At 34.2% G+C, this 67,592-nt stretch overlaps 4 protein-coding genes, 2 long non-coding RNA genes and 1 other non-coding gene across 8 annotated transcripts; 1 reads left to right on the forward strand and 6 right to left on the reverse strand.

The window, feature by feature from the left end:
* Positions 1-4,864: 4,864 nt before the first annotated feature.
* Positions 4,865-12,318, reverse strand: LOC136812875 (neural cell adhesion molecule 1-like). Of its 2 annotated transcripts, none has more exons than XM_067069402.1 (9): positions 12,000-12,318; positions 11,541-11,747; positions 10,596-10,687; positions 9,521-9,851; positions 8,456-8,686; positions 7,543-7,845; positions 7,026-7,157; positions 6,168-6,351; positions 4,865-5,159 (listed from the first exon to the last, which is right to left on the reverse strand). In XM_067069402.1, the coding sequence occupies exons 1-8, from the start codon at positions 12,115-12,117 to the stop codon at positions 6,305-6,307; spliced, it is 1,461 nt and encodes a 486-aa protein (XP_066925503.1). In that variant the 5' UTR covers positions 12,118-12,318; the 3' UTR covers positions 4,865-5,159; positions 6,168-6,304. The 2 variants fall into 2 exon arrangements, with proteins under 2 accessions (XP_066925503.1, XP_066925502.1); XM_067069401.1 differs by having other exon boundaries at positions 10,596-10,690.
* A 2,851-nt stretch (positions 12,319-15,169) lies between these two features.
* On the reverse strand, positions 15,170-17,365 carry LOC136812856 (uncharacterized). Its single transcript, XR_010847404.1, has 3 exons — positions 17,283-17,365; positions 16,104-16,181; positions 15,170-15,484 (listed from the first exon to the last, which is right to left on the reverse strand). It is a non-coding gene; the product is annotated as an uncharacterized lncRNA (long non-coding RNA).
* Positions 17,366-18,111: 746 nt separating this feature from the next.
* Positions 18,112-22,328, reverse strand: LOC136812857 (uncharacterized). Its single transcript, XR_010847405.1, has 4 exons — positions 22,281-22,328; positions 19,107-19,152; positions 18,472-18,582; positions 18,112-18,153 (listed from the first exon to the last, which is right to left on the reverse strand). It is a non-coding gene; the product is annotated as an uncharacterized lncRNA (long non-coding RNA).
* Positions 22,329-28,554: 6,226 nt separating this feature from the next.
* LOC136812878 (TNF receptor-associated factor 5-like) lies at positions 28,555-34,743 on the reverse strand. The gene is made up of 7 exons (XM_067069404.1): positions 34,341-34,743; positions 32,380-32,428; positions 31,944-32,051; positions 31,272-31,436; positions 30,888-30,974; positions 30,413-30,490; positions 28,555-29,949 (listed from the first exon to the last, which is right to left on the reverse strand). The coding sequence occupies exons 1-7, from the start codon at positions 34,532-34,534 to the stop codon at positions 29,098-29,100; spliced, it is 1,533 nt and encodes a 510-aa protein (XP_066925505.1). The 5' UTR covers positions 34,535-34,743; the 3' UTR covers positions 28,555-29,097.
* Positions 34,744-34,936: 193 nt separating this feature from the next.
* Positions 34,937-46,025, reverse strand: LOC136812879 (ran-binding protein 3-like). Its single transcript, XM_067069405.1, has 11 exons — positions 45,870-46,025; positions 44,962-44,992; positions 41,607-41,672; positions 41,119-41,208; positions 40,857-40,892; positions 40,382-40,422; positions 39,298-39,792; positions 37,903-38,020; positions 36,894-37,036; positions 36,363-36,534; positions 34,937-35,187 (listed from the first exon to the last, which is right to left on the reverse strand). Exons 1-11 carry the CDS (start codon positions 45,879-45,881, stop codon positions 35,168-35,170), a joined length of 1,224 nt encoding a protein of 407 aa, XP_066925506.1. The 5' UTR covers positions 45,882-46,025; the 3' UTR covers positions 34,937-35,167.
* Trnap-cgg (transfer RNA proline (anticodon CGG)) lies at positions 35,244-35,315 on the forward strand. The gene has a single exon. It is a non-coding gene; the product is annotated as a tRNA-Pro (tRNA).
* A 217-nt stretch (positions 46,026-46,242) lies between the features above and the next one.
* Positions 46,243-48,265, reverse strand: LOC136812880 (uncharacterized). The gene is made up of 4 exons (XM_067069407.1): positions 47,750-48,265; positions 47,214-47,392; positions 46,965-47,080; positions 46,243-46,623 (listed from the first exon to the last, which is right to left on the reverse strand). The coding sequence occupies exons 2-4, from the start codon at positions 47,357-47,359 to the stop codon at positions 46,454-46,456; spliced, it is 432 nt and encodes a 143-aa protein (XP_066925508.1). The 5' UTR covers positions 47,360-47,392; positions 47,750-48,265; the 3' UTR covers positions 46,243-46,453.
* Between the last annotated feature and the right edge of the window lie 19,327 nt (positions 48,266-67,592).

Consider the following 67,592-nt stretch of genomic DNA (forward strand, 5'->3'; position numbering starts at 1 on the left):
AGTTAAAGGTTTTGTTTTTAATTAAGAGTGATATCGTTTGCTTGCTCATCAATTTTAATTACTGACTATGATCAGAAAGAGGAAAAGAAAAACTATTTTTTGTTTATGCAGTATAATATAATAATTTACCTCATAATATGCTGTTCCAGTTTGACCACCATCATCAGAAGACTCAAAATTCCCATTTGAACAAAAGCATAAATTATCCTCAGTGTAGAACCCATTCTTCTTATTGAATTTTGTGCGACATTTCAAAATGCATTCGATTTGTGATCTAGCGTCAATGCTTTGCGAGTCTTCTGAGGGAAGGACGACGCCATTTTGTTCGAGGATGCTCAGGTAGTGAGCAGCAAAAGCCAACGATTGAAGATCCAATAGAACGGTTAGTAAGCTGGCCCACTTATACATTTTCTTCCACAGTTGAATCTCGATAATTCGAAATCAAACGGGAAATCTGATTTCTTCGAATTACAGAGAGATTTGAATTATAGAAAGTATATCAAGAGGGTTTCTCCTTGACTAGGACAGGGAATGAGTTCGAATTATAGAAAGATTCGAATGATGGAACTTCGAATAAGCGAAACACTACTGTATTTTATTTTTGAATAAGAAAATCTTGCCAACCAAAAACACTTTCAAGAGTCACTATCGCGTAGTAAAAAATAATTTTGAAATGTCATGAAATTTTTGAAACATGGAATGATAAACAACTCTTCACGACACTTTTGGGAGCTCATTGATTTTCATGTCATATCTTTGTGACATTTTAGTGGTCACATGGAAAATATGGATTAATAATTCAGGATGTTTTCCCTCAAAAATTCATATTTTTAAGGAGATGTAATTTTAAGGGCTCTGACCAAAGTGAATTTTTAATATTTGCCATGTACAAAATATAAATTTCTACTTGATGTAGCCCACAAACTGTGGCATGTTATACATATTCTGTTAGGCCAATTATCCGTGATTCTGAAAATTTAAGAATCACAATAAAAAATTTTGATGAAGAAGAAAAAAAAATTTCCGAAAAATCTAAAACAGCTCAATTCTTTGGGGACAGTTTAAAAAAACTTCGAAACAAAAAGGTTAATTACCCATTAAAACTTAGCACTTTTTATAAAAGAACAACATATTAGCAACATATTATTAACGTCTTTTTAAAGTTCGTAACGTCATTTTTGCAATTAAATTCTTAATTACTCTTAAGGGATTTGATTAAAAAGAAATTTATAAAGGCAATTCTTTGTTAAAAGTGTTAAAGAACCTACACGTTTTTTTTTATAAGGTCAGAGCCCTTAACTCAAATTCAACCGCAAGATTTGCTATTACATTGTGGTGTTCACACAATGTGATACTTATAAACGGCATATAAATCGTATTGTACTTCTCAATTATTTAATTTTAAACCAAAAATCGCCTTAACTCGCGCGCGTGTGCTGATTTTTTAGCCAGAAACCAACAGACAAAACATAAAACAATCAAGAGTGAAACAATCTAACAAGTAAATTTATAGTAAAATGATCACTTATCATCATAGTCCTTATAAAAAACTCTGGTCTGAAAGCTTATTGTTTTAACTTTTTTTTTTCAAAAGATAAAAAATCGATTTGCTCAAGTTTTTGATAACGTTATTTATCCCAAAACAGTTTAGACCAACTGGCATTTGTAATTTGGCATTTGCTCATGAGGGATTCGATTTTAATAGCTTTTCCATTGTATTTTCTGTCATGGCATTTAAGGAATCGTCTTTTTAGAGTCATTACTGAAAAGGTGATTCCCTCAAGTTCAACTTTGACAGATCAAACAATGAAAAGCAGTCATTAAGACTGAAACTTTTTGCCGTAGGGCTAGGCTATGGCAAATCTTGCAAATTTTACAATCTATAGAAAGAACTGAATAAAAAACGTGCAAATACTTTAAATAATCAAAAATGTCATTTTTTCTCTTTCTTTTGGTTCCTTTGTTTGATTTGAAATGCCAGAAAAGGGGATTCCTTTGCTCAAAATGGCATTTCAAATGCCAACGAAATGCCAACACGCTGGCATCATTAGGCATTTGACAAACCGAACAATTGCGCGGAACAATAGAATTCAAAAGAATACTGCAAGCAATTACAAATGCCAGGCTGGTCTAAACGCAGCCACAAACGATACTTATTACCTGGAAGTTGAATTTTGTTGGGAGTTTTATTAATAAATTATTCCAGATGGATGAGTATAAAGTGAGAACAGCATGGTGGTCAGGGTTCATAGCTGTAAATAATCATGCTTGCATAATGAAGGACCCCTCAATGAAGGATGAGGATAAATGGGAGGGTTTCATCCCGTGGTGGGCACTAATTATTTCTCGAAATTCTGATTACACGTTTTTTTTTATAAGAACAAACTATATAAGAACATAAGGCTTCGAGGCCCAAAAAATTAAGAACATTCTAAGAACATTCGAAGGCTTTGGGGACTTAAAAACATGCATTTTCTTAAGAAATTACAACAAAATGCTCAAAAAATGCTGAAAATAAGAACATTTTAAGAACATTTTTAGGCTTCAAATCCAAAAAACTAAGAACATCCGAAGGCTTCGAAAATTTTTGACGTTCTTATAAAAAAAAAACGTGTACGTCAGTAAAAAATAGGATTTTTCTTTTTTTCCTAATTTCTGCTGACGTCATGAAAATTTTGAAAAAATTCTTTTTTTAAACGATCGACTTTTCTTTGGTGAAAGTTTGAAGACAATCGGATAAACCATTCTTGAGAAATTCAATGTTTAGTTTTTATGACGTCATCGATTATGACGTAATAACCAGTTTTTACAGTTTTTCGCGAAAATCAGTGAAAAAACAATTAGGTTACACATCAGGTTAGAAACTTGGCTAATTTGCGAAAGCTAATATACCGAGACCAATTAAAAAAAACTGGGCGACTTTATTCTTTCGTTTGACTTTATCTTTACGGTGTGAGATAAGTCAAGTTCTCGCCTGTTTTGCAAAAGATTGTGAAATTCTTGAATAAAAATTTAAGAAAAAACCGCAAAATTTTTTCTCTCGAAATAATTTGAAAAGCCGTGAAATATTTTAAAAAGCTTTATCCTCGTCAAATGCGAAAATTCTTCCCCTAAAACATACAGAGTTTTTTTTTTCAAGCGAAAATTCAGAATACAATAACATAGTTTTCAAACATGCAAACAATATACTCATAAAGTATTGGTCTGTTGTCAAAATACTGATTTAAAACATCTGATTTTCCTTTTTGACAGACTTACTCTGTCATATACTCTTTTTCTTATCTAAGTAAAGAACGAAAAAAAAACATATCAAACGAATCAAGTTCTCAATGATGCATTGTATGTTTCGTTAATAATTGATTCAAAATTAAATGAACTTCAGTTCAAAAACCATAAAGTTTTGTTGTAACTTAGTAATGAATTTGGACTATTTTTAGGGGAACTTTGATTGAAGAAATTTAAAAAATCTTTTTAGGATATAAATTCTATATGGTGGAATCAGCATTTTTTAAGTTAAAACATTATTTTTTATTCCTAAGTGCCTGGAATTTCCCCATCTATCAATTTGAATCCCTACAAAATAATATAAATTCTGCAAACCACCAAATTAACTACACGACAAAATCAATATACTTATTCTTAGGTGCCAAATAAACGGGGGGGGGGGGGGTTCGAATAAACGGAGGGGGTTGGGAATTATACTTCTGAAAACCCAAAAATAAGGTAAATATAGGCTAAAATTAGGCTTTTTGGAACAAAATAAGGGGACTTCTTTTTGCCAACTAAAAAAATATTCTTAAAAATTAATAGCCGGGGGGTCCTAATAAGGTCCGGGGGAGTTGGAAAATTTTCGAAAAATTAACTAGCGGGGGGGGGGCGTTTATTTGGCACCTAAGAGTAAGGTACACGTTTCTTTTCATAAGAACATCCAAAATTTTTGAAGCCTTCGGATGTTCTCAACTTTTTAAGTTTTAAACCTATAAATATTCCTAACATGTTCTTATTTTCACCATTCTGTGGGTATTTTTGTGCATTTTTCTAAGAAAACAGGTATTTTAGAGCCGACAAAGTCTTAAAATGTTCTTAACTTGTTCTTAACATTTTGACCATCGAAGCCTTATGGGGGGCTTTTCACTTTTACGGTACGACGGTATTGGGCCTTTTTTCCCCACTGTAATCGGTATTACCAAAAAAACGACGGGATTACGGTATTTCATTTTCTACCGGTATCGGTATTTAGGTAATTAGACTTCTTTTATCGACGGTATTACGGTATTTGACCCAAATTTTTGTCGGTATGACAGTATTTAAGACCCCTGAAAACCCCCCTTATGTTCTTATATAGTTTGTTCTTATAAAAAAACGTGTATTAGAATTCTAGCTCCTTACGTTGTTACCAAGTAGGAGTAGGAGGCCTTTAGAGTTATTGAAATATTTATTTTGTAATTCAAGTGGACTCAATAGACCTTATCGGAGTTTTTGATTTTTCTAAAAAAACGATGCATTGTGGGATTGTTTCGAGTGTATTACAATAGAAATCTCTTAGGAATTCCTCAAGGGAATTCTATTGTAATACACTCGAAACAATCCCACAATGCATCACTTTTTTAGAAAAATCGAAAACTTCGATAAGGTCTATTTCGTATTGTATTCTAAACGTTGCGTCAAGCTTACTCTCAAACTATAAATTTGAGCAGCAGATTTGTTTGACTTGAGGGTCAAATCTTACAACCCAAGGTAAAAATGTATAGTAAATAAATTTTTTCAAGTACGTCAATAAAAGATTTTTAGGCTCAAAAGTTGTCAAAAGATAAGCACATCCAGGTTCAGCTAAAATTAAGACATTTTAATAACAAAAAAACTGTGTAATTAAAAATCATCTTGCGAAAACAAAAACATTATAGCTTAATACTGTAGAAAACACAAAGAAGGTCAAATGAAAATGACATACAAGCGCTATATAGGAAGATTGTCTTGCATTGATGCTTCACAAACAAAGATAAATCTTTGATCACAATTTTGGAGAGCCCACAAGCTTCCACCAGCATCGAATGAAACACATTCCTTTCTACCATTACCAGATCTCGACTTTTGAAGATTATTATAATAAACAACAGGGCTTCCATCACTCCATTGCCATTCGGTTTCAAAAGATAAACCTTAAATGTAAAATTTTGAAAAATAATCAAGTCGATGATTAAGTCTACCCTCTGTAATTCGAACCACGAATTTTTCTGTAATTCGAACTAAAAATTGGCCCTTTAAGGGCTCTGACCATAGTTAATTTCTCATATTTGCCATGTACAAAGTATAAATTTCTGCCTGATGTAGACAAGAAAACTATGGCATGTTATACATTTTCTGTTAGGCTAACTATTCCTGAATCTAAATTAAATGTATTTAAATTTAAAAAGCCCAATGAAAAAATTTGATAAAGAAGAAAATGAAGATTTTTGCAATAGAGCGTATTTCAACTTTGAAGACCTTATTTTCGGCGAAGAAAAAACATTTTGAATTTTTTTTGGAAAATTTTTGCAAAAGCTTCTTTATCTCAAATTCTTGAAAATACCGGTTTTTGACCAATTTTACATCCCAATCTTTTGTAGAAAAACAGTGTTATAATTTTTGATACATCAATTTAGAAAGTATTTCCGAAAAAATTCAAATAGTTCAATTCTTTGCAGACAATTTAAAAGAAAAACGTTAATTACCCATTAAAACTTAGCAATTTTTGCAAAAGAGGGTAATATAACATTCTATTAACATCTTTGTTAAGTTCATAACATCATTTTTGTAATTAAATTCTTAATAACTCTTGATAGAATAAATTTCCAAACAACTTGTAAAGACAATTTTTTGCTATAAGTGTCAAGGAATCCAAAACAAATGTTTTATTTCAAATCCCTCAGCAAATTTTTTGGCTATGGTCAGAGCCCTTAAGCTGACCAGTGTGGTATAAAACACTTTCCGTAATTTTATCTAATTTGTAGAAGTTATGGTTCCTTACAGATGGAACATATCTGCTATGCTATAAGAAAATATCTGAGCGAATTGCTGCGTAAATTCTATTTCCAACGTATGGAACCCACGGTACATGGACACGCCTCTAGGGCGGTTTCTACAATAGTCCTACCCTCTGATTACAATATGGTTGATGAAATACATACCTATCCAGACATTTGGCTTACCACCATAAGTATTGTAGACGTTATCCTTCTCTGCACTATTTGATATGCTTGCAAGATGTCCACCTCTGCTTTGGCAAAATAGCTCTGCGTTGTTCCATGTATTTCTAACAGTGATGTCAGCATAACAACGGGTTTGATTTCTTTTTCCAACCATTTTTGCATGCTGTTTTAACGAAAAAGAAAGCATGAAATGAAATCGTAAATCATTTTCGACACAGTAGTAACCTAATATACTCATGCAGTAGTGTAGATAAGCACAAAGCAAATTTATCCCCGGAATCGGAAATTTCAGGGTTATCCTGTCTACGCTACTGTGAAGCACTTACTAGTTAAATTTGAAGTATAGATATAATATCGAAATAAATCAAAGACATCAAATGTATCGAATTCAGAAGAGGAGAGGGTTAGTCAACCTATAAATAAGTGCCCTCCTGTATGCGTCTTCTGAAAGAGCAGTTTGAGCTGTCACACCACGTCATTTCAATTTTTATCTCGTTGATGCCAGTGTACATATCGTTTATAAGCAACCAGATTGCTAAGGCTCGATACTGAATTTAGCCAAACTTATTTCACTATCTCATAAAGTAAAAGCTTTTAGGATGATCTAAGCCCAGAAAATAAGCTAGAATGCTAAGCAACCCCAGCCATCAGCCGAAAATTAGAGTTGCTTATAAAAAAATGTGTTTCAACCTAAGGCTATATACTCTCTCACGTTTATCGCTTCGTAGTACGGCAATGAATTTTGAAATTAGCCGTAGATACTGGGTCTATGTATCCTATATTTAAAAAAATTCTAAGTCGTCTCAGGTTGAGTGTCAACTACTACAGCTCGCTTACTGCAAATGCAACTGGTTGTTTCCTTTTTCCGAGCACGACACTTTTTCATTGGAGATTCATTTTGGCAGATTCTATTTCTTGTTTTTTTTCGACTTTCACAATTACATGACCAGCTGCTCCATGCACCCAACTCTATAACAGATAATTTTTATATCAATTAACACAGTTTCCTGGATTTTTTTCTAATTTTTTGAACTACCCTGGGTTTTACCTCCTCAACACAGGATAACCACCCTATGGATTGTTTCCCTCTGAAAAACTGGACCACCCTGGATTTTTACACTCAAAAAACCGGACCACCCTGGATTTTTTATTTTCCAGAGGTACAGACTATTTTTGAGATCTCAAAAACTTCTGGCGTTGGACATCATTTTAAGCATTGGTATGTCTGGTTTTCCTAGATTCACTAATATTCAATTTCTTTTCGCAGTCTGATTTGTGAGAATTTTATAGAAACTCAATCACAATATTCAAGAACTTTGAGTCTTACAATATTTTAGATATCAATCAAACTTACCGACATAGTGAACTAAGACAGCGACTTCAAGTGTTTCTTCTGCATTGGAAATCGAGCATACGTAGGCCCCCTTCTCTTTGACACTTGCAATCACAGTAATCGTGTTATTGTCTGCCGAACGATCTACCTTATAGTCCACTGCAGCTCCTGCCTTTGTGATTTTCCCGTCCATTTTGACAGCATTTCCAAGAGCAGAACAACTGATGTTGGCAATCTCACTAGGATATATGTTGATGCTTGAGACAGATGTTTTTTGCATTTCAAAAGCTTTTACTTTGAGTTGTAACGTGCTTTTATCTTTGCCTAGAAGAAAATAGATGACGCCAAAGGCGAATTTAGAACGCCATGATGACGTCCCTTATAACGACCCTGAATGTGTGTCTTGATTCAACATGATAAAATATAGTGTGGTCTCTTTAACAGAAAACAGAATACACCCAAACGGCCTTATAATGTTTTAATTCGATATAGACACCAACTTCTTTTTCAAGAAGATCTTTACAGCCTTGTACAGAGTCCAGTTATACTATTATGTTGAGAATCTTGCTCGATTTAGTGTTATGTAATTGGCAAACCATCTTAATCTTTCCAGTGCGAAATAATTTGAAAACTTTAGCTTTTTTTTTAATTCAAGAAATTATAATTAGCATAAAAGCTTGTAGCTTGAGAATTAGACATTGGTTTTAATACCATTAGAAAGATATTTTCATATTCTTTCAGAATAGCCTATGCCCTTTAAAATCAAGTGGTCAAGAGCTATAGCCTTAAGTATGGGGACTCATTTTGAACTTAAATAAACGACACTCGGGTTTGGAAGATTAAGAGAAATTATACCATCCCAGCTGGCACACAACATTGAACGTTAGATAAACGTTGAAACAACGTTGTGTGCCAGCTGGGATAATTGACCTACCTAAGAAATTCTCAGCCTCACAAACATAAAACCCTTCATCAGAAAATTGAAGATTTCCAATCGTCAAAGTGTTCGCTTGAACTTCAAAACGTCCTGCAGGCATCGACCAAAATATACGTTTCCATGTGATTTTGGCTGGTGGATTTGAACGAACTTCACAAGGAGGGAATCTAAAGTTGATCCCCTGCGGTGCAAAGACCAAAGTCTTTTGGTTTTGAATAACTGGTTTAGCTGGTAAGAGAAAGATAAATGTAAATGAAAATGGCTCTATAGTATAGGGACGGGGTTTATGGTTGGCGGAGGAGCAGAATCGACCCTTTCTTTCGGAGGGAGTGGCGGAATTTGGCGAAAATTTAGACGGAATTACGGAAATTGGGTTCTCCGGAGACGGAAAATTAGACAAGTTTAGTGCGGAAAAATGGAATTTTGCAAAAAGTTTTGCGGAATTTTGGAATTGGCAAAGAATATTTAAAATTCGCGGAATTTTTGACAAAAATCTTGAATTTCAAAGGAATTTTCGGTGGCGGAATTTCGGTTCATTTTTAGACAGTTTGTCGGAAATTGGGGAAAAAATTGGCGGAATTGCGGAATCGGGTACCCCTTGAAACCCCCCCCCCCCTCAGTATATTGGTCATTAACCACATAGGCAAATGTAGTGGTTCACTTGGCAAGTAAACAAATCTTCACGCTGGTCAACCTATGTCATTTGAGGAGAATTGGGAAGTTAGTTCAAAGTACTGATAGGGCGCTCCGTGAATGAATCTATAGTTACGAAAATGAGCCTCAGAACTTGCTACAACTCGACCAAATAGAATAGATATTTTCTTGACTATCCTAACTAAGTTTTAAGGCATCCAAAATCTCTCTTATGTGATAGTTCCATTACAGTAAAACTTCAAATTAACCACTAAAAAAACACTAAAAGACGGCCCAGTATGTAAAAAGTGGACACTACTTTACCTCTTTAATAGTGTCTGCAAATTAGAGGTTGGACTGTAGCTCAGCTTTAGCATGGCATTCGCGCAGGAAGAGAGAATAGGAAGTAAAATAATACAAGAGACTTACACAACACGGTAAGGTTCCCAGAATGTGAAGCTTCACCAAGGATACTTCTAGCTGAACATTTGACAGGACCTTGGTCAGACCAACTTGTATTGTAGACGACCAACTGAGTCTTGATTTCGGATTTTTCCTTGTTGAGAACAGAAGATATTTCAAAATCTTTTGCAGAACTCTCCCAAGAGACTTCTGGTATTGGGTTTCCGTAAAAAACACACTCGAAAGTCTTTGATTTAGTGATATTAACTAATCCATGATTCAAGGAATTTGAAACAAGTTTTGGTGACTCTAGACCTGGTCCTCGAGGTCCCTGAGGTCCCGGAGGTCCTGGTGGTCCCTAAAAATGAATGGTAATGTTTTCATAATCAAAATCAAAATTCTTGGGAGATAATAATGAACAGATTTGTTTCCTATTAAATAAATGTCCAGTACATCTTTCTGCTATGACCCGAAATGAAATTTCTCGATTATATAAATAGACTGGCACGCATTCGGGCTGAAACGATGTCTCACGGGAGGTAAGTGAGCGTCGGGGTTAGGTAAGCGTAGAGAGAAAACTTGTAAATGGATCGGGCTGAAAGATTTAATCAGCACCCACTCACAACTATCTTTTACCCGTCCCACTACGCAGCACACTTACCTACCCCCAAAAGACTGATTTTCTTCAATTATGGCCGAGACATTTTAGTGTATTCTAACGTTTTTCAGAATTTAAAGTTTGGGCGAGAACTGCTATTTTAGCACTTCCACTTTCTTTTATTGAATATTTCGAGTTAAGAGGGAATCGGTGGCTTCTAGGCTATATTTCAAGCCTTATTCGAGCAAATTTGAGCTTTTAAATCCTGAGATCCTAAGGTCCTCTTGATCCTAAGGTCCTCCTAAGTCTTAAGTCTCGTGTTAAAACTCATAGTTAATACTCTACTTTCCAGCTGCACTTAAAAATCATTTGTGGTTTTTAAAATTTCGCCAGGATAACCCCTTTGTCTCAAATATTTTTTATCCATGATTGTAGATTAGATTTTAAGTTCCATACACACACTGACTGAGGAGATGAGAATCAATTTATTAAAATGGAACTTACTGGAGGGCCTCGAAGAAATTTCCTATTTTTCTCAGATTCCAGGCCAGATTTACTGTGTTCTGTTTTGATGATGTAATCTTTTTCCTGGAATTCTGCTGAAAGAAAAATACTCGTTTTTTTATACAAGAACTATATAAGAACATAAGGCTTTGATGGCTAAAATGTTAAGAACATTATAAGGCTTCGCGGACTCTAGAACACTGAATTTTTTAGGAGAAGGGGCAAAAATACTCAAAAAATGGCGAAAATAAGAACATATTAAGAACATCCCAAGGCTTCAAAAATTTTGGAGGCTCTTATAAAAAACGAGTCGATTTTGATCCCTGCTTGAAAATTTATTCAACAGTTGACATAGCAAGCGCCTTTTCATCTCCGAGAGAGGAAAAGATCATTTAAAATCATTTAAATCGTGGTTATATCAAGCTAACCAAATGTTTTTTCATTGCTGAAATAAGGTTTTCAAAGTTGAAATACTCTTCGTATAAGTCTTCATTTTCTTCTTAACATCAAATCTTTTCATTGCAATTTTTAATTTTCAGACTTGAGGATAGTTGGCCTAACAGAAAAAGTATACCACGCCAAAGTTTTGTTGGCTTCATCAGGCAGAACTTCGCGTTTCACACGTGCCAAATATGAAAAATTCAATATGCTCAGAGATTTTTCACGGGTTACGAATTGGCTGTCTGTTTTGATTCAGTGAAATGTGAACTAAAAATATATCACGTAAACAAGCTCACTGATTGGGTATGTGTTCTTAAACGAACAGTTTTCAGCCAATCAGATCCTGTTTTCATGGTATATTTCGTGAATACTAATTACACTAAATAAAGCAAACAATTTATTCGAGACTCGAGTACTTTTTAAAAACGGACTTTCGAAAACAGTGGCTTCCTCAAAAAAGGTTGACGAAGAAAGAATCAACCGTGGATAATAATAATTGCTTACCCTTCGATCGACAATTCTCCACAAAATCTTTACAAAGTCGTTCAGTCGGAACAAATTTTGCCAACGATCGAATAATCTCGTCTTGGTATGTTTCGTTCGATATCCTCCGAATTAATTTCGTAAACTTCTCTCTATTGAAAATGAAACGCCAAATATCTTCTTCCTCATTTTCCTCTAGGTCTCTGCGGTACCGTTGTTTTCCATCCTCTATCGAATAAAATGAGTAGATTATTCAGTAAAATGTATAGAAGGATCACTTATTTCCCATTGGTTTACACAAAATACCAAATTGAAAATCAAATCCATGTCAAATTTCGAGAAATATACCGCGTAAAAGGAAATAAAAATCTTAAGGCATCATTCTTGCTTGAGAAAGGTTGAAGTTTCTCTCTCGCTTTTCAGGTTTTAAACTCATCATGAGCTATTCTAAGCCAATCAACGTACACCCTCATAACATACCATTCGATATCTCACTTGAATCTTGTAAACGGTTTTCCCGTAATTCTTGAACTTGTAGGAAATTGTAAAGCGAAAGTAAACCAAAACAAAAAACGAAAAGCCAAGAAAGCTTTTCCATGTTATCCAAAAATCTTCAAAATATAAAGAATGTACAAAGTCTGTCTTCAATATCTATCAATAAAGAAGTAGCTGCGCTCCTTCGTGTTTTGTATCTTTTTGGAATCGTATGAAATCGTAAATCGTACAAAAGTAATAACTCCCTCTGAAGTAAAAGAGGAAAATTTATAAGCGTAATGTATTTTGTTTTGGCGAGTTTGGAATATACAAAAATGACATTTTTCAAGTGCCCCAAAGTCTCAAATTGCTACTACGTGCGTCAATACAATGTATACAGTATGAAGGTTAAGGGTTTTATTTTTACATAAGTGTTCCCGTTCCATACCAGACACATATTTCATATCAGGACACTATCAGTGGACACTATTGTTATATTATGCTGATATAAACCAAATAATTGTTTTTCTTTTCCTCTTTCTGACTAATCTTGCTCCACATCCATATCAATATGAAAAGCTTGTGAATTAAAATTGATGAGTAAGCAAATGTTATCACTCTTAAAACACAAGAAAAAACATAACCCGAAGATCAGCATCCTTCTTAGTTTTTAAATAAAAAACAACAAGAAAGTGTTTTAAATGTGGAATATTTCGATGACTTCTATCTCATCATGGTTGACAATGATGAGATAGAAGTCATCGAAATATTCCAAATTATTAAAACACTTTCTTGTTGTTTTTTATTTAAAAACTAAGAAGGATGCTGATCTTCGGGTTATGTTTTTTCTTGTATTTTTTGAAATTGTCTGGTACTGTTGGATATCACTCTTATTTAACAAAATCTTTAATCATAGTCAATCAATATTCTACATATACTGTTTTCAATTATCCCCACGCAACTTTAGAAAAATTTCAGACAATTAGATTCTAACAACCCTATCTCACAGCCCCAGTGTGAATTTCGAATGGGAATGAAATCAAAGTCAATCTCCAAACGGGGCTGATACTGACGGGACCCCCCCCCCCAAGGATGAAATTGGTGTTTCTAGTGGGGCTGGGGCCCAAGCAGGTCATTGATACAGAGGTGTATTCTATCTTCCAGAGAAAATAAAAGTTTTGTATACAAAACCCAGCTTAAAACATATCTTTGTGAAGCAAAAATTTCAAAGTGTTTAATCAAACTCTTTTAAGTCTTAAATATTTCAACCTTCAAAAAGTTAAAATGTTGCAAGAAGTTTTTAGAATTTAGTAAATATTAATAGAATTATTAAGAAAGATTTTGATTGATTTGTAACAAAAGGTTAAAGGGATAATCAGATGGTCTGAGATATTTTGCCTGCAGATAGCTTCTAGGATTTTAGGAAAAACCTCTAAATTTTTCGGTGTATTTATTTTCTTAACTCAAGTTATGCCAATTTGAAATCTCGAAAAATGGGACTTTTCAGGGACTTTTCACACTTTTTTCTATTGTTTTCAAGCAAAAGTTCAAAATTTCAAAGTGGTATAACTTTAGTTAGGAAAATAAGTACACCGAAAAATTTAGAAATTTTTCCTAAAATCCTAGAAGCTATCTATAGGCAAAATATCTCAAACCATCTGATTATCCCTTTAAGGAAAAATGAAAGACAAGATAGTTTTGTAACCAACAGAAAAAATGCCTTTGTGGAGCAAAAATGTCAAAGTGTTTGATCAAACTGTTTTCAAAGTTTAAGTGTCATAAAATTATTTAACCCTAAAAATGACTAAATTTTCATGTCACTTCATTTCCCATTCAGGAGTTTCGGATCTTCGGGGCTTTGAGGTCAACGGTTCAACCGTTTCATGAGGGGGAATTAACGAGGATGGGATAACATAAAAAAGTGTGGTAAATTGATACTGGCGTCCAGACGCCCCAAGACGTGTTGGTCGCCCTTATGTTACTCTGAAGTCAATTGTTGAAGAGGAAACTGGTTTTGCCGGTAAAGATTTGTTGACAGTCATGTCAGATCGAAAAATCGGAAGGAAGACTTTGTTAATGCTTCACCTCACGGATGAATCAAGGCAAGGCAAGTGGACATTATGTGGTTAAATTTTTTTAATCAGATAAATGCTTCATGTATATAGTTAGTGAATAAGTGCAAAGTGGTTTGCGCAAAAAAAGTGCACACTAATTCATAAGATATTCCTATTGAATTTAGACGAATCCTTTCAAGGCTTCCTTTTTTGAGGTATTGCTTCTAGACGATAAAACATATCTATCTATATCTATCTATCTCTATCGATCAAGCAATATATTCAATATAACGTCATGTAATAGTCTTTCGATAAGTAGTATTATAAAACAAATTTTTCAGTATTTATGTCAAAGCACAGTTGGTTGCTTTCAGCACATCCTTCTTCGTACTGATGCGATAAAAACCAGAAAATCAGCTTTCTTATAACATGGGCCCGCCAACAGCGGTTTGCGTGAATACGTGAATGGGTTTTTTCATTCTCGTAAATGCGTGAATTACAAAACTTTTGCGTGAATGCGTGTATTTGGAATAAAGCAATTGCGTAATTGCGTGAATTGAAGGTCCGCAGGGGGCCATAATATGACTTGATTTATATTTTTTTAGATATAAACAAAGGAAAAGTAATTCGAAATGTTGATCGATCGAGAGGTTGAAACATGTAATATGATAGTGTAGAATCTAGCCATTGCAACATTACAAAGTTATTCTAATTAAGTTTGATAATTAAGAAAATCCATTTACTTTCATTCTCTTTGTAAACAAACTTGTCTGTATCCATATCAAAACGATATGAACCTTTACCAGAGCTTTTCGGTTGTAATACATCATTTGTTTTACTCATGATGAAAACTCTTGGCGATCCCTCTTTGAATATTGAATCAACATTATCTTCAGAGATGGGCTTGTAAAGATATAATTGACTGAAACTGAATCCGGTCACAAATGAAAAAGTATCACTTTTAACTTCCATATTATAATCACCACATGCATAATTGAAGGATTTCAAGTTAGGTGGGAATCGGATTGTCATATCAGATTGTATACGCTCGTTATTCTTCAAATACACTGAAATGTAAAGAAAGTTTGTTCCAAACTCGTAAAATTTGTCATCCTCGTTAAAAAAAAATATCCTGCATGAGAAAGGAATTGGTTGGTTTTCTTGCACAACTTCATTTTGTTTCAAATGAACAATTTCACTGCTTGTGGAATCATTTTCACCAATTCCTTGAGCTTCAGATGACTTTGACAGCATTTCGACTTCTTGTGTCAATGAAACAATCTTTTCGTGTTGGTTTGAAATAATTTCTTCTAAAATTTTTTGCTTCCCTTCAGAGAATTCAACTCTTTTCTTCATTACAGTGTAATCTTGCATTAGTAGTGTTAAATGGTACTGCATTTCTTCCTTGTTGTGATCTTCTCTGTTTCCCCGGAGAAACTGAAAATAAACAAGTGATACTTTTATAGACTACCTTTTGCATTTACACTATATAATTGATCTACGTGAGCGGACCTTAACTCTTCGAACTCGATCAAAATAGTCGTTTGTTTTTAAAAAAAGTTTAAACACCAAATTCATGAACGAACGAACGAACGAACGAACGAACGAACGAACGAACGAACGAACGAACGAACGAACGAACGAACGAACGAACGAACGAACGAACGAACGAACGAACGAACGAACGAACGAACGAACGAACGAACGAACGAACGAACGAACGAACGAACGAACGAACGAACGAACGAACGAACGAACGAACGAACGAACGAACGAACGAACGAACGAACGAACGAAACGAACGAACGAACGAACGAAAACGATAGAATTGGGTCTGAGTACTTATCAATTCAGACTAATGCCTTCAAAATTACTTCGAACATCATTGCTCGTTTGAATATTGCATGGGATAACCTTAACTGCTTTCTTTTAGAAATATTTAATGCTCAGGACTAATCACCATGTAATTATTTGGATACAAGGCATCTGATGTTCGTGACGTAATTTATGAAAAGTTCTATCAAGCCGGAACTCTCGGTCTAAAAAATCAACCTACTTTTGTTCGACAACCAACAGTGTATAACTTGCACTTGATTTCTTGAAACAGACAATCATCTCGAATATGTTTATCCATCTAAAAAGAGTGATAAAGTTGCACAGCTATCAAAATACATGTCAAGTGGAGTTGCCTCACAAAACTTGAGCAAAAAAATCAAAGTGAAAAAGTTAGAGCAGGTCCTATTTTTGGCATTTTCAAAGAAGGATGACGTCATCAGATAGCAATGACGTAATCAATAATGCCAAAATTTTCACAAAGATGCCAATTTATATTTGGTGCACACTTGCAAAATTTCAAGCCAATTGGATAAATTCAATAGAGCAACTGAAAGTGCGAAAACAGTCAGATCATGCCCTGATTTAATCCTTATTTTTTTTTTTTTTTTTTTTTTTTTTTTTTCGTTTCTCTTTGATCACCAAAAATATGGTATAATAGTATACCGTATACTTATGTATACCGTGAATAGCACAGGTCAAAATCATATATTGACGCTGTGCCGACGAATCGAGATTCTATTCAGCGCGCAATCAAGACAAAAGTAACCATGACGACCATCCAAGATCTTGGATGAAGTTCAAAGTTGATATTTCACATCAATGCTTTGTAAAAAGAGTCAATGATAGAGAATCATAACATAAAGTCTGTCTATTATTTCGATTCAATTTAAGTGACATTTCCATAATTAAAAGTTTAGTAATTACTGTTATACATTTCATATCAGGACAGTGTCTGCCTATTGTTATATTATGCTGATATAAGCAAAAAAATGTTTTCTTTCCTCTTTCTGACCAATCTTGCTCCACATCCGTTTTTATCCAATGTTAAAAAGCTTGTGATTTAAGATTGATGAGTAAGCAAACGATATCACTCTTTTTTTTAAACAAAACCTTTAAACTTGGTATTGTCATTCACGTAAAATAATTGCTTTCTTGAGATTTCCCTGGCAATATTTATCTTTCGTTGCCAGTTTCTGGGCTACCCTTTTTATCAGGGACCTCATCTTTGGAGAAGCAGTTATCGAGGCTTTCCTTAAAAACTCAAGATAAATAAGTGCTATAAACTTAAAAATTCTGGTCAGTAGTAGATATGAATTAACGGCCACTAGTTTGATTGGTATTTTACAAACCAAAAAAAGAAACTGGCTAGGGTTAAGGTATTATGCACTAAAATATTTACCAATTCTTTGTCGCTCCTCTCAAATGACTTGTCACATCCTGTGTTGGTACATTTGACTGGAAATGACCCACACGTCTTTACGTGGTCCTGAGGGAAAATCAAACATTCGATTGTTTTTTAAATATATTTACGTCCAAAGACATATGTTACTAGTTTAGGTATAAACTTCTTTTTTTTTAATGATTTTTGTTGGCGAGCAAAAATCATAAAAAAAGAAATAAGTTTATATCTAAACTAATATGTTACAGCCTTTCATTGGGAAATTCTTTAGTACCTTTTAAAGCTCTTTAAAACCTTATAAGACGATTGGCTAAATGGGCTCTTTTATGGCAAGTTCAAACCAATAAAAGAATACATGCTGCCAGAGCTAACAATTTTTCGAGATCCTTTCGAGGTTCACAAAATATGGATATTTCCTAAAAGCCTAAAAGCTCGGTTCTATTTTTGAAACTAAAATCATTTTTGTTTTTTTTTCGGTTTTGGCCTGGCCTGTATAGCCACGTGTTCAATAACAAAACCTTATGGGCAGAAACTTTCCTATTAAGTTTTGCACTGTTTGCTAAACTTTTGCGTGTTTTATGAGATTTTGTTACCAAAAAAGGTAAATTTTAAATGAATTCGCCAAAGTTCTATCTGTGCAACTTTTCTTTCTTTCTGCCCGCGAAAGTTTCTGCCCTTAAAGTACCCATACATACAAACAAGTAAATACCTCAAGCTCAATCTCCTTTATCCATGACGAGTTGCAATACTTGCAGCCAACATTACGATATTTACAAATCAGTTTGTGCGTTTCCATTTCTTTTTTGATACATTTTAAACCACATCCAAGTTGACAGGTTACTGTTACATACAGGCAGACCTTTTCATGACCCTAAAAGGTGGTAATTGATGAAGCCTTACCCTGCTGGCACACAACATTGTTTCAACGTTTATCTAACGTTTACAGCGTCCATATAACGTTAGATGAATGTTGAAACAACGTTGTGTGCCAGCTGGGTAGTTAGATTACTTAGCTTTGAAAGAATCTATTACTTAAAATGTGACCGAATTCAAAACATATTTTCTGAAATATGCAAACTAAAAGGTTAGATTTCGTAAGTAACTTGCTCGAATAAGTATGCAAGTATTTGACGGCTTTGAAATTAACACACAAAAAAAATTAACAAGATTAGTTTTTCCGTTCAAAAACCTTGCAGTAGTCATCGATCATGCCAACCCAGTCACAACCACCCTCTTTTTGCTGGCAATAAACTTTGATCGTGTCTCTGATCAGTCTATCCAAAACTCCAACTGGATGTGCCTAAGTGAAAGTAGATAGGTTTTTAGATTTAAACTTTCACCGATATTTGACTTCTTACAGCGAGAATACACCCCCTTCTCACAGACCCATTGGGACCCCTTTCCACTGGAAAAATTGGCCAGATTATCGTCCCCAGTGGTAAATTATACCCCAATTTTTGTTCTCACTGTCACTGAAAAAAATCAAATAAGCCAATCTTCACTGCAAAATATTGTGCTATTTTTCTCATTTCCACAGAATTTTCTGACTTGGAAACAAAAGAATTGAAATCCCCGGCCATAAAAAATATTGGAATATCAACCCCCATCGAGTTTCAGTCCGTTATTTTTTATCTCCGCAGGCTGAAAGAAATCCTACCGGGTCTGTGAGGTGTGAAAGCAAACGGGAAAATTTTCCTGTGAAACCTCTACAAATCTCAAGATTTAAAATTCAATTATATAGTTATCAATCAGAGAGTTTTTTTAATTCTTTGAGGATAGAGAAAGATTTTAATTATTTGCCCTGAAAACTATTAAGTTACTTACAGAACCTTTCACGTACACAGCCTTGCAGATGGAGCACGACGATTCCCTGAAAACAAAAGAAGGTTTTTAACTAATTCTAAATACAGTAAATACAGTAATAAAAGGCTTTTAAGCATATTAACCCTTCCAACATTCATCTTATTGTTTTACTAGGGGAAGCATCTTGGGGGGGGGGCTCGGTGACAAAATTTATTGCATTGTGTCACCTTACACAAAAATTTGCTAAGCGGAGGTGTTTCTTCGAATCTGATTCGCATATCTTATAGCAAAAACGATTTTGAGGCAAAACATACTCATTATGAAAGGTTTTTTCCCAGTTGACCAAACAGATTTTACAAAAGGCATGTTTACATCTCAACTCCACAGCATCTCGAAACAAAAGCGTACATATGGGACAAGTCAAGCCAGGACCAATATCACTTTCGAGTAGATCGAAATCATAGCCTTCAGTCGGGCCTTCAGTATTGTATGTATTGTATGTATTGTATGTATTGTATGCATTTGAAGTATATCTTCCTGCCATTGTTCTTTCAAAATGTAAAACTTTATCCAAATAAATTCAGACTTAATTTAAACCATCTTTAACTTAGATATTTGGATATTCCATAACTCCATAACCTAGACTGTTTATCTCTATGGTAGATACGAAAAACACTAATGAATCATCTTAAACGATTTTACTCAGAGCGTTTTTGATATAATCTTTCATTAGTAGCGTGTTCTCAATAAACTCTTTAAACAAATTAATGACTTTTCTTTTACGCATGCGTAATCAATCAATTGTTGGTATTATATATCATTAAATAGATAATTCATATTAGCTTAATAAGTATTATTATCCATATAGCGGTCATTAAGTAAGCCATTAAAGATTCGAACGGCGGGCGGTATTGAAGGGTTCTATGACTCAAATAGTCATACCCGCGCTGAGAAAAATAAGGCGTCGCGCTTCAGAGGGCTGAAATATCATTAACCGTCGGAACTTTATTGAAGTCGTTGCATTGAAGCGGTGAGACTAAACCGACGTCAGAAAAAAACACTTTTTGGTCATTTGCGGCCCGCTCGCAAGGGTACTCAAAACTTGTTGAAGACATTGCATTGAAGCAAAAAGACTTGGCTGACGCTAGAAAAAAACGTTGTTTGAATGTCCGATATGGATAATAATAGTAATAGCGTTAAGTTTTCGTTCGTTGTTGTCATTAATTCTGCCCTTTCAGTTTGATTATTAGCCCTCTTGTGCCATTTGCGCCCTCCGCTTCGCGTCGGGCCCAAATGACACTCTCGGGCTAATAATCAAACTGCGCGGGCAGAAAATAACAACAACGACCTCAAACTGAACGCTATATAGAATTAAAAAAACGCAGATAAAATGGTAATGAGAGAGAGATTACAACAAATGGTAATGCGGTAAATTTTGTCTCTCAATTTGGGGCTATTCCAGAAATGGTCTGTACCCCTTTGTTCTATGTTGAGGAGGTGTATCCTTTTAATATATTAAAATTATGCCGGTAAAATATGAATTTTCTGTAATGAAATATGATATAAACTTAAACGTGTTAAGAGCTCTGTGATAATAAATGCATGAATGCAGATACTGTTCTGATTAAGTTTAAATTTAGACACACTGCATGTTGCTCAAAAATACCTTCTCCAGAAGATGATGGTTTATTAAATTTGTGTAAATCATGGATATTTTTAACTTTTTTGAGAAAATCATCCTAAAATATTCTTACAGCATTCTTAGGGTAGGATCCTAATTAAGACTAGATTTAACATTTAGTATATACGCCTCAAGCATAAAATGGCATTTTTGTGAAAGGAGCAAGCCTTACTTGGGGGTAATTGACAATTTTTAGCTTTTTAACGGTAGGGTTGACTTTGATTTCGAGATCGACCATGAAGAATTCTGCTAGTACGGGGCCAAGTTGGGAACATATTGCCAATCCATATGACTGTTTACATGAGATTCTCAAACGAATGGAAAAATGTACATTTAAGAATTGAGAGCATCCAAATTTTTTTAGGCCTTCGGGTGTTCTTAACTTTTTGAGTTTTAAGCCTAAAAATATTCTTAGTATGTTTTTATTTTCGACATTTTGTGAGTATTTTTATTTATTTTCCTTAAAAATCGGGTGTTTTTGAGTCGACAAAGCCTTATAAAATGTTCTTAAATTGTTCCTGATATTTTCGATATTCAAGATATTTTTCTTTACGTCTAAAATTTCACAATACGCCTTCATTTTCAATGAAACTTTAACAGTTTTATCAGGCAAAGCATAAAATTTGATGCCTGTTCAAGTCAATATGCACTCTTTTGAAGCCTGCTCAATAATATTAACGTTTTAAGGTTCTTGTCATGAACACCTTTTCAGATTTCAGATATAGGTAGTGGTGAAAAAACTATATGAATCAAAGCTATAAGTCGTTTACAAAAAGATACGTACTAACTCAACCTAAATTTGACATGTAATACGTAACTAAATCATAAAATAGCATTTTTGTGAAAGTTTTGAGCCTTAATGATGGGCAGTTGGCAATTTACAGTTAGAAATGCTCTAAAAATGGCATGTTAAGTTCTGTTGCTAAAGTCCATAATGGTGGTATTCTTGGCATATTCCTAGATTTTCAACCAATTTTGTTCATGAATATTACTCCAATTTGATGAACCTGAGTTTAAAGCACAAGTTTTTTTCATAAGAACATCCAAAAATTTGCAGTTTTAAGCCTGAAAATATCCTTAAGATGTTCTTCATTTCACCATGTGAGTATTATTATGCAATTTCCTGAGAAACATTTTTAAGTCCATAAAGTTTTCTTAACTTGTTTATAGTATTTTGGTCATCGAGGTCTTATGTTCTTTTATAGTTTGTTCTTATAAAAAAACAGAGATGTAAATAAGTTTGTAGATTTTGATTGCAAATTTGAAATTGCAAAGGCAGAAAATCGGTATTAATAAATTTCAAACTCTTCTGGATAAGTTTGATGTGTTCCACGTGACCGATTGACCTGTAATGATTATATAACTTTAAAAGAAAATCTGTAGTATAAACTTCAGTGTAAGATAGTTCTAACGAGACGACTCCTAGACCACTAAATACGGAACCGCGCATCTTTTGTGGGGGAAGCCAGTCATCATCAACAAAAGAAAATCGAAAAAGCTTTTTACGAACTTACAGAATTTTTAACGTGGTATGTTTTGCAAGTTGGACAAGATGCTCTCCTGAACAAAACGAAAAGTAAATTTGCATTATTAATTTCGCATAGCGAAAGTATTACGATAGTCTTTCTATGTGTGTGTGTGTGTGTGGCGAGAAAAATTTTGGGGCGCAAATTATGGCGTGGGCGTTTGGCTGCGGGCGTACTACGGCCAATGTTCTAAAAGTGGACTCACTCACAAAGATAAAAAACAGCGCTTTTGCCAATAATTAAAATACGCTAGTGCAAGAAGTGTAACCAAGCCTTTGTAAACATTTATCTTCATCATGAGAATTTTTTAATGGCTGCTTGATTGCACGTATGATTTTGAAACTTGACCTGTATAAATTTTTATCATGTTTTCTGGTCTTTCGTAGAGTATTTAGAGGTTTATTATTCGTTTACTACTAAGTATTTTATGTTTGTGTAGTTAGTGAATGCACCAATAAATTGATAATGCTCAGTAAGTAGTACAAAAAGAGTTAATTTTACACACAACAACAACAACACTCACACATAAAACCCACTAAAACCCTCTTCTTTACGAAAGTACTAAGTATACTTCTTTATATAAGTTTGATGACAGTTTTTTATCTGATGAAGTTTGATTGTTTGATTGGTGTTCGATGAGTTTGGTTTAGGTAAAGGTTCCAGCTTTTCCTCCACGATGCCAGGCGATGATCAACCGAACCCTATCAAACCAATTTTGGTTTGGTAATTGAATCATTTCATCGAACGAAATCGAACAATAGGTGTTCGATTATCGAACCTAATCTAACAGTAATCGAACTTTGCCGGAAAATCTTCAGTTCGATGTTTGATTAAAGTTTGATTACTTACATTGCAGTTCGATTAAGTTCAATCAGTGTTTTTGTAGCTCAAATGATTCCAGTTATTGCTAGCGCAACAGCTCAATCAAACACATCGTACATCAATCAAACTAACTGGAATTTCTTGGTTCGATGACGGTTGGATTTGTTTCGGTAATCAAACAGTTCGATTGACATCGCTTGACCGATGGGATGATAGATATTGGCCTGCTCTTTGAGCTTTAGCGTGGGTGTCTACTAATAAGCCAACAGAGTGTGAAAAAAAAAATGGGCAACCAAGGTAATAAATCAAACTAATTGAGCTTAAATCAAACTTCATCAATCTTGATACCTCTTTTGCTAATCAGAATTTTCATTTTGAATCATTAAAAACTCCAGTGGTACCGTTGATTTGTATGAGATTCCCATTTCCGCACTAAGATTCTTGATACTTTTCTGGAATCTCTCCTCTATATATATTTTTTACGGGATAACCAGCAAGAGATTGGGGAAGGTTTGTTTTAATGGGATGCAGTTAGAGCATAAAGGATTCTTTGTTGTGATTTTCTAGAAGGGCCATTAATCAATTACGTATAATATTGATTCTTTTACTGTTTTTAGCACTTACTACTTTCACTGGTGTGTAAACATTTATTTTATGATTTTGAAAGATTTACCGTCAACCTAGAAATAATTAATCTTAAAGGTCTATTAAAGCATCAGAAAATAATTGAAAATTGAAAATAATTGCATCACTTTTAGTGAGGTTTAGTCAATTAGTATGTGGTGGGAAAATTTGAGTGACAGGTGGTTAATAAATCCCAAATCCCCATATTCTATCTCATAATCTATCCATATCTGTATCCTTAAGTTAATATATTTTTATATGGATTTTTGTGTTGAAATTTGGGAAAATTTTAATCTCAAGGAGTATTATTTCTTTAACCTTTCCAGCGCGCAACTTTTTAAATTTTCACGCTGTCAGCGCGCAACATTTTTTCAGAAAATAGACATGTTCAGTTATTTGATCATAACTCAAGAACTAGGAATCTTTAGAAAAAAAGTAAGGTATCCCTGAAAAGCTACTTAAATTCTACAACTTTTAGACCAAGTACCAATCCAAATAAAATATTCCAACAAAAATGGTAGCATCACGTAAACCACAGTTTTTTTTTCACGTTTTGCGGTAATGTCACTTTTTTTGCATTTTTCACTTCTAGAGCAAAAAAAAGTGGGGGGAAGTTAATTAAAAAATCTGTCCTTGGCTATTTATCAATCTATACATCATTTTGAAGTAATATACCGAAAATCAGCATCCAGAAAAATCTGTATGTGTCACACCAGCCTCCCAAATATCGGTCACTTTTGCCAAAAATCACGATTTTCGGCTAAAAAAATCCAATATATACAATTTTGAAGTATTTTGATGATAATGTGTTTCCAGAAGCAGCTACAACATCAAAAATGGTGTAAAAGTATTCCCCAACTATCTAAACAACACTTTCAGTCAGTATTCTTAGCTCCTGAAGCTTTTGAAGGGTATCGGCTACCGTGAAACTAGATGGCATAGTTGGCGGCAGTTGCAAAGTTTCCAAAAACCGTAAGCCTTTTGAGGCAAACTCATTGCTATCAAATCTGGTCTCTTTTGCCCATAAGGAATGCTAAATGTCATCATAATAATTCCATGTGGCTGTTATGTGGTTCCTGCCATCATTTTGATCCATATAAGCTGTAATCAGGACATCGTTATGAGCCAAGAATTTCGGGGATCGATCGACCGTTGCTGGTGGAGCGGAAGAAGTAGTGCAATTCAACATAAATCCAGGCTTTTCAATTCTTTGGTGCTCCTTTGAAATAAATGAGGTGTAGAAAACACTTTTGCATTGAATTTGTCCACTTTCCATGCTCCAACCTGAATAAAAAGTAAAAAGTACTGTAAGTTTGGGTCGACTCCGATGGTTTGTCGAGAAAAGTGGTCAAAATGACAAATAAATGGAATTTTTATGCTAAAAACAAACACAACAAAATATAAGATATACTTACTGGATGTTTTGCCATTATAAAAACAATGTTTCCATGAAGAAAAGTGGCCTAAACCAGTCAAAAAATCCAAGAACTTTAGCAGTAAGTTTGAAAAACCCATTTCTTGGTCGCCATCTTGATTCAGTGTTTTTCTCTACCTTTTCTCCGAAATCTGCTGCCTCACCACGTGATCAAAACATTACATCACCATATATCAAAAGAAAGCTTAGAATCTCTACTTTCCGTTTCTCTTTACTTCTACGGCTAGCAAAGAAGCCAATGGGAGAAATATAGCTTAGAAGATCACTATGTCAAAAAAACGACTATACTCGTCTGCCGGAACGTATGCTCGACGACTATACTCGTCCGCCGGGCTGAAAAGGTTAAAGCTTACAGTTAGCTAGATTTTACCCTGCCATTTTCTAGTTCAGAAGCTTGAGCTCGACTACTCAACTGCTTTTTGCTTTGAATGGCCTCTTCCAGAAAATGCCTATATGGGGGGGGGGGGGGTGGGGTGGAGAATATAGTGGTCCAGGGGGGGGGGTGGGGGTTAGTGAAAAATCTACAAAATTTGCCTTGTCCGGTGGGTGGGTAAACTTGCTCTGTTTGGGGTAATTTTGCTCTGTTTTAGGGTAGTTTTGATTGTCCATGGAGTCAACTGATGCTTGTCAGAGGGTTAGACCTGCTGCTGTACGGGGGGTTAGACCTGCTGTCTGTGGGTCAAAAGTCACAGGGTAAATTTCAAAAAAATGTTATATCCTCCAAACCCCCCCCCCCCCTACAATATTCTGCAATATTCAAATTTTTTCTGGAAAAGCCCAATAATTTTGATGGTGGTGCGCCATCATTCGAATACCAGAAAGTGAAGATATATAGAGGAGTATACAACAGATTTTTCTGACTACTGTAGCTGTTTTCTCAATTTTAGAAAATTCTTTTGTTTATAGAAAGAAGTTGATATAAATTTTGCACAAGTGAAAGAATTAAGTCTTATCACAAACAAATGACTTGTTATCAAAGCACAAAATGAAGTTTCTGGCATCAAAGAATAGAAAGTTCTTTTTTTTTCTTCATTTTCAAAAAATTTTTAAAATTATTTTTCTCAAGTATATTGCAGTTCTCTGATTTATTCTGAAACCAATTAAAAGATCTTTTTTACGCTTATAAAAAGGAATTTTTTAGTCGCATTTTTTAGGAATTTTTGTTTTTAATGTATTGAGTTTTTTCATAAGAAAACAGGGTATCTACGACCTTTGTGTACAATACAATGTGTATATTTTGTGTAACGCTTCATTCAAAATCCATAATGCTGCAGGAGTCACGTTTCACGCGTCTTCGTCGTTGATGTTCAAATATTATGCGAAATTTTCGACTTTAAGTCGTCTTGTTTGTATTTATCATAGTAAAATCACTCAATTCTACTTATACAGTGGAGTCTTCATAACTCAAACCTCTATTAATTGAATGTCTCCTTAACTCGAACTAGTTTTTGAGTCCCTTCAGTTTACAATTCCTTATATCTCTATAATTCGAGTAAAGTTGTGTTACTTCCCCGTGCGTGTTTGAGTTCAGCTATATAGACTTGACTGAATTTCTCCCATTGGTTTCAATGTAAGCATTTCTTCGAATAAATCCTCGCATAAATATCCGTATATCTTTCTTCACAGAAAAACTGGGTTAATTTGTAATCAATACTCTCAGGTGCTTAATAAACGCCGCCACCACTTGTTAATTTTTTTGAAAATAATTTCACCTGTAAAAAGAAGAGTCCCTTAATCTGCTCTAAATAGCCAGGTTTTAGTCTATGGTTACCTTATTTTGGGGGCTATGTAGAGGTACAATTCCCAACTCCCCGGAAATTAGGCCCCCCCCCGTTTATTAAAATTTGAAGATTTTTCCAACCCCCCCCCTCGTTTATTAGGCACCTGAGAGTATTCTCTTATTCTAGGCTCAATACAACAACAAAAATCGCGAAATAATGACAACATCGGTACCGTTGGCTTTGCAGGTATTTTCCCAGTTAACCAAACATATTTACATATTTCACAAAACGCATATTGGCATGGCAACTTCACAGCATAAGTTTTAAGGACATTGACTAAGGTAAAGTAAAATGCTCATCTTTTCGTTTGATATCTTTTGAATTGAATTCTTCACATCCAAGATGATTATAAAAAGGTTAGTGGTTAGCATACCAAATCTAAATCAAAATAACAGCAAAGTCTACCAGATAACTGACGATGGATCAGGCTGGAGAAACGATACTTAGTAAGTACTACCCAAGGAAGATATTTTGCAATATGATTTTGGTTGTTTGAAACTTTTCGAGATGTGACAAGAAAATAATGATAAATTCTTACTTACTTCTCATCAAGGTTTCTTCCCACTTTGTAGACAAAATGCACGAGAACAGCATAATGCTATACATCTTTTAACCAAGTGCATAAAGATAAAAGAAACAGTGTATTTCTTCTTAATCAATACTTTAAGTTTCTTGCTTACGCATTCATCAGTTGATTAGAAATCAACAAATATGTACAAATGTTCCAGAACTTCCCCATATTCTGTTTTATATCAACCAGAATCAACAGCGACCATTTCTGCCGTTTCAGAGCCAAAGGAGGTAAGTTACAAATTTTCAAAAAATCTTTTTTTTCAAAAATCATGGTTTTTTGACCTGCTCTATCAGATGGTGTTACTAATTTTCATTGAAAATGCCTATTTCAGACATGCCAAAAGAGGTATGTTACAAAAATTCATAAATTTCACATTTTAAATGATGAAAAAATGTTTTGAAAGTGAAAAATTGGAGGTAAGTTACAAAATCTGTTTAAATAAAAAGCTGTAAGTAACAAAGATTTTCTAAAATTTTGCTTAAAAAGATGTAAGTAACACATTTTTGAACAAAAAATGAATTAATCAAAATACTTCCAATAAGATCTGAATAGATTTTATGGAAATCAATTCTTTGCTAGATTCTTTATATTTAGTGTAAAAATTGGTACTGAATGGTCAAAATTGATCCTGCTGGCACGTTTTTCTTGATTTATTCCAAATCCAGAATATTCAAAAATTGTTACATACCTCCTTTGGCTCTAAAACGGCAGATTTTTGATTTCTTTCTTTTTTTCTTCAAAATTTTTAAAATTTTTATTTTTTGCTTTGACTTTGAATAAAAAGTTAATGTTATACAATAAAAAGAGTGTATGAAAAAAAAAGATATTATAGGAAAGAATCGAATTCAAAAAAAGTTGATTAAAAAGACAATTCAACATGTGGCAAGGAAAATTTTTATCAAAGTATTGATTCCATTTCACGGTGAAAGAAAAAAAACTAACAAGAAAGAAAACCAAGCATCGTACAAACTAATGAGAATAGTCTGGGCTGGGAAAATGGTGGGTGGTGATACATTTAATGATTAATTCATTTTTCTTTCTACTATAATCTAATAAAAACATCAAAAATTACAAATCATAAAATGTAAAAAAGATCCCTTCCAAGAATTGCATAAATTATTACCAGAAATTCTCCCTTATACATTATAAGCCACTATTGATATGACAATTACTTTTATTTAATTATAATTATTTTCCTTTTACAGTCAAAAATCAAATTATCTACTATATGATATAAATAGAACATAAATTTGTTGAAGAGCAAGCTCATTCTTATCTATTTCCCAAAAATTTAATATAAAAATTTAAACAGTTTGTGATTTTAGTACCCTGGAAACAGCAGCCCAGAAGCTGTATATCTGTATATGTTAATCTAGTAAGACATCATTTTTCTAAGCTACGTAAGACCTAACACAATTAAAATTACCAATAAGAAAAAAATTAAAGCAACTGAAGTATGATTGTTGATGGAAATCAAAAAGTACTTCATTGAATTTGCAGTAACACCACAATATAAACAATAAAGTCACAACAAGCTTCAATCATTTGGACCAACATTGAGTCTTAAAGTCACTTAGCATTATGGAGTTTGATAACCAGGAACAGCCAATTCTCATTACCCTCCTTATAAACAAAATCTTCTAAATTCAAATCATAGTGATGCTCCATAAAATCTTCTTTTGAACTCTCAGGTTTAACCATTTTGTTGTTTTCACTAACAACATAAACAATGGGTGATTTTTTATGAAATCCAGCTTTGAATAGACATAATTTACTGTAATAAGGACCTGATTGAAATGCAAAGTGTTTTCCATTCACTTTACATCCCCAATTGCTGCAAGCATAATCAAAATCATTACTTGTTGCACAAAAGCGGATGGTTAGATCTGACTGAACGGCTTCATCTTCCAGATTAATCGCAATGTACCATACATCTGGCACATGCAAACAAAATTCATCACTTTTAGCAGATAGTAGTAAACTAACTGAAATACCAAACATAAGTTGATCTTTCTTTTTATTTTCTTTAACACCTGTGGCTCCACCAGGGGAGCTGTGTTTGGCTGGGGTTGGTGGAGTGGCAACGGCAGTATTAATACTCACCGCAGCATTTTCTCCCCAAACTTTAGCTTTTTCTTCTGTTGGCACTTTGGCAGTTGGAGCTTTAGTAGTGGTAGCTTTCTCCATGTGGTTTGGGACAGAGGGTGGTTGTGTTTGCTTAATGATTTGAGACAACCTTTCATTTTCCTTTGCAACAGCTAGCAACTTTTTGTTTTGCTTAGTGATGATTTCTTCCATTTTAATCTGCTTCTTTTCTGCTATGTCTACTTTATTCTTCATTTTGGCATTATCTTTTACAATCAATGATAAGTGATGTTGCACATGTGCTTCATTATGATTAGCCTGCTCAAAACGTAGGAGCTATAAAGAAAATAATAACTTTGAGAGTTTAAGTTATAGTTTCAGTATTTCCAGGCCAGGCCGTGTATGGTGTGCTATTGCACTCGCTCGCACAAAATGGTTTGCGAGTGCTAATATAGCACTCCTAAAATTATACAAGAATGTACAAAATCCCATTTGCAAGGGCTAATAGCAAACCATAATCAATGACATGACATATTTTTTATGGAGTGAAATAATTTCAGAAAAGAAATTCGTCTGAAACAGAAGAAATCAATCTCTTAGTTTACTCAAACGAAGCAGCATGATTATGAGAAATCCCAAATGACATCTGCTTTTATTTCAAAATGTTGTTTTATTGTATCCAGTCCAAGAATGACTTTCAAATTCACACAAAGATGTTTAGGCAATCAAGAAAACAGTGTCAACCCAAAAAAAACCCACACTAATTATCTTGATAAATTGAAACAAAAATAATACTCACACGTTTGGTGCAGCCAGCTGATTCAAATTCACAAGGAATCTCTTGAAATCGACATTCCACTAGGACATGTTTTCCAATCTATGGTATGAAATAATATATTGTAATCAGTTTAAATGAAATTTACATATTTTCACATTTGATGGGATAAGAATATTCATTTACAGCTGATAATTATGATTATTGCAGTTTGATCAAAATTGGAAAATGCATCCTTAAATCATAGGTCCAAGAATATATCTCCTTATAAGTTCTACTATTAGCTTAAGACATTTCAAAACTCTATACAACAATCGGCAAAAGTAAGTAATTCGAATCTTTCTGTAAATTGATCTTAAATCTTGGTCCCATCATCTGAGATTATTATAAAATGCTCCCTGTAATTTGAATATTTCTGTTACTCTAACAAAAATGAAGATCGAATTAGGGAGAGGCAACTGTATAGATAATAATATTTGAGGGTTAAAAGAAAACTTACCAATTCATCTTCACGTCTCTTAAATGTTTGTTTACATCCTTCATTTGCACATTCAACAGGGTAAGAATCACATTCACTGTAATGTAGCTGAAATCATGAAAAAAGCAAAATATTTCCTTAATGACAAAGTTTAAAGTTACAGACCTGTGAATCTGCTTTCTGCCTTAATACAATATAATCTGCAGTAGAGACAAAAAGGCTGTAGCTTTTGATAGTATGTATGTATTAGAATAAATTTTTGGTTTGTGCTTGTTTAAAATATGATAAGGAGTGCGAGCGATTATAAACAAGAAACAAATCAAAAAACTTTGAAAAATGAAGATGAGAAATAAAGAAGAAAGTTGGTTTCAAGATAAAGATAAGATATAAATCATAATATCATACTTCAAGTTCTATTTCTTTAAAGTTGCAACTGCACCATTGACAGCCCACTATTCTATAATTGCATATCACAGCATGTGTTTCCCAATCTTTTCTTCTAAAAGCTACATCACATCCTTCAAATGGACATGGCACCTCAGTGTAAGTGCAAACTTCAGCATGCTGTTGCTAAAAAAATTTAAATTATAATATGAACATGTGGTGGTGACTAAAATAATGCATTAATTTTAGAGATGTGTGCATATTTGGCTATGCAAAGTTTTAATCAATCAAATATATAGAGTCAAAAATTAAAATATTTGAATGAGACCTCCTAGTGTTAAATATCTCCTAGACAGATGTTGTCCTCCCATTGATATTCATCCCACTTTTTAAATATATTTTAAACACAGGAATTACAACGACAGCTTACAAACCGTTTAATGTATAAAAAGTGTTTAATTTCTACAGTAAAAATGTGTGTGTAAAATGATGCTAAAGGCAAAAACTTTAGCTCATTAGCATTGGCATTTTGTTGGCAAATATTAAATCTTTATTCAGAGTCCTATTCGAAGATTAGGCAAAAACAAAAAATGTAATGTTTCCGGAATACAAGTGAAGGAAAAAAGCTCTCATGTGGCCGGCCGGAAAAATAATTTTTTTGTTTTTTTTATAACTTAAGATCATGTTCCTTACTTGATAGTCACCAATGGTTCCAACCCAGTCACAACCTTCTTTATTCTTCTTGCAATGCACGTTCAGTTTATTTCTGATCAATCTGTCTACTATTCCAACAGAGTGTCCCTAAGAAAAAAAATAAACAAGATTTTCACCTTTCAACGAAAATTGCTATTTGCAGAAACCAACAGTTTAGATTCCATAAGAATGCTTCTTCTTCGATAGCCCACTAAGTACACTATTGTTTTTTTTTAACCCCGGACTGGAGATTGTGCACACTACATCAATCAAATTATATTCAGCATGAGGAGATAGGGAACTTTATTTTGAAATGTAGTTTATATTTTGGCAGAAGCTTTGCAATCATATCCAGACTGAATCATGACTTAAAATCAAGGACTTTTATTTTATGTAAACAAATCTCTAAACATAAGATAGTTCATTGATGACTTACGGAATTCTTCTTATGTTCAACATTGCAGCTTGGACAGGGTACAGATTTGCTAGTAGAGAAAGAAGATCATAGGGTACTTAGAATACAAAGTTAAGTTTCGGTAGTACAACGAGTTGGTCTAATCATGGATTTATTATAGAGACTCTGGATAAACACCGAATGAAACGGTGGAGAGCAAAATGTTTATAATGACACAAAATTTTGAATTGGGAATATCTTTTCAATATTTCTTGGAGAAGAGCTGAGATTGACATATATTAGACGTGAGTCTCATAGCTCCACTGTGGTATGAAAATCTTTTGATGGCACGTGATGGTACGGTGGATTTCTGGTGTCAATATTCAATTTCTTATGTACATGGCATGATTTTGCATCTTTGTCGCAATTTAAAACGTCATAACGATGTATAATTAGTAATTGACTAGATGAGTTTGAATCTCAGAGGAGAACTTTAAGTCTTATTTGGGAATTGGATAAGTGTATTTTGATGATAAATGCAATTAAAATGCTATGAAGAATCATTTTACTGGTGGAAGGAGGATGAACAATAAAACCATTATTGTTTACAAGGCTTGTACATGAGAAATCTGTAAAAATCAGTCAGTTGTTATTCCAGTGTCTATAATAATTCCATGGTCTAATGTTGGATACCCACTCTTTATCCTGTCAACCTTCTTTAAAGATAGGGAAAAAAAGAAAAAATAAGGGAGGAAACAATACATTTTTTCAAATTATGGAAACCTAGTCTCAATTATGACTATGTACTTATGTTCCTTTATTCCAACAGATTTAAGGGACATAAAAGTAGTAAAATGTAAACATTGCGCGAACCAAGTGTCATTAATAAGAACAATTAAAATCACGTGTCCAAAACAAACTTGTAAAACAATTGAAACAATCAAAATCAGCCATATTTGTTTTTGTTTTTTATTTTGACATGTGACATTTGTTTTGATTTTGTATCCGGCTGCATATGATCAAGTATGGATTTCGTGTAACTAACGCCGAAGATCTTTAGCGTTCAACTGAAACTTTTTTGGCGCATTGGCGTAAGGGTACTTACAAAGATTGTTTGATTTTCAGTTGGCGTAAAGTAATAATTCCAGCTCAGCGTGAATGACTCCATAATCCATCGATTTTTAGCTTTCATTTGGCTAGATTTACGCTTGCGTCAATTTATTAATTATGTTGGCGCATGCGCCTCTTTTCCTATCTTGCACCCTTATTGAAAAATTGGATGTTGGTACAAAAGAAATTTTGCTTGGCGTGAGGCTTGCTGTACGGAAAAATATCTTCGGCGCAAGATTTCGTGGAGTCCATACTGGCATACGGTTTGTTTACTAATTTCGTCAGTACTTTTATGTCCCTTTAAATTAGAAGTCAATACCGTGAGTGGTCCTAAATCCGACAGCCCTTCCTAAATCCGATGGGGTCTTTCAAAGATACAGACTAAAATAAAAACAAACCTTTCGATGTGACGCAATGAAGATGCCAAAGTGTCAACTAAACTGAGAGATTTGATACACTGAACTAATTGAACCAAAACATTAATTGCTTTCTTATACAAAACATAATTTTTTATTACAAAATTGTTAACATTTTAAGTACACGAGCAACGGATTCAGAATAATAGAGGTAATTATTTTTACGACTCACATTTTTTTATCACATTAATTGACATCTTGACATTTTAGTCATCTTGTTAGATGTTTTGTTTCGAGAGTTCTTGCAATATAGTTTATTGTTCAACTTGGAGAGGGAATGTTTGTAAACATAGAATTTTTTTTCATAGCACTTATTTGGTGGGTTGGATTTAGGCAGGGCTGTCGGATTTAGGACCACTCACGGTAGCAATCTATGTGAACAAATTACTATATATACTATGCTGAGGTGAAAAATGACTTTTTATCAATGTTGTACAAAAACTTAAAAATAAAAACAAATTTAAAACATATTGTTACCTCTGTCTTTTTTTCTCCCATTTGATCAAGCATTTTTTACAGAATGCATGAAAGCATGGTAATTCTACAGCATCTTTTAGCAAATATGTACAAATCAAACACTCCAAGCCTTCACCTCGATCATCTTCAAGAAGCTCAAAGTCGTAACCTACTTCATCATTTTTAACATTGTTGTTATTGGTAGATAATGCCATGGTTCACTTTCCAAAAAAAAATACTAGAAAAAGAGTTGTAGTTTCTCTGCTAATAAAAACAAACAGTTAAACCAAAAATTATAAAAAATCCCTCTTTCTCTTAGATTGCAGTGACAAAAGTCTATTTCATCAAAAATCAGTCCTGAAAGCTTTGAAGCTCTCAACAAAAACAACAAAATATCAAGACAAGACTCGACAGGCAAAAGTGAAAGTTGCAAAAGATCATAAAACGAAAGTACGTCTGGAAAAAACCGCAAATAACACTACGTAATGTGACGTCATAGTTTCTAAAACTTAAAATGGTAGATATTTTTACTTTCGTTTTCTCCCTGCTATCGCTCCGACAACAATCAACAATCGATTAATTTTTCAATTTGCAAATATAAAAGTATAGTTGTAAAGTTTGTGTTATCTGAGTATTTTTTAAAAAGACAATAAAAAACCGTAGCATATAAATAAAATACACAGAGAGAAGTCAAAAACTAGACTTAAAATTTGCGAATATTCTATAGCTCTAACTAGGTAGAGAAGAGAGCCGAAAAATGTCTTTCCTGGTTGCTGCGTTGTTTGCTTTCATTCATGATTATTGAAGAAGTAGCTTTTCTTCATGTCCAAAACAACTTCATCTGCCTGTTATGATGATGCTGATGCTTCTAAAAAAATTAACGAAAGTTCTCAAATAAATACGGATAAATTTCCACAATTCTCTGGCCTGTTGGTCTAGTGGTATGATTCTCGCTTCGGGTGCGAGAGGTCCCGGGTTCGACTCCCGGACAGGCCCTCCCCGACCAGGTCCCTTTTCCATATTCTGCATCCAGACTACTCAACTTTATCGCTGGCAAAAGACTCGTCCATCTTGGGGTGGAAGCCAAGTCGAGGGAACGCCTAATTTAAACCATTGACCAGATCGCTACCTACAAATCAAAGCCGCGCGCATCGCCGTCTAAGCGAACACAGGTTCGATCCCCTGCGGAGACCTTTTTGATAACGAAATATTTTGCTTTCATCAATGTACTTTAATTTTAGTGGCATATTTGGTAGTGGAATCATCAAAGTTTTGACTTTGTATTGGATAAGTCCAGTAGTCAATGGGTTTGATAGCCCAGTTAGGGGAACTTTTCTAAAAGTTTGTATCTTGAATTCAAATTTATTTAACGTAGATTCTAACATTCCGATGTAAATTTAAAAAGGCCAAACCAAATCTACATTTCCTCGTATGGTCTATCTTTCTTTCTGCAACTCATGTTTATGGGGGGCTTTATCTGTTTATGCATGCAAAGTAAACCCGCCTATGTTTTAAGCCTGTCAATCAAAAACACAAACTGTCAATCAAAAAGGCAAGCTATCAATCAGAAAAAATCTGTCAATCAAAAACAAGAACTGTCAATCAAACACTAGAAAAAGAAATACGACGAAAAGATCCAAACTTTGAACCACTACTTTGTGAAAGTAAGTGCTTCTGAATACGGTATCAAATCATAATCAATAAACTCGATGATTTTTTTTAATATTGTCAATCACGTTTTGAGCCGAAATCTTATTATCAAACCAAAAAAGCCTATCTCGTCATATCAATGAGCACAGCTATCTGCTCAAAGATTTCCCGTGGAAGTGTGTTCCATTTTTGAAGTCGACTAGTGCGCCATGTTTTCCATTTTACCTCTTATTTTCGAACGTTCGAAGTTCAACACATTTGAATCGTGCTGTTGACGACAAGAATTGAAAACAAGATGGTGGACTAGTCAGCTCTAAATCTGGACACGCTTCCTTTATATGGGAAGCCCGATCCAGTCAAATAGTTAGAGATCAGTGAATTTACAGTACAAACCTTGTCTTGGATTTGAATTCTCACTCTCCGATTCCTCCTCGTTGCTACTATCATTTTTCTTGGCGCTAAAAGACTCTTGTTTTTGGCTTTCGTTTTCGCGTTGGGACCTCTTCAAGGCGCTGAGACGTCGATCGATGGCCGTGTACGTTTGTAGAGCATCTTTTATGCTAGCCTGTAGAGTTGAAACATAGACAAAATTTAACTGCACAGCTTTCTTCTATATGATAAAAAGTGAAGAAGCCAAAAATTGGACTAAGGGACTAAGTGACTAAGTGACGGGCCGAAATTTTGGGAGCATTCTCAAAAGAAAATTCCTTAATGAATAACTTAAAATGAGGAATGGTATAGTAGTTGATGTGAAGTCTTCTAACCATACATGATAAATTGAATATTTTGAGTGGAATGTTCCGTTATAATTTCAAAAATAATCAGCAACTTTTAGACAGCTAAAGGATTGTTTCCACAGAGAATTTAAGAACTGAAGTCGTTCAGTTTAGAGAAAATCAAATGCGTTAAAGCTACAAACCCTACCGTGATTAGAAAGACTTTGACTTCTTTTGTTTCAGGCTCCATAGCCGATATTCTGATGCTTTTGTCTTTCACTCGTTCGCAACACATCTCTGGGAAAAGTTTTGTATTGAGTTGAACGATGTTGACTCCCTGTGTCCTGAATACTGAAAAGTGAGATAAGAGTAATATTAAGTTTAGGGGTAAAATCCGACAAGAATTTCCAGGAGTGTTTTTCTATTTTTTGTTTGGGTAAAAAGTCATCCTAAAATTTCCAGGGGTTAAAAGACAGATTATGAAAATAATTTTTCCAAGGCTTTTTTTGGAAATTTTGCCATTTTCCAATTCTATACTTGATAATGTAAGTTCATGTTACGAAAAGTATTTTATTCATTTAGAAAATATTTGTCTTTTTAAAATTGATACAGCCTGTTATCAATCATATGTTTTTTTTATATAAGCATTGCTCTTATAAGCATATCTAGGCTCAGATATGGGGAAAAATTAAGCATATGGCAAGCATTGCTTAAGCCTGCAAAAAATATTTTTTTCCTGATTTTGGCTTTTTTTGGCTGGAATTTCACGGATTTTTAGTATTTCCCTAAATTTATGCTTTAGATTTAAGCATCCTCTCAAGCATTTTTCAGCCTTATTAAGCTTTCGACCTAAGCATCTCTGAACCTGTTTTTGGATCTTTGTATGCTTATAAAAAAAAAACATGTATGGATAATAGTACTTTGTAAAAAGAGTAATTTTTCCCTTTTAATTTCTGTTTGAAAATATCAGTAGCGACCTAAAGGTGGGTTTGTTTCACCAAAGACAGTGCTCTACACGTAAAGGAGCAATACAATAATGATGAATCAAAACTTTTTTTAAATTAACATTTTAACATTTTATGGTTAAAAATTTTCTGGTAGATGCAATTATATATTTTTGAAGAAAAATGTTTTGAAGCAGAACACAAGAGATTGCAACAATAGTAGCCATTATGGTGAATAGGTAAAAAATTTAGGTCAACAAAATTCTTCCTTACCTAGCCTTGATTGAAAACATCCTTCAGCTTCACATTTATCATTCAACCTCAAAGTTCCTCGTCCCCTTTCCAACCAAGTCTTTCGTTCTTTATCAAAAACATGTAGCTTGCAAATTATCTGAAAAAATAATGAACATGAAAGAATACAAGTGTACTTTGAAGAACAACCAAACCTTTTATGCACTGAAATAACAACATTCAAATAAGAAAAATCATATGGGATTTAGGAAACCAACATAACAATGAATTAATCAATCAAAGACATAATTTTTGACGATATATAGAGTTAACGCAACAGAATCAAGAGAAGAGCTTTCAAATTTATGTTCATGCGATGATGTGGTGGTCGAAAGTCGCTCTTTATTTGGTCTATAATCGGTAAAATTGGCAAATGGTAGTAAATTCGTTGGTACTCTCTTTTTCTCTCTATATGCAAGCGATCCTATTAACAAAGTCATAAAACAAAAGATAATGTTAAACAAGACAGTAAAAAAGTGTAGTGAGCAGCTTGAATAGATTACCGTGAGTATTACAGCTCAAATTAATATCGACCTGTTAAGTATAGTCGTATGACTTATAGTCGTAGATACTTGGGTGAATAAATATTTTAGCGTGATTTTCCTATTGACGATAAAAGGTGATTTTCCCCAAGGTCCAAAAAAACCCACGTTAGGCACTTTTGGCCCAAATTTGCCCAAAAATCTTTATTTAAAAAAATCGGGCTCATTCACTTTTTGGGAATCATCATTTTGCATCACTGTGCAAAAAATCAGAAAAAAACTAACGAGCCAATCCCGAAAAAATCTGGTAACAAACGAACGAACGAACGGACGAACATCAGTTTTAGTTTAAAGGACCTCCATAGCTTCAGCTCCCATTACTTGGGGGGGGGGGGCTAAAGAAATATTTTGGCGAAGATCCTGGGGCTAAAATACCAAAATATTTGGGGACCCTTGTTGGGATTGATCTGACTCTCTGGGCTGTTCAGCTGATTTTAAAAGATCTCTTATCTTACTATTAAATCAAATATAAAAAGCAAAAGATTTGTAAACATAAATATTAATACGTATAATAAAAGTAAATTTAGTTTTCATTTATCAGTACTGTACTCACATATACTTTTTATTGACTTCTCTCTACGGGGGCGGGAGGACAATGTTTTTGTTAGGGGACCTAGCACAAGGAAATTTTTTGGGGGGAGCTAAATTAATGGGGGGGACCTTATTTTGTTGGAAGGAGCTAGAAAACTGGCTGAAGCTATGACCTCCGGGGTAGGTCCAAAAAACTAAACATTTAAAATTGCATATCTACGTGTAATAGACCCACAAGAAGCTGAACTGATAAAAAAGTCATCAATAAGAATGAGAATGATGAATTTAAAAACAAAACATCTACCTGTAGTATTTGTTGTTCGCCTTCTTCCCCAGTAAACTTATCAACCTCCTCATAATGTTGACGATTGTTATGCGTTTTCTCATATTCACTCGCATTCTCTAACAATTGCTCTCTGCTTGAAACAGGATGGAACCCACTCTCCGAGGTCGGAGTTTCCTCTGGTGTAGTTGTATCAGTACCCGATTCCGAATCAGATTTAGAATCCGATTTCAAGGCATTGAAACTGGTGTTAGAACTGGTGGTTGAAGTCGTGGAGGATGCACCAAATACAAAACCAAGCTTTTCACCAGGTTTTATGCTTTGAGCAAAATAGTTCGTAGAGGATAGTCCGTTTTTGGATTTATCGTTTTTATCATCTTTGGTTCCTGTTGCGAACCCAAATGATCCGATTCCGGTGGGTTTCTCAATGTCTTCGGTGAGCTTTAGGGTGGATTCTTGTTTCGTTGGTTCTTCTGGTTTCTTGACAGGCTCCTCCTCTTCTTTTTCTGCAGATACCTTTCAAAACAAAAATTCAAATTTGATTTTCTAACAAAACTAAAAATTATCAGAACCGAGAATAGGCTAGATTATGTGTCTCTGTTTGTCCCAGTTTTCTTGGACAAAATCCGAGAAAACTAAAACATAGGAGTACTCCTTTCGAAAAATGAAAGATACCATTGCATTGATGCGTTAACTGTAACTCCACATTAGTTCAGCTAGATTGAATGCTAAAAATAGCTACGCTCCACCGCAAAGACATTCAGAGATTTGGGTAAAAATGTCTCAGGCATGAAATATCGCCTAACCATGACAAACCTAACTTCGCGTTATCATTTCAATCAGCGAAGAAGAGTTTGGTGCAGGCTAGGAAAAGGCATTTTTATAAATAATTTTGAGTACAACGACTTCCTTGTTTTGAAACCATTATCAAGGTAATTAAACCGCTTTAAGAACTCCTTTGGGAATCAACTACCATTGCAATATTTTTGAGAATGAGTTGCGATTCTTCCCCATTTTGCGTCAACGACGTCATGACATGGGGCCAGTACGATATCAGATTATCAGCCAAGATTAGCCTATAAAGACGTGTGCAATATTCCAATACCTTTTGTTTCTTGGTGTCTTCTTCAGGTTTGCTGTCTTGATCTGAAAATAAGAAATCATGTTATTTTTGAAATACAGTTGTTATGAGACGATTAGTACTAGTAACAACATGGTTTGAAGGGTGATTTGGGAATAATAGTCCCAAGGTTCATTGAAAACATTTCAATTCAGCCTGAACGTAGTGCAACAATGCACAACTATGAAATCAATTAGTTTTTGAAGAAAGTCGTAAGGCTTTTCTTCAAAGATTTTCTTTTTCTCTTTTCGCAGGGCTATTACGGATTGATCACCCCGCTCATCCCTTACATTTAAAGCTAAATGTAATCAGCCATAAAAAGAGTTTTCAATCTCAAAAACCACTCGGCAATACTATTCACTGAAGTAATTTAGCTTTTTGTTAATCTATCAAGAATATTCACAAATGAAATATCCATGGGGGACCAATACAAAATGACGTTATTCTACAATCTACATACCCTCGTTGTCACCGGATAGTTGCCTCTTTCTTGTGTCTGAGGAAATAATTATAAAGTATGACTGATTAATATTAATTAGAGAATTTCAAAAAAAAAATTTATTTGGAAAAATAACAATAAAAACTAGGATTAGTTTCCACAGGAAAGGACATTTTTGTAATTTTTCACTGCACTTTTTAAAGCAAGAATAATTTGATTGATTAAGAAAGGCATTTAACCACAACTTTAGAAATGACATAAAAATGACTAAAATTTTATCTACCTGTTTTGTTAGTATCCAGTTTGTCAGCAGCGGATGACAATGCAGATGGCCTCAACATAAACCCTTTGCTTGGTTTCTCGCCTACTGTACCTGAGAATTGAAATGAAATTGTTTCTTGATCTAAGGCCAATTAAAAGCCAATAGGTGTGCAGCAAAATCAAAGGAAAATCATTTGAAAGATATTTCAAAATTATGGTTTTTCCTTCGAAAATACAGAAAACTAGTAAAGGTTAAATAGTAGGTCATTTAATTCCATCCTATTTCAAAAGAATCAAATGCAAAAAGTTAATCTGGCAATTTATTTTCCAAATTATTTCTGACTAAAGTTAACAATATTGAAGCATATATTCCTCCTATATTCACTAATATAGCAGTTTAACGTTCACAGCAATCTCACATTGGAAAGTTGTAGCACAAATTTTCAAATTTTGAAAACGAAATTAAACAAATAGAAAAAGTAATGAATAAAAAAACTCTAATCAACTAACCTGTTGAAAATGATGATCCGAAGCCAGACCCAGACAGGATGGATGGTCTAAGCTGAAATGGTCGACCTGGAATAGAAAGAAGATTATTAAAAAAATACAGAACATGATTTCTTTACGAATGATGATTTAGAATTGGGAAAAGAGGTTAAAGGTTAAATTTGAAATGCAGTGGCACACATTAACAGAGGCTAAAATTTATTGTCGAATTAAAAGAAAAGTGTCTCAAAGTTTCTACAAAGTATAAGTAAGTCATCATTCATGGAAAATGTAAAATTAATTATTTTTGGAAAGAGTCAGATTTTCCTTGAGAAATGACAACTTCAATCAAGGAATTCTCCATTAAAATTACAAGCAGTAGATTTAAGAATTATATGTTTTTTTGACTAAAAATACATATCAAAAAGTGACCTTACTTTGGTACAAACAAAATAATGTCATTTTGTTCTGTTTTGTTTCGAAATTGATTTTCTTGTAAATTTCATGATCGAAAATTTTTTTTTATTTGCCTTATCAAGTACAAGAATTATGGTTTTTGTTTTTGTTTTGAGAAATAAAAGAATGAGTTATGTTCTTTGAGAAATACAAGTGTAGATGATTTTCCTTGAAAAATACATAAGTAAAGAAAAGGAAATCCAAGAAAATTAATTTTCCTTTTAAATATCATGACTCTATCTATCATGACTATCATTTCTTTTGAAAACACAGGATGATTGATGTTTAAAAATACAAGAATTTAATGGAAGTGACTATCCTTGAGAGATACAAGAAATGGGTGATTTCAATTTTTCGAAAATACAAGAAGATAACGAGTGTGATTATTTACGTGGGTCCCGTGCCCTCGTGGGTCCTGTGCCCTGTGGGTCCAAAAAAAAAACCCGGGGGTCCGAAAAGTCATAGTCTATTTTTACATAAGGTCAATTATATTTTCTTACCAATGAAATTTACATCTCTTGTAATAAAAGATAAACGTTACGATTGTACACACTATTGTAGGAAACCAGCCTCTCTTGAAAAGTCTTACAACTCTAAAGTACTTAAAGAACTCATAAGGTTTTTGTTCGGCGCGAGTCTATACACATGGCGCAATTTTTTGGATCCACGAGATACCCACGTAAATCTTTTGGACCCGCGAGATGCCCACGTAATTTTTTTTGGACCCACGAGATACCCACGTAATTTTTTTGGACCCACGAGATACCCACGTAAATTTTTTTTGGACCCACGTAATATTTTTCTGGACCCACGAAATACCCACGGTTTTTTTTTTTGGACCCATGGGTTTTTTTTTCGGACCCACAGGTTTTTTTTTGGACCCATAGGTTTTTTTTTTCGGACCCATGGTTTTTTTTTTTTTTTGGACCCACAGGTTTTTTTTTTGGGACCCACGGGGGCACGAATCCATGAGGGCACGGGACCCACGTAAATAATCATACTCGAAGATAACGTGATCGCAATATCCAAGTTCTTTGAAAATACAAGAAAACTGACTTTCCTTGGGAACTTTTTGGAAATGCAAACTGATTTTCCTTTGAAAATACAAGAAACTGACTTTCCTTGGGGGAAATACAAGAAAATTGACTTTCTTTGGGAAATGCAAGAAAACTGACTTTCCTCAGAAAATACAATAAAACTGACTTTCCTCAGAAAATACAAGAAAACTGACTTTCCTCTGAAAATACAATAAAACTGACTTTCCTTTGAAAATAGTGCAAGAGAACTGACTTTCCTTGGGAAATACAAGAAAACTGACTTTCCTCGGGAAATGAAAGAAAACTGACTTTCCTCGGGAAAGACAAGAAAACTGACTTTCCTTGGGAAATACAAGAAAACCGACTTTTCTTGGTAAATGCAAGAAAACTGATTTTCCTTTGAAAATACAAGAAACTGATCTTTGGGGAATACAAGAAAACTGACTTTTCTTAGTAAATGCAAGAAAACTGACTTTCCTTGGGGGAAATACAATAAAACTGACTTTCCTTTGAAAATAGTACAAGAAAACTGACTTTCCTTGGGAAATACAAGAAAACCGACTTTTCTTGGTAAATGCAAGAAAACTGATTTTCCTTGGGAAATACAATAAAACTGACTTTCCTTTGAAAATACAAGAAACTGACTTTCCTTGGGAAATACAAGAAAACTGACTTTTCTTGGTAAATGCAAGAAAACTGACTTTCCTTGGGAAATACAAGAAAACCGACTTTTCTTGGGAAATGCAAGAAAACTGACTTTCCTTGGGAAATGCAAGAAAACTGACTTTTCTTGGTAAATGCAAGAAAACTGACTTTCCTCAGAAAATACAATAAAACTGACTTTCCTTGGGAAATACAAGAAAACCGACTTTCCTTTGGAAATACAAGAAAACTAACTTTCCACAAGAAATACAAGAAAACTGACTTTCCTCAGGAAATGCAAGAAAACTGACTTTCCTTGGGGGAAATACAATAAAACTGACTTTCCTTTGAAAATAGTACAAGAAAACTGACTTTCCTTGGGAAATACAAGAAAACCGACTTTTCTTGGTAAACAAGAAAAACTGCTTTCCTTGAAATACAAAAAACTGACTTTCCTTGAATACAGGGAAATCAAAAAACGACTTTTCTTGTAAATGCAAGAAAATGACTTTCCTTGGGGAAATACAATAAAACTGACTTTCCTTGACTGATCTTTGGGAATACTGTACAAGAAAACTGACTTTCCTTGGGAAATACAAGAAAACCGACTTTTCTTGGTAAATGCAAGAAAACTGATTTTCCTTGGGAAATACAATAAAACTGACTTTCCTTTGAAAATACAAGAAACCTTGGGAAAACAAGAACTTTTCTGGAAATGCACAAGAAAACTGACTTCCTTGGGAAATACAAGAAAACCGACTTTTCTTGGGAAATGCAAGAAAACTGACTTTCCTTGGGAAATACAAGAAAACCGACTTTTCTTGGGAAATGCAAGAAAACTGACTTTCCTTGGGAAATACAAGAAAACCGACTTTTCTTGGGAAATGCAAGAAAACTGACTTTCCTTGGGAAATGCAAGAAAACTGACTTTCCTTGGGAAATACAAGAAAACCGACTTTCCTTTGGAAATACAAGAAAACTAACTTTCCACAGGAAATACAAGAAACTGACTTTCCTTGGGAAATGAAGAAAAAAATGATGACTTTCCTTGCCTTCTTTTTTAAGCACAACAATTCTTGATATAAATAACATGACAATCTTTTTTGGGGTATAAAGCTAAAGGTCTATAAATTAATCCTTATTTAAGTCAAATATCACTAATTAACCACTCGCTGTTTTCATTGATCGACTACAATATAAAAGGATAATGAAGCATACATAAAAAATATTATGAATAAGTTTACCTGAGCTTGGTGCATCGTTTTTGTCTTCATTCTGAAAGTGAAAAAAAGATTGAAAGAATGGGATATAAATTTGAGTAACTTTTATGATGAATACTTACATTAAGGTACAGAAGGCTATATTTGACCTATTTATCAAAGAAGTGTATTGCGTTTCCCAAAAGTAAAATTTGATTCACTAGAACCTATATCAGGGTTCAAATTATAGCTTCGCACTTTGCAAAATGCGAATTTTAAATTTAGCAACCAAAAAAGATTTCCTAACTCAAAAATGCGAAGTTAAAAAATCATAAAACAATACCTATTTTGCTACCCACAAATTTGTTTATTGTTTTATCAAATTGCTGCCTCGTAGCTTTCTTCATTTGTTCATCTATTGCTTTATCTACTTGCTACCTTGCAACTTTTTTCACTTGTCTATCTATTGCTTTATCTACTCGCTACCTTGCAACTTTTTCACTTGTCTATCTATTGCTTTATCTACTCGCTACCTCGCAACTTTCTTCATTTATTTATCTATTGCTTTATCCACTCGCTACTTCGCAACTTTATTCACTCGTTTATCTATTGCTTTATCTACTCGCTACTTTGCAACTTTCTTCAATAGTTTATCTATTGCTTTATCTACTTGCTACTTCAAAAGTTCACTATACTTTCTTTGTCTACAACCACTTATTTCAAGTCTTACTTCGCTTTTCTCAAGAAATGCATGGAAGATACTTTCGCATTTTCTTCCAAACAACTTTGCAAAATACTAAAAATGCTTCGCAAACAGTGAACAAATTTCCCCTGCAGCGCTCCTTTTTTTACCTGGCTTTGCACAAAAAATTGCAAAGCTCCTTAAATTTATAATTCGAACCCTGTATATATTCCAACCTAAAACAATATCAAAATAAGAAAGAGCGACTTACTGCCATTTTCATAGGTACTCTTGCATCTAATTTAACATTTCAACAAAACCAAACGATTAGTATAAACCACCATAGGCAACAACAAAATCTTCTTTTATTACTTAATCAACAACAAAGTACTAATTATTTCTATTTCTTTTTAGTTTTTCGTTATCTGTAATTAAAAAAAAAGAGTTACATCATAATTGAAAATTATTTTAAGCTTATATACAGAAACCCTATTATGTTCCAGTCCACGTTATCTTGTTTTTCAACCTAAGAGAGAAAAATAGATTGTGAAAGATAATTCTTAAGATATTTTAAATATAAAGAATAATTTCAAGGGCAGTCTAAATTAAGAGGCAATCTCTCAATTATTCTATGTACAGCATTATTTTGATTGGAATTTCAACTTCCCATAAAGGATGACTTTCTAGACATTCAACAAGTTGATCCCTCTTTCCTATCAGCCCAATTACAACTTTATTTCAATTCCATCAGATATTTCCTCTTCTCACCAGTAAATCAACTTCAATTTCTCAGGACAGAAGCGCTATAAAAACCAAAAAAATGTTAATTTTATCCTTTATACATCCATCTACATTTCATTTCAATTCTAGCAGATATTCTCGCATGGGTTTATCTTTATACCCGTTTTTACCAGCATGGGCATATTCTACATTCTCAGCAGCTGTGGAAGGAATCTCTTCCCAGACGACTTCATTGTTCTCCATAACAGAATCAAACAATCCTGGTCTGCCATCAGGATGGTACCCTAGAAGCAATAAGTAGATTCAATGTAAATACAACATGTATAGCCATTCATTGTTCCTGTTTTCTTTTCTCATACACCTCCTAATTTAAATCTTGTTTAGGTCATCCATGTCGTATGTACGCAAAAAACTTCCAAATATTTGACACCCCTCCACCTTGTATGCAGAGAATAATGGAAATTAAGTCTTTCAAACAATAGACGTACACTTTTGCTAAACATCCTCTCCCTCTTTAGATAAAAATATATCACACTGTCAAATCAAAAGTATTATGAAACTATATGAAGTGTATAAAAGGGCAGCAACGAATTAGGAAAATTCTAATCCCTTTCCCTTCTATTACCTAATAATCTTCCACAAGCCACATAAACAAAAACATAATCCAAAACATGATGATGAGCATTCTTTAAAGGGTCTCCCCCATCCGGTTCCAAATAGAAATCCCAAACACGACAATATCTAAAGAATATTAAGGATTAAAGGATTAATTTATAACAATCAACTTTAACTAAGCTATTCTACAAATAATTCCAGCATTTAATGATGACACTTATTCCTCACGCCAAAGAACTCAAAACTTAAGCGCTTTTACCTATTTTCAAACAACAGTTCAGTGCCAACATTGGGTGGATAAATGGCTTTTGATAGTAAGTCCTTCACTTCTTCCTCTGTGTATTTTGGTTCGTGAATAATGTCAAATAAAATTTGTCTACTGTTTACTTCACCACAGTTTGCCATGTAGAACTCCTTTCCAGCTTCAGCAAAAGAGACCTGAATAAAGAATAATTCTATGGTAAAAAGCGATATTGTAATGGCTAAAAAAATGCAGTTTTTCACTGTTAAAAACACTATTTTAAACACAAATTCGGGGATTGGGGCAGTGTCCAAGAACTGGACACTAAAAAGGCATGAAAAGTAGCAAAGGACGACAAAGGAGATTTAAGGTGGTTCCAAATTTGTCAAATGCTGGGTCAATAAATGAACAGGATACACAAATTCTACCCTTTGGCGAAGGGATAAAAAACACAACATGCATGATTTGAACCAAGTAAGGTTTATTTTTGCCAAATTAACTGATTTTAAAAGTTATTATAAATAGTTAAAAGACAAACAAATTCCCAATAATACCTCCTTATCTTTAACCTTCAGAATCTTGTCATTGTCAATTTGATGTTTTCCCTCATCAACTTGCCATCGGACTGTGTTGTAAGGATGTTTACATAGAACCTTTTCACCGGGGGATAAAATGAAGTTACTGACCTTAACTCTTTCTTTCGTCAGAAGATATGGACAGAAGAGAAGACGTTGTTTTGGTCTTTGTCCTAGGTTTTCGAACTAGGCGAAGGTTTGTTCTAGGGCTTCCTCTTACATGCCAGACGAAATCGTCATTTTTTGAATTCATTTTTTTCACCTTTTGGCACATATCTTTAATAATTTTTCTTTCGTTGATGGTGAAGTCGTCTGTGATGCTAAAGCCACCAATTTCATTGAATCGTTTCAGCTTATGCAGATTTTGCATTATCCGTTCTTTTTCCTCTATACTTTTTAAGATCAACTTGATTGGACGCCAATGTAGCCCTTTTCGGTTTTGTCCAATGCGATGATGGTGGGACGGTTTGATATCTTGAACGCCAATGTTACCTAGTATACCCTTCAATATCTATATTTGTCTTGTTCCTGTTGTTCCTCTTTGTTGTCTACCTCTAATTCCACCATTCCATGTATAATAATATTTCGTTTTCTTGATTCGATGTCTCTTCTTCATTCTTGTTTTCTTGTTGGTGTTCTCTCACTGCTGATTTGAAATTATCCTTGTGTTTCTTAGTTATTTCAGCGTATGTTTTTTCTGATGTTTTCTCTATGTAATTTGTCGTTTGCTTTATTTCTTCTTTTATAATCTGCTTGGTTTTTATTTCAAAGTCAGCCATCTTATTGGTTAAGATGTTTTCGATATCGTTCTTAAGGCTGCGGTTCTTGGCTAGCTGGTTTTTGAGCTTTTTAATGACGTCGTCCTTCTTCTCAATCTCCCTCTGCATCATATGATACGAGTTCTCACCTATTTTACTCATTAGAGATCGTGTTATCCGCACGCAATTCTGACATAGATATTGTTCGTTATAAGTGTTGGCAAAAATTTGCAGCTGATAAAGCGGTAATTGTGTGCACTCGTAGTGTACCATGCGGTGGCATTTTCGGCATTTTAGACGGTTTTGGTCATCATCATCTGAGCAGGAGGTGGGAGTGCATGTTTGGTTTTGTATAGCTTCTTCAAATGGTTGTTTGTCTTGCTTTTTGTCGGTTTTTTCGTTCATGTTTTTGATTTTGCTAAATTTCAACCATTTTTGAAGAACTGCTATTGTAACCATGCTCGCCCTACGATTAAAAAAATTACGAGGTATGCATGCTCATAATCTCATATATCGTGCATTTTTAATGAGCTCTTTTGTTGATAAGTGAAATCTTATTGGCTAACTTAAGTGTTGGAAATAAAATGAAACGAGATTCATTGTTTCTGACATTGGTGTAAGAAAATATTTGGACTAAAAAAGGGCCTGTAAACTTTGCAATCCTTCATCAAATGACAAGATTTTTCGATCAACATTTTCTTCAAGGTGAACCCTATTGCTTAATACTTTCCTCCAAAATTCTCCAGCGACTTTTTGTCTACAAATTGGGTCTGAAATTGTGTGTGCTTATAAAGAACTTTTTATTTTCTGGCTAGAGAAAATATCTTTTCAAAACAAAATTTAATGGATGCCAAAATTGAACGCAAACTAATTTCGTGGAGCTAAATTTTATTTTATTCTCGTATATTAGAAGGCTAGAAATCTTCGATGCTGATAGTCAGAATGTTCAGAACAGACTTGAGTTCTACTAAAAAGTCGTATTTCGTCGGGCGAGCCTAGAATTTCTTTTGATTTATTACATAAAAGAAATCAAAAGACTTTAACGACCAATTACCGACAAATTCATCTCCTGTCTTTCTTTATACCTCTATGATTATACACTTATCATGGCAAATCCTCTAATGTAAGAAACGTGAGCTTAGCAGCAATTCTATTGGTACAAATAGATTATAAGGGTAATGTCAGTTAAGTTGACAACACTATCTGCTATTTAAAATTAAAATTAAAATTAAAAAGAGTCTTGAACTTGAACATTTAACAGCAAAACAGTTAAAGGAGAGAAGAAACAAATTTCTTTCTCAGGTTCCAAAAGTTGAGTGGCAAATGATTATAAACTAGCATTTCAAACTCATTTTATAAGTCTTGTTTTATAATGCCTATAATAATTATACAGCATTTGACTAAACATCGAACAATTATTTCTGTTATAAGGCCCTAAAATGAGCAAATAATTAGTAAGAAAATAGGTGCTAAAAATGGGCTCAAGAACTGATCCTACATTGGGATATTGTAGGTCATATAACAATACAGCATAATTCAAAAATCCCTTTATAAGATTTATTTGCAAAATAATTGATTTAAATGGTTTTTAGTTCCGATTTAGTGGAATTTGTAAACTAGGTAAAAATGCAAAAAATAGCTCATAACAGGGCCAAACAACAGCAACAGCAAAACAACAAAATGTCAGTACTGATGGCCTATATGAGTTTGGGAGCATAAAACACAAATGTATTAAGATTTTAGCTTTTTTTTAATGCTAAAAACGAAACAATTAAAAAACCTGTTCATATTATTGTTTTGATTGAAAGTACAAGAATCTGATTGGCTACTTTATCAACAGCTTTTTTGGCGTGAAATTCAAACCAACTGTAAAAAAAAATTCAAACTGGGTAATAAATACCATACTCTCACTGAGTAGTGTAAGTTTTGGTTAGAGATTATGGGTTTCCAGACTAGGCAGAATCTGTAAATGATAAAATTTAGGAGCTTAGTACTCTACTACTAATGTTTTATGGAATTAGCATCTAATAACATGAAAACCAGAATATGATTCTTCAATGAGAATCGAAACTATAAAGGGCACTCGCAAACATCAATTTGTCAGATCTAACAAAATTAATAACAACACTGTCATCATTGACAATCATATCAAACAAAGGATTTTCTATCAAGAACCTTGTAAACATTCCAACAACCTCCTCAAAATGATCTGCCACAGCTAAGTTCTACCACTTTGTGCGTGGTTTGAGAATTGAGCTGAGAACGCTCGCAGACCACTCGCAGGACGCCCGCGAACTCCTGCGTAAATTTTTTCATTTTCTCAAGCGAAGAGTACGCGAAGCGACTCTAGCTTTATGATGGCGCCTCGGATCATCAGTGGATAGTATTCAATTATCATTACCATTTATTTTCATTTCTAGAACTTTTGCAAAAAAAAGGAAAAATAGAAAAGTTGTATTTTTTACTGCTCTATTCACATACTGAATTTGAAAGATCTTCTATGTGGCGTTATTTTACAAACTGCAAAAAACTCATTTTTATCCCGCTTTCCCGGGACTTCAGCTTAAGTGCTGGCATGCAGCATAGGACGTACAAAGTCCAAATATGTGTTTCCCGTAATTTTTGTATGAAAAGTTAGGTCTACACTGACTGATCGCGAGAGAAAATGTTTTTTATAAGGAAATTTGCGCAAGAAGAGTTCTGAAAATAACTTTCCTCTTTTAAAAACCTGTTATCTTCCATCACACAAAATTTCATTGAAACATGTTAGCTCATTAATTCAAAATCAATAGAAACATATCACCAGTACAAGTTGATATAAAAAAGGTTCCAGTCCGCGAACAATCCGAACACCATATTCAAAGCAAAGACATTGCGACGTCAAAACATTCGAAAGCGCTGACGATCTCAATTAAAAAAGAAGCCACTACATTGCCACGCTTTTCGTTGAGCAAAACTTGAAAAAGAAAACAAAAAAAAGGACAACAAGAAAATATTTACAAAAATAAACAGGTTAATAAAAAAACACTAAAGTTCTTATTAAGAGCCTGAAGGTTTTTTTTTAAGTAAGTGCAGTCTGTCAGGTGTATTTTCATTTGAGTAAAGATTACTCATAAATTGTTAATAGAAAAACGCGGTAAGATGAAAAAAGTCGGTAAACACAAAACTGAATTACCATTTTCAATTATAAATTGTCAATTGCCCCAAAGTAAGGCTCACTCCTTTCACAAAAATGCCATTTGATGCTTTAAAATCTCAGAAATGACAAATGAGCAGAAATTCTTCTAATTGGCTACGTGATAAAAAGGTGAAAAAGCGCGTGGTTTTGAAAAGTTCAAATACCCCTGTATCATCTCGGAAGAGAGTTAAAGTATTAGCTACCTCTACGAGGGGAGCTCTAATTTTTTCTTTCAAAAGATCGTTCGCGCACTGGTTCCTTGTTTGCGGACTGGGTCTGAATAGCACTCGCTTTAACGACTTATTATTCCAAGCAAGAAGAAGCCTTCAAATACGACCCTCGACATGGCCCGAGAATTCTCAGGCCAAAACTTTTATTGGAATTCGCGTAAAGCCCGAGTATGGCCCGAGCTGGCCCGAGAATTTGGGCCACACGCGGGCCACGCACGGGCCACACTCGGGCCACGCACGGGCCACACTCGGGCCAATTTTTGAAAACATGATTTAAACAGGCGTGTAATTTTAGGACTGAATTTTTTTAACATCTTCTTTGAGAAAAACTTGGTTTCTCTTAATTATATTAAATATATGAATGTATGAAAACATAGTTATAAATATACTTAGGGTGGAAATATTTGCTAGTAAACTGGTCCTGGTTTTTAAACTGAAATGTGTCCACGGGAAGCTCGTAAAGTTTTTTTGAGCGATATAAACAAAACAGACAAATCTTATTTGGTACTATTTTGTTTGACTGGACATGCTGAATCAATTTAAATATGGAATCTTCTGAACATGGCCCGAACATGGCCCGAATGACTCGGGTCATGTTCGAGCCAAAAGAATTGATAGGGTCTCTCGGCCCGAACATGGCCCGAAGAGACCCGAGAATTCTCGGGCCATGTCGAGGGTCGTCTTCAAATAAAGTGAAAACAAACTGAAATGTAGGACTTCAATCAAGCTTGTTTACGATACGAGATTGTCAAAAAGGATTTATATATATGTAAAAACCAAAAGTAAGTCAGAAAAAAGAAAAATGAGTTTGCTGTTTGTGCACTGGGCACACCCTCTAACAAAAATTTTCTGGAATGGCCCAATGCAATATCTTGCATTCTTGGCCAAGTCAAGATTTTCCAATAAAATTCTTGAATGTTACGGATATCCTGAAGTTTTTCAAAAGTAAATTGTTACGGAAAATCCATGGGTTCCACAGGGGGATAACTGACTGTAAATTGAACCGCCGAATGTAATATACAAACTCATCAAGCCATGGCAAGGAGAACTTTATATGTAAATAGCAGAATCTTGCCCATTAGGTACATCATGAAAGAAAAAAACTGTCTATTTGCATATGATTTTCACAAAAACAGAGCCCCAAAGTACTTTTCCACCTTCCTCTCTCCCATAGGTAATAATGCTCCCCATGTCACAAGAAACAAGCAACTGTCAATCACCAGAACAAAGACGGTAATGTATGGATCGCACAACATAGCTAATCTTATCACCAAAGACTGGAATGAAATCCACCCCCATCTACCTTCCCTTGACCAAATTACCAGCAAATCCACTTTCAAGGCCCACCTTCATGCTTACCTTCTCACTAAACTTGCCTCAAGTTAAATCCCTTCCCTAACTCCCAAGGTTTTTCTTTGTAGATGTATATATTATTATTGTTATTATCACTATTACCTTTTTTTCCTTTTTTTTTTCTTATTTTGAATTATTCCCCAATTATACGACACCCCAGGACACCCTCTAATTTAACAAGCTCTGTCTAACTCCACCAGTTTCCCTCTCTCTTATTGTTATACATTTGTTTTTGTTTTTTTTCTTTTTTTCTTTTTTAATTATTTTCTTCCTTTTCTGTTATCTGCACTTTTTTTTGTTTCTATTAAACAAAACTAAGCACTGTATCATCTTACTATTTAACCTAAACTCTTCTCCAATAATGATTTTATGGGCACTACATTCTTTTTAGGTTGCTAAGGTTTTTACTAGTTTATCTAATTTTCTTAGTTTTCCTATCGTAACTAATACCAAACCATTGAGCTCCTCTATTAAAAACTGATCATAAAAGTCTAGTCAATAGTAGTAGTAATGTACATTAGTTTTTATTATAGCTTTTTCTCTTTTGTATCAAAGATATAATTATGATTTACAATCATATATTTACAAATAATACACCGTTTAGGAGTCTCGCCATTTCACGGTACTCCATTGCAGAGGCCCGGTAAAAATGGTAGGTAAAAATGCGCACTTTAGTACTGTGAAAGGTTAGAGGAATGTAAACATTGTGAATTTTTGTCTCTCCTTTAAAGAGAATGATTTAGATATTTGAACATGATATCAATGATAATTTTATAAGTCTCTCCTGAAAATTTCACAAAAATTCATCAAGAGGAAAAGAAGTTATGATTAAAAGGAGTTCTTTACCTACCGTTTTTCTGCTATGTTTCCTTATGAGAACCAGATGTTTACCTACCGTTTTTTTACGGAGGAGAGTGAATTTTCCGTGATCGCTAAAATCAAAACAATGGAAAATTGGATTGACGCGTGCGCAGTCGACACTCCTAAACGGTGTATTGAAAAACCTCACATAAAATTTATAGCTATATCAATGATGATATATTTTAACCCCTTCCGGACGCACGGGCCACTGGGTGGTCCATGAATCGTGTTCCTATATGACGCACGGGCAAAATTGTTTTATGGGGTTGGTAAAGTTCACCTATGAAGATTTGAGAGTTTAGAAGCACATTTTGACAAACTTGATCCTTAAATGGTAGATCAGGAGGTAAAGATCTTGATGAATGTTTGTACTATCCCCATGAAACTTTCCAAAAACCAAAATTTTATTATCTGAGTGGGCTCATTTTCTGTTCAATCTTGAGCAAAAATTGTTGTTTTGAGCAACATTGTCAAGATTTTTAGGATTTTAGAGTTAAAACTGACTTTGAGCTAGCCCTAATCTTTAAAAGAAAAGAAAAGGTTCCAACTTCTGATAAATTCTTGAACTATCTATAGGATGCTTTCACAAAATCAAGAATCAAGTAGCAATGGGTACTCATTTTGGGCAAAAATTTCAGCCAAAAATGTACTTTTAAGTCAATTTTACAAAATTAAGGGGGTCAGGGGAGTTTGAAGCCGCCTTTGAGTGAAAATTTCAGCCTCTATAAGCTTTCGAAGAGTACCATATTTGATTTTCCTAGAAACCTTTCTGGAATGTGATGAGGAATCATGATTTTCAGATAAAATTTACTTTTTAACTGCCAATTACTGGCTGCAATAGAATGACCTCAGCTCTAGTCAAAAAATTGAAAAAAAAGCCTTTTTGGCCCAAAAAAGCACATTTGACAACTTTTTTTAGCTAGTTTCATTGTTTTTATATAAAAGATTCATCATAGCCCTTATATTATAACAAATTCAGTGACCTAGACCCCTTTGAAGTTTGCCAATGGGCCAAAATATCCCAAATTTTAGTCATTTTTCAAGCGAAGTTAAGAAAATTTTTAAATCAAGATAAAAAATTAATGGTAGGAGGTCACATAGGTTTCTCTTTTGATCCTAAGAGACCAGGCGGTTGTCTTTCAGGAACAGAAGAGTTGGAGGTCAGACAATGTTGGGATTTCTAGGAAAATTGGGCTAAAGTTGGTACTTTTTTGAGACCTTATTGGCTTTTCGGGCCTCTAGGGGCCAGTAGGGCCGGAATTTTTTATTGCAATCACTTCAAATGGATAGACCAGGGACTAAACTACCAGAAAATATTATTTTGAGCAGTAAGAAACTCCCCTGGGACAGGTCAGATGGCTCTAAAATACCCCTAAAATCAAATTTGTAGTGTTTTTGTGACGTCATAACCCCAGCTACCATTTTGAAAATTTTGATTTTTTTGGAAAATTGTATAGTTTACTGGCCATAGTTTCAGAATCACCCAAAATCAATTCCTCATTTTGATTTGAGAAAGCATGGTTCTGTATCAAAAAACTTTTTAAGTGCAATGCCCAAAAATGTCAAAAACTTCAAATTGGCATGAATCCGCCATTATGGATTTTCAGACCAAAATATTTTGGGATTTTACTCAGTTCATTGTACTTAACAACATATCCAAAAATGAAAAAAATCTAAGTTTCAAACTATTGGAACTGCCCCAAACTGCCCCAATCTTAAAAAAACTGGCTCTTAATGTTCAATGTTTGTTGTAAATTTACTCAGGCTAAATCTGTAAGGGAAAAATTGCTCAAAAATTTGGACAAAAAATCACTTTACTCAGATTCTTGGAAAGCTTTTGACATGAAATTTTTTTTACCTGACCAATAATTCAATTCTCTAAATCATATTCAAAGTTCAAGGCGTAAAGCAAATGCCTTTTACTCTATTTCTTTATTCAAAGTCAAAAATTTTCCCTTTTCGAAGAAAAATCTGCCGATTTTTCGGTCACGTGACCAGGTGTCAGCCATATTTAAAAATTTTTTTTGGTATTTCAAAACCCCTATTACATGTGAAAAAAATGAGGTATTACTTATCGTGATATCTTTTATCAATCACTTTCTATTGCAATTTTAGTGAAGCCACTCAAAAATCAAATTTTTGTTCGCGTCATATAGCCGTGAAATCATGCGTCCGGAAAGGGTTAAATGTAATATAGTTTATAGCCATAGTTTAGCAAGTTAGTTGTAAATTCTTTATGATCTTGCACGGTGAAATATATATCTTCTATCTATCTATCTATCTAGCTGAACAAGACAATTAGCAGTCAGGAACTATTGCAAATTAGGCTATGTTCGCCGATTCTGGCCTAACTTGGATACGATGGCTTAATTAAGCCAGAAATCGTAGCCTAATTAGGCTGGAAGGAACAAATTTCCAATTTTTGACTTGGATTTCAAAATCCGCGTCAATATTAAGCTTAAAATGTCAAATTCTTATTTATTTGAATAAGTTCCGAATGTTTTTTGGGTAAAATTTGAGCGGACTGAGAAAATATTCAGTTTTTAAATATTATGCTGTTTCAGCAAAATTATGTTTATATATACAGATACCACAAACAGTTTTTCTCAAAATGGCGGCGTAGCTCTGATAACTTTGGAAAAACTTCTACAAATCAACTCAACTATCAAGTCAATCTGAAGCATCCATCAACAATCTTCATAAATCCAATTATTAAAACATCAAGCTATAATAATTCACTAACAAAATGCCCAACAAAGGGAAGAAAGCAGTCCAACAAGAAAATGTTTCAACACCAACATTGTCACAGAAATCTCCTGCTATGGTAAATTTGACAAAAAGGCTTGAAAAATTAGATGATAGCGAGAACAATACCATCGATATTGACGTGGATGACATCTCCAAAGAAGTGATGCTAACTACAATCTTAGCCCTACAAAAAGAGGTCAGTACTCTATCAAAAAGAGTTGATAATCTTGAACATAACCTGGTTATTGCTAATTCTCAAATCGCTATATCTTCACAAACCTCCACCTTACTGAAAAATGAACTAGACAATGCTGAACAATACTCAAGACGATCATGTATTGTTGTCAATGGTGTTCCTGCAACTAATGACAAAAACTTTGACCATGTTGGGAACATCAAGACAATCCTCGAAAAAAGTGCCCCTGAGGTCACTACATCATCAATTGACAAAGCCCACCCAGTTGGACCAGTTATCAATGGAAAGCAGTCAATAATTGTAAAGTTCTCCAAACATTCAACTGTTAAGAGTCTTTACACATGAAACGAAGACAAATCAAGAAGGATTCACTGGTATCACTTCAACCTTCTCTTACTCGTCAACGCTCGAAAACTCTCAAATCCTTGAAAGAGAAAATTTCTAAAGAAGGAACTATTTTTAACAAGTTGGTAAATTTTATTTTTGCGGACATTGAAGGAAATTTGAAAGCTTGCCTCAAAAATCCTTTGCGTGGCAGAAATATTCACACTTTTACAAATGAGGACCATCTTGCTTATATTATTCATGATCTAAACTATGAACGATTTGATGCCCCTATGTAACTATGCTAACCAACCTGAATGCTGAAACTAACACAAACTAACGTAGAATGACTCCAACCTATGCTCCAAGAAAGAAAAGTTCGTTAACAATTTCATCTTAGGTATATTTTTTTATTATTTCTCACCACCTCAACAATCTCTTCACGTACATAGCTCATTGCATTTATTGCCTGATTCTTACTACTTTAAACACTTTTCTCGTCTTTTGAATTTTTTAAGCTCATTTCATTTATGGACAAATGTCCTGTTTGTAAAAAAACTGTTAGTGATAAGTGTAATTCAATTCAATGTGACATATGTGACCTCTGGACCCACCAACACAAATGTTCAGGGTTATCACGAAAACAATTTCAAGCTCTGTCTTTACCCAATTCTCCAAACTGGTATTGTCCTGTTTGCATTAACAATACATTACCAGGTTCGTATATTTTCAATAATAAACCTGAAGACCAAAAAACAACTGATTTCTCTAGCTCCAATCTTAATGATGAGTTGAAAACACTACTTTCTGATCTTAACAAAGTCGTCACTGGCACCACTGCCAGTGAAAAAGATGAAGAAGATAACATCCAATTTCACAACAACAGTTGCAGTTACCTTGACTGCAACGAACTCAATGACGTAATCTCTAAAAATAATTTTGATTGCTCTGCGTTCCATCTAAACATTGCATCAATGTCTAAACATTTTGACAAACTAATAAATCTTCTAGCATTGATAAAATTCCAGTTTTAGTTTTGTTGGTATCTCTGAAACTAGAAGCTTGACCGACCAGCCTGAATCTACTCTAGAATCTGTTCCCCTGGAACAAAAAAGTGACTTCACTATTCCAGGGTATGAAAAATTTTTCACTCCGACAGAATCTTCTGCTGGTGGGGTCTCTCTCTCTACATTTCCAAGAAACTTCTATATAAACCCAGACAAGATCTCAGTAATTCCTGTTATCAATCTCTCAGTCTTGAATCTGTCTTTGTTGAAGTCATTCTCTCAAACCGTCCCAACATTTTAGTTGGTAACATATATCGCCATCCATGCATGTCCATAAAAACTTTCAATGAAGAATTCTTACAACCACTGCTTCACAAAATAAAACGTGAGAAAAAACAAATTATTTTGCTTGGTGACTTCAACATAGACCTGCTCAAATGTGAAGAATCAGCTGAGGCTTCATCATTCATGGATATCCTTGACTCCCACCTTATTCTTCCTCAAATTCTTCTCCCTACAAGGATAACTGACCATTCCAAAACTCTCATCGATAATATTTTTTCTAGCCCTTCTGAGTCAGGAACAATTTCAGGTAATATATGCCACTCTATATCTGATCATCTACCACAATTCTGCCTTTTCCCCTCTCTTAATCTTGACAAAATCTTAGACAATGGTCCCTATTTTCGGAAAGACTGGCAAAAATTTAATGAGGTCAACTTCATTCTTGACTACTTAGATATTGACTGGGCTGCTCTTTATGAATCCTCTCATCTCCACCCCAGTGCTTGTTTTGATGTTTTTAATAATGAAATCAAAGACCTTCTGGAGAGACACATTCCCACAGTCAAACTTACAAAAAATCAAGTCAAATCACAGCTCAAACCTTGGATCACCCCTGGCATAGTAAAATCTATGTCAAAACGAGATTTTTATCAACGAAAATACTTAAAAACTAAAAAAGCAGAAGAAAAACTAAATTACAAAAATAAATATAACACCTATAGAAATACAATTGTTTCATTAACTAGACGGAGTAAGTACCTTCATTTTACTAATTACTTCAACCGACACTCTAAAAATATGAAAAAAGTATGGTCTGGTGTTAGAGACATTATTTCTTCAAAATCAGGTAAGTCAACTTGCCCTATATCAATCTCAGTTGGGGACACTGTAACCTCTGATCCCAAAAGAGTTGCTAATTCTTTTAATGATTTCTTCACTTCCATAGCGGACTCTATCAGAGAAAAGATGCAGCCACCTAACCATCATTTCTCAAGCTTCATGAAAAACCCAAATCAAAACTCAATATTTTTTGCGCCAACGACCCCAGAAGAAATCACTAAAATAATTAATTCCTTCTCGCCCTCTAAATCTTCAGGTCCGAACAGCATCCCAGTCAGAATACTTAAACTTTTGAACCAAGATTTATCCACTCAAATATCTTTCCTTATCAACAAATCCTTTGAAACAGGAATATTTCCCTCATCTCTTAAGATCTCCAAAGTCGTTCCTGTCTTTAAAAATAAAGGATCACCTCTGGATGTTTCTAACTACAGGCCTATATCTCTGCTTTCTAATATCGAAAAAATTTACGAGAAGGTAGCTTACTCTCGAGTAATAAATTTTCTAAATCGGTATAACCAGATTTACTCAAAACAATTTGGCTTTCGGAAAGCTCACTCAACCATTGATACCCTTATAAACATCACAGAGCGAATTAGAAACAAACTTGATAATAAAGAATTTGCCTGTGGCGTGTTTGTTGATCTCCAGAAGGCCTTTGACACTGTTGATCATGAAATTCTTCTTGCTAAATTAGATCACTACGGTATTCGTGGCATCGAAAATGCTTGGTTCAAGTCATATCTTTCTGACCGTTCTCAATTTGTCTCTCTATCTAATTCCAATTCTGAGCTTCTACCTATAAGACATGGTGTCCCTCAAGGCTCTGTCCTAGGGCCATTGCTCTTTCTACTCTACATCAATGATCTACATTCCTGTATTAAGACATCTGAAACCTACCACTTTGCAGACGACACTCATCTTCTTAACTTTTCTAGTACAGTATGGTCTTTGTGTGGACGAGTTAATGCAGATCTTAGGGTTTTGGTCAGCTGGCTCAAGGCCAACAAAATATCTCTCAATGCAAGTAAGACTGAATTTGTTATCTTTCGATCTCCTTGGAAGCGCCCTGATTGCATTCCCCGACTCAAGCTGGCCGGTCAAGTTCTAACACCCAGTAAGTGGGTTAAATATCTTGGAGTCTATCTTGATGAGCATCTTAACTGGAAGCAACATGTCTCGAACGTTGCTACTAAACTCCGCAGAGCAAACGGAGCTCTCTCAAAAATACGTCATTATGTTCCTACAAAAACCTTAGTCAATGTCTATCATGCAATTTTTGCCTCACATGCTAGATATGCTGCTCAAATCTGGGCTTTGCGTGACAATACAACAACCCACAGAATCCAAACTCTTCAAAATATTGCGGCCAGAATCATGACCTTCAATGGCCCTATGGTATCTGCCAATCCTCTTCTAGCTAATCTAGGACTTCTCAATATCTTTGATCAAGTCAAAGTTATGAACATTATGTATGTTCATAAATATTTCAACCAAAATCTTCCTCTGGAATCCCTAAACACTTTAAAATTCATGAAAACCCAACATGAGATTGGAACTAGAGATAAAATCATTGAATTAATTTTTCGACCCAATGTCAACACTAACTATGGATTGCACTCTTTCACAAGGATTTCCTCAAACCAATGGAATGAGCTTCAACGTATCTTTTCCGACGATAATCTTTCAGAACTTAAACTCAAAGAATTGAAAAATTTCTCTTTTGTTATCTGCATGAGCTTGTACGAGATTTAGAAATATTGTTATTATTATTATTATTATTATTATTATTTAATTATTATTATTTTTTTTTTCTCAGATGTAACTGGTTTTATATTTATAAATCCTGTAGCTAATAAGGCTATTTTTTAAATGTAAATATCAAACAAAGTTTATAGTTTTTACGGTTATATATGTATATTTTTTCTTAGGTCGACCTCTGTATTTTTATTAGAATTAAGTTTCTAATAAGGGGTGTCCCTTCTACCTCACCTGGGTAGTAAATATATCAAAATGTTCAAATGTTCAAAAATGACAGAAGTAAAAGATCAACTTTGCTTTTGAAATGTTTATATCTATTTTTTTCATAAACTGTTTGTACACAGATTTAAAAACTGTCAGCTAAATTAAAAACGTAAAAGACCTCCTCATTAAATATTTAATCAATAATCTATCAAGTGTAAATGAAATATCTTTATAACATATCTTTAAGATCAGCAAAACCAAAAAACTATACTTTTAAAGCCCACGATAACAAAAATATATTATGATAGTAATTTTTTTTCGCTTTTCAGACAAAAAATGGCGCGCTGCATGTAGAACTTAAATCGGCTTAATTTGGCTATCATGGCCAAATTAAGCTATAATTTTAATGATAATCACATCTTTTCACTCCGCTCTAAAAAGAGAAAAGTTTTTCGCTTTAAATACTCTTCTTAGTACAAGCAACAAGTTCATGTAGTAAGATTGACGCGGATTTTACTTGTTCTCAAGATATCCAGGTTTGAATATTTCATATATCCAAATTAGGCCATTAATATCCTAACTAGGCTATAAATTCTAGCCTAATTAGGCTAACATCCTAGTTTGGCCATCATAGCCTAATTTGCAATAGTTCCTGACTGATTAGGCAGCAGTCGTTCCCAGTCGAAGGGAAGCCGCCAGACAGTCGGCCCTGACTAGTATTGATTGATGAAAATGATAGTTTCGCTTGAACCAGATTGAACCCGACTGTCCATAAATACACAAAGTGAGATCGGGAAAAGAAAAGTAAAATCGGGAAATCGGGAATATTTTTAATTTCACTGTCCCGGCTAAAAATTTAGCACAGGCTAAATATTCGAAAATAAAAAACGCGGGAATTCGATGGAACTCATTTGCGGAGCAATACTTAAATTTTCTCTTGGTAGAGCAGCTCGACGAGGCAAACAGCAAACAAAACATTATGGATGAGATTGCAGACTTGGATTTTGATGCTGTTGGAGACTTTGAAAACGAAAGAGCACAAAATATTCTGCAAAATTATGAATTTATGAAGGCTTGTGGTTAGTATGTTTATTTTTATATTTTGAATTTTTCTTTTTCTTTTTCCTCCCCTCATCCAGTCCCAATATATCTAATCTGGTCCTAACATCCTCAACAATACAACTCAAATCATCCGTAAAAGGGGTCACTCACACGGAGAGCGAAAAAGGAAAGGGATTCCCCAACAGTTAGTCACACTAGGAAATCTAGCTAAGTTCAGAAAAAACAACATCAGTCATCTTGCGATCAGTATAAATATCTCGGAGAAGAAATAAGTGACAGTGGTCGGTACGAACAGTCCATTGAAATGAAGGAGAAAAAGGTAAAATCAGTTACCGTTGTCATAAAAAGAAATGCAGAAAAATCTGGAAAATTACACAATAAAGTCGCGTTAAAACTTATAAAAACATGTCTAATACCAGTAATAACAGCAAACACAGAGACATGGTCAAACATTTCAAACAGGGAATATGAGAGTCTGGAAAAGATCCAAAAGCAGGCTCTATACAACATTTTCAACATAAGTCAATCTGCACCGTACCTAGCTTTTTTAAGTGAGATTGGCATCCTACCGGTAGAAAAACAAATTCTGATGAAAAAAATTAACCTATACCATACCCTCAAAACGTCTGACGACAACAGAATAGCAAAGAAAGTATTAGAACAACAAGAATCAAACGAGAAAGAAGGAAGTTGGTACACAGAACTGAAAAATGCAATGACGAAGTATGATATGGGGGAAGTTCTAGAAATCGGAAAAACTAAGAGGGAAGTGAGAAAGAATGTTAATGAAGTGTTTAAAGAGCATATAGAAATCGACCTGAGTAAAGCAGGCACGAAATCCAGATTCATAAACCACTTCGGAGAGAAGAAATATTTAGAACTCGGAAAGAATAATACTAAGATATACATGGACATACAGTTAAATATGATAAAATTAAAGATGAACTTCAAAGCAACAGAGCGTGATTGGAAATGTAGAGGGTGTGAGATAAAAAACGAAACAACTGAACACGTGGTACAATGCAGAAATATGAAAACGAAAATTTCGTGGCCGGACGAAAAAATGATAGATATGAATGATATTTTTATTACGGATGATTTGGATAAGATAAGAGCGACTATAGAATTTTTCAAAACAATGATAGAACATTTTATATAAATTTAAAGCAAAGTATAGTAGGTAGCTAGTTCATGCCGTTTTCACCCCTTTTTTGGAGCTTTTACCAAACAATCTATTTTTTTTCTGTAATTTCTATAAATTCATTAAAGTCAAATTTCTAGGCTAGTTCAAAAAATTTATACATCTTTTACATTTCTTAAGAACAGCTACCGAAAGTACTTGCGAAAAAATTGTATTAGACATATAATTTTTTTGCCCACCAAGGTGGAGTGGTACAATTTGGAAAAAAAAAAATCTACAGGATGTATTTGCAACAACAAGGATAAGAGTTACCTGAATCAAGTTCGCAAGACAATTAGAATTAAAACTTGAAAGTTTGAAACAAAATAAAACGTGCAGCAGCCAAAATCAACCAACCAAAATTTGTCATTCAATTCCCGAGACAGCGCTTCGATTTTTAAGGCCTAGTTTTAAGCGCTAAAGTAAAAACAATTCCGCACATGTAAATGGGTCATTGTTTGAGGTCCAGCAAAATTTCCGGGAAATAGCCTATCCAGCGGTGCACGGATCTAGGTTAGCCATTCCAGGGTCAAATTGAAACTATTCTGGTGGCAATCAAACCTAGTTCATCTTATAGAGTTTCAAAAAGAAAAAAATGAGGGGTCATACACCTCTTAATGATAAGCGGCTCCGGAGATATTGAGATTTTGGTTCCGCTAAAATAGCACTGTTTTAGACATTTGAGGTTGACAATTTAGCCCAGAAATGGCATATAAAATGGGACCGAAATATGCTGCGAAAATTGAAAATTCAAGCTTTTGTAATGAGTCAAGATATTCCAGATATCTTCATTTTGACTGCAGACTTTGATCAAATTCTTTGTGTAATGGCTTGCTAACACTTCAAGGAAGAAATGAAAAGACATTTTTTTGAAAAAGAAGACATTGCATTGCAAAAAAACAATAAAAACGTTATAAAGCGGAAGCTAAAATTGCTGAACCTACCTATCTTTGTAATCAAAGCGCTGCGGAGGAAAAATTCCCCATGGCATATAAATAACTGTTTTAGGCTAAAAAAGGGTCAAATTTTTCAGTGGTATCACTCTCTATAATTCTAGTCCTCATTTTCAGGCTGAAAATGCTTGTCAAAGTATGAAAAGTAAAAAATAATAACTTTAATGAAAGAATTAATTTCAGAGAGTAGCACCATTGGACTTCTCAGGTATTTTCTGATAAATATAGAAAGTTTCACTGTCTGAACATTGTATGACTAACTGCCCAAGCCAACTAGTTATGTAAGAAGAGGTGGAGGCTATCAACCTGCTGCTCAAAAGAATAAATATCTTACTTTTTTTCCGAAAATCCCAAATCCCAGAATCCCAAATGCAGAAAGTTAAAACTAAAGGAAGCACAATTTCACAAGTTAACTCGGAAAGCTAAAGGAAGCAAAAACTCGTGAGTTACAAAATGAAAAAAAACTCGAACAATTAAAGGAATCAAAAATTCCAAGATTAAAAAATGAAAAATAACTCCGGAAAGTTAAAGGAAGCAAAATAAACCGAGTTATGAAATGTAAAATGACGTAGAATCTCGAAAATCTTGTAGATTTGAACGATAGATTCGAACAAAAACATTCGACAAGTTCCCGCCGAAAATCACAGGAAAAAATGTTAAAAACCCAGGCCTGGGAACAGGGCATTTTCGGGGTGGGAAATGCCTGTTTTCGGGGGTGGGATTTGGGTTTGGAACATGAAACATGCCAAAGGCATTTCGCACCCCGAATTTTTTTAATTTGGAGTCGAAATTGCCCTGTTCCCAGGTCAAGGATATTAAAATTTCGGGGCCGAAAATGGCCTGTTTCCAGGCCTGTGTTTTCAACATTTCGGGGCTGAATTTGGCCTGTTCCCAAGGGCTAGATTTTCAAACTTTCGGGGTCGAAAATTGCTAGTTTTTCAGTCGGTGTTTTTAGTAGACAAAAATCACGGGTTGTGGAGCTGGTCATTTTCGGCCCCGAAATTAAAAAAAATCCGGGGTGGAAAATGCTTCATATTCCAAAGCCAAATCCCACCCCCGAAAATGGGCATTTCCCACCCCCAAAAATGTACTGTTCCCAGACCTGTACATGTTCCTTTTTCCAAAGCCAAATCCCATCCCCGAAAAAAGGCATTTCCTACCCCGAAAATGCCCTGTTCCCAGACCTGTACGCGTTCCATTTTCCCCAGCCAAATCCCAGCCCCGAAAAAAGGCATTTCCCACCCCAAAAATGTACTGTTCCCAGACCTGTACATGTTCCTTTTTCCAAAGCCAAATCCCACCCCCTCAACATGGTCAAAATTACGTTAAGTTTCTCATCGGAAGCACATGAAAAAACGGATTTGACCTTTATCTTTTGGGGATAATTGCTTTTTTCCTTGGAACTATTTACATATATTAAAATATTTTATACACTATTTATATCTTTTGTATGCAAATAAAAACTTAAAGATAAAATAAATATTTTAAAGATAAAATCTGAAATTGTTTATCTCATATTATTTAAAATCAATGAAATATTAACAAAAGCTTGAGATAAAGATATAATAAATATCTGTATATATCTGGGCGACTTCAAGAGTTCTTTAGCTAGTGATTTCAATTTCATGTCAATCCTGAAATATATCCAGAAAGATTTGAAAATGTGTTTAACGTGGCAATACTTTTACTACTAGTAGTCCCTACCCTACCCCAACAGGGGTATCAAATTAAAAAACAAATACAAAAAGCGAATAAATTACTAGCTTTCAGTTTTTACACTGCTATGTTGTTGCATTAAGCAGAATACTAATTAAAAAGACGTAACAAAATCTATGATAAAAAAATCTGTCAGTGAAAATATAGAAAAACGTTTTCGGTTTCGTGGGTTGTAATATAATACCAAACATGGGAAATCCATCCATCCAACAATGAAAGCAATAATAAAACAAAATTTTAACAGAGGTTCTATCTTCGTAAAGAGTTACTTTGCGATAATGAAAACATCGTAAATTATACATTTAAACATGTTTGAGTGTTTGAGAATATTTTGACTTGACTTCATGTTATGTTTTTCTTATCTTTACCACCACAAAATTATTCAACATAATAGAATTTATAAACTATTTTCAAGCATAAAAATATTTGGCTGAAGCAAACTTTGTACAATTTTATATATTTAAATGATAAAGTAAAACATTCTCAAAATTTTTTTATTATAATCCTTTGTGACAGTACTTTTTCTGTTGGGAAGTTGGAAGCTTTCCACCGAACAGAATTGAGCACTGATAACTAATAATCCAAATAAAAAAATAATTTCAGACAGTGCTATAGGCATCATAACTTTGCCCTGAAAATGCAATGACTACAAAGTGGATTTGTACCGTCAAGGACTCTAACTTGGGACAGTCTGACAAAACATGGGACAGCAATTCGGCAATCATTTTACCGAACCTCTACCTATTAAAAAGTCATTTTAAATTAACATAGTCCCAAATCATAGAAAACAAACTTGTTGTCAACAGAGATTTAACAGTGAAAAAACAGTTCAGAAAGTCAACCATCCCATGATATGACACTCGTCCCAAGTTAGAGCAGTTGACGGTATGCCGGATATCCAAAACAATAACAACCCATTATATGATATACACAATCATGTCAATGTCATAAGGTACTTTCAATTTTTTGCGGTACTTTCAAAATTTCAGAATTTTTGGGCACTTTCTTTGCACTCGCTTATCCTTTTCTTGTCCTGGATCCAATCAAAACCTGCACGTAAAACATACCCCAAAATCAGTCACGTTTATAACTCCGTCTTTGACGACTGGGAAGATTCAACGACAAAATTTTGAGAGTTAAAGTAAAGTTTATCCCTCAGCGCAGTC

This window comes from Clytia hemisphaerica, unplaced genomic scaffold (assembly GCF_902728285.1).
Source record: "Clytia hemisphaerica strain Z4C2 unplaced genomic scaffold, Clytia hemisphaerica genome assembly, whole genome shotgun sequence".
Classification (NCBI taxonomy): domain Eukaryota; kingdom Metazoa; phylum Cnidaria; class Hydrozoa; order Leptothecata; family Clytiidae; genus Clytia; species Clytia hemisphaerica.

Excerpts from the sequence above, each read along its gene's own strand:
- LOC136812875 (XM_067069401.1), bottom strand. The coding sequence starts at position 12,117 with ATGGAAAAGCTTTCTTGGCTTTTCGTTTTTTGTTTTGGTTTACTTTCG. Across the intron at positions 9,852-10,595 it reads AATTTCTTCGAGGCCCTCCA|GGACCACCAGGACCTCCGGG; the intron begins GTAAGTTCCATT and ends ATTCATTTTTAG. Across the intron at positions 7,158-7,542 it reads TGTCTTAGTTCACTATGTCG|AGTTGGGTGCATGGAGCAGC; the intron begins GTAAGTTTGATT and ends TATCTGTTATAG.
- LOC136812878 (XM_067069404.1), bottom strand. The coding sequence starts at position 34,534 with ATGGCATTATCTACCAATAACAACAATGTTAAAAATGATGAAGTAGGT. Across the intron at positions 30,975-31,271 it reads TTAAAGAAATAGAACTTGAA|CTACATTACAGTGAATGTGA; the intron begins GTATGATATTAT and ends TCATGATTTCAG. Across the intron at positions 30,491-30,887 it reads AGAGACGTGAAGATGAATTG|ATTGGAAAACATGTCCTAGT; the intron begins GTAAGTTTTCTT and ends TTCATACCATAG.
- LOC136812879 (XM_067069405.1), bottom strand. Across the intron at positions 40,893-41,118 it reads ACTGGATACTAACAAAACAG|ACACAAGAAAGAGGCAACTA; the intron begins GTAGATAAAATT and ends TTATTTCCTCAG. Across the intron at positions 35,188-36,362 it reads GAATTCAAATCCAAGACAAG|AAGCATCAGCATCATCATAA; the intron begins GTTTGTACTGTA and ends TAATTTTTTTAG.
- LOC136812880 (XM_067069407.1), bottom strand. The coding sequence starts at position 47,359 with ATGGCAAACTGTGGTGAAGTAAACAGTAGACAAATTTTATTTGACATT. Across the intron at positions 47,081-47,213 it reads GAACTGTTGTTTGAAAATAG|ATATTGTCGTGTTTGGGATT; the intron begins GTAAAAGCGCTT and ends AATATTCTTTAG. Across the intron at positions 46,624-46,964 it reads GGCTTGTGGAAGATTATTAG|GGTACCATCCTGATGGCAGA; the intron begins GTAATAGAAGGG and ends TATTGCTTCTAG.